Raw genomic sequence first — 72,089 nt, forward strand, 5'->3', positions numbered from 1 at the left:
TTTTAGTTTGCTTGTCCTCAACAATATATAATATGAATATCTGTTTGCTATTTCTTATGCTTGCACATAACACATGAAATTCTCAGCTATTAAGATTTCTTTCGTATACAACAACTTGATACTCGTGTGCTAGGTATTGTTCAAAATTTTGAGGTCTTCAAGACTACTCACGGTTTGTGCACTAGCGTGAATTCCTAATCTCATGCATAATTTTACTGCTTTCCTTAATATCTGTTCTGGATTTTTCAACTCACACACTTGTCGATGATTTTGGTCAGACTTTGCGATTCCTAAAATAAAGATCCTTCTCCATAGGAATAAGTTTGTCTTCTAAAAATTCATCCAACGATACGTATTTCTCTATGATTCGATTTCGTCCCTTCCCTTTTGGAGAACACTATGCACCTTAAACGTAACATCACCTCCGATTTGGAACTCCTCGTTACTATTGAGGGTGTTTTCTACTATAAAGAAAAGGAATTTCTGCGTCATGTTTCACCCTTCGTGGTGCCAAACCTCTTTTCTATTTTGCATCGGTATTGTGTCGTCTCTACCTACCACATCAAACTTGTTTTGTATTTCCCGCCGGCATTGTGTGATGTCCATGTACATTGTCATCAAACTTGTTTTTTAATTATCTGGCGGCATTCTATTATGTGTCCCTACCGCAACCCCAATCGTTTGTATTCTCCGTCACATTGTCTCATGTCCATCCACCGCGGCACCAAACTTGTTTTTATTACCTGTCGTATTCTGTGATGTTTACCTACCGAAACCCCAATCTTCTCTTGTATTCTCCGCCGACATTGTGTCATGTCCACCCACTGCTGCACCAAACTTGTTTTTTATTAACCTGCCGGCATTCTGTGATGTCTACCTAGCGTGGCATCAGTCATTTTTGTATTTGTCTTCATGTTTTAACACGTACCTCTAAGGTTCTGGACCGACAACGCCAACATTCACTCCCACCCAACCGGTTTCCAAAAAGCCCGCGAAAAGCTCAGTTAGTCTGTTGAGTTCGACAGCGAACCACGCTCTGTATAAGTACTGTAAGGACGAGTCTTCGCCCTTACTGTATATAATTTCATATTAAATAAATATTGAGTTACAATTATGCAGTCTAGATGTTTAAAAAGGTAAGTCGGGCCAGACACATTCTATACTATAATTAATAATTATATTCATATTTATATGTGTGTGTTGATAAGATAAAATATTTTAAATCTTATTGTTGTAATTGTGTATATGCTTGGTTGTATATTCTTCTTGTTTTTCTAATTGCTTAACGTTATACGTTCAAGTTTTTATATATCTTTTCTAGTATGTGATGGAAAATTCCAGAGGGTAAGAAAGGTTACAAAAACTTTTCGAACGATTTTTTGCGGATTCTTTTTCGAGAAAATAAGAAACAGCATAAAAAAGATATATGGTTATTCAAGTATATATAAGCGAAGGGGACATTGCATTGTGCGGGGTTTGGGAAGGAATCTTGGCTGTTAAAAGCCTCCCGTCGTTGGTCTAGACATTGTCTCGCCTGAATTTTTTTAAACTTTCCTATCTGTTAGGGATCGGTTTGAGTACTAACCGAATGACGGAGAATTAAGTTCTCTGATGCCTGAATGATGGCTGTAGAATTTTCATATATTTTTTTTAAACAATTAGGCTTTCTTGAGGGACTAACCTAAATGGTGGTTAGAGCAAGGAAGAAATTCCTTGGGTCTGAGTGATGTCCATAGTTATTATGGAAATTTAGTTCCAGATAGAAATAAGCTTGAATGATAGCTTATCGGGATGAATGGTTCCCGTAATCTTCTAGCTAGAAGAAAGTAGGACATTGAAATTTTAAAAAAGGGAAAAACCCTCTGAGACCAACTTCATTAAGGTACTACTTTATATTTTTTGGTTAGGCCAGAGAAACCTAAGTGATGATTTTTCTTTGGAATGAATATCGGTCTTTATACTGAGTGATGTTCTTTCACATTTCTGGTAATTCTTAACTTTTTTGGGGGGGACGGAAGGTTGGAGTCAGGCCTTACTGATAGACTTAGGATAGGACTGAGCTCTGAAGAAATGACTGACCAGTGAAGTCTGATTAGAGACTAAAAGGTTGTTGTTGTGCTTGCGCGTCAAACTCAAGGGACAGGGCTCCAAAGTTTAAGAGCAATGAAGATGATTTTCTTTCGCTATTTGGAGAATTCATTTTTATTCTGATTTAATTCCTAAATAAAGATTTTTAATTACCCTGACACTAGTTTTATTCAGAGGTATTCACCTGATTGGGTTGAATTTACTAATTATTATTTATGTTAGTGTTCCTAATTGTTAATATCTCCTAGAGGAGCCTGAAGAGACGTAATAAGAGACCAGCGATACATGTTAAAATTTAGAAGGTGGAAAGTAACACTACATAAATTTGGGGTCTCGTGGCGTGATTTTTAAATAGTAGACGCAAGTGTAAAGGGTGTGGGGGGAGGAAAAATGAAAGGAAGCTCCACCTACACACAAGCCGTCAGAAGAACTAAAGTGGGGGATTTAGCTCGTAATACAGGTACTCGGTTCGGACGGCTGTCTTTTGAAGTAAAAGATCATTGGGGGATATTAAGATTAATTCACGAAGAATTTCTATGAAAAGAAGAGAGACAGAGTTTGGGATAGGATTATCAGTTAGGAAAGGTGTACCTTCATTGTGACGTCCGGGCGTGTGTTGGTTCCTCCTGGTCTCCTGATGTCCTGGACTACTGGCAAGATACTGCGGGCATCTTCCAGTTCGTAGAAGGAGTCCTAAGCAACTCCAATCGCAGCTCCAAAACTAACTCCAACTCCGAATCGTTACTCCCGGCTCCAAAACTGAACCGATACTCCTCAAGACGGAAGTAACTGGGGATATTTAAGGAGAGCCCTCAGGCTCGGCAAATATTCTCGATGACATCAAAAGCGAGACCCAGACGTCATAGGAGGTGGTTTTAGGTGTTGGGAAGAGTCAGGAAGGTCTCTCTCGTAACTTTATTACAAGATAGAGAAAACAATTACAATAAACACATAATATCCATAAAATGCTGATGCAGCAAAACATCAATCAGTTGGCCGCTGACAGTTCTGAGCGCAAGTTCTTTACACACATGTTTCTTGTTAGAAATTATGCTCGTAGACTAATAGGTCTCTGTCCTTCTTAGAAATACACTAAAACTCCACTAAACACAAATAAAATTGACAGAAACATGTTGCCAACACCATTGTCCGCATAAATCAATGAAACATTAATAACAGTCTTTGTGAACCCATGCATGAACACACTGATTCCTTTACACTCCCCCGTCTGGAACTGAAGATATATATATATTTGGTCTAGGAATTAATTCGTGCGGTTGGTACGCACACATTGAAGCTGTAGTACAAACACAAAATACATGAATACCTTAAGAAAAATATTGTCCATCGCTAGCCACCACTTTCGCCCATCTGTCAGGCAATGTACGGATTCCGTGGCGAAAGAAGTCCTCATCCTTGGAAGCGATCCAGTCAGAGACCCATGTTTCGATATCTTCTGAAGAAGTAAACCGCTGTCCAATCAAATCGTTGTTCATGCAATCGAATAAGTAGTAGTCCGAAGGAGCAACGTCTGGTGAATACGGCGGGTGGGGTAAAACTTCCCATCCGACATTTTCTAAATAGGTTTTGACCGGTTTTGCGACATGTGGGCGAGCGTTATCATGTTGAACAATAAGTTTATCATGTCTGTTCTCCCATTCTGGTCGTGTTCTGGCCAGAGCTTGCTTCAAACGCATTAATTGTCGTCGATAACGTTCTCCATTCATAGTTTCACCCGGTTGCAGCAGCTCATAGTACACCACACCTTTCATATCCCACCATATGCACAGCATAACCTTTGCACAGTGAATATCTCGTTTTGGTTGTGATGGACCTGGTTCACCTGGTTTCACCCAGGCCTTTTTTCGTTTAGGGTTCTCGTAATGGATCCACTTCTCATCACCCGTAATAATTCGATGCAGAAACCCCTTTCTGCTCTGTCGTTAAAGCAGCAATTCGCAAATGGTTTTTCGTTTTTCAACGTCTCTGTCTTTCAATTCATGTGGAACCCAATGTGACATCTTTTGAATCATTCCCATGGCTTTCAAGCGTTTGGAGACTGTTGTTTGATCAACGCCTAATGCTGCTGCAAGTTGTTCCTGCGTTTGACACGAATCCTGCTCGAGCAATGCTGTCAATTCTTCGTCTTGAAATTTTTTTGGCTGTCCAGCTCGCTCTTGGTCTGCCAAGCCGAAATCACCACTTCTAAACCGTGCAAACCACTTCTGACACGTTCGCTCAGCTAGAGCATGGTCACCATACACTTCCACCAAAATACGATGACTTTCAGTCGCACTTTTCTGCATGTTAAAGTAATGCAGCAGGACACCCCGCAAAAACACTTTATCAGGCACAAATTGCGCCATGTTCACTTAACTACAAACTGGTGTTGTTGACGCTTTAATCCACTGCCCTATACTACGAACGATACGCGATGACAGGGGTTTGCAACACATGTGTGGATACACGGAACTGTGGGACGCTCCGTTCGTTGCGCCATCTCTTGTCCACCCGCACGAATTAATTCCTATACCAAATATAAAAAAACAAGTTTATTTTATATCATCGTTCATTAAATATTATGCACCACTAAATTGATAACCATGTGTATATAACTTATCACCGAAGAAAACACAAAAATAAAATGAAAACGACACAGAAAACAAAAAAATGTTAATAATTCAATATTTCAGATTAGAAGTTACAGTCTTCTTCATATTACTGTACTTTTCTTTCTTTGTCTTTTGCGTAAAAAAATGAAAAACAGAAACACACATATTCATATATATGTGTATTTGTAAACACAATAAACGTTCACTCGACGTATAGAAAAGCGTTCGTTGAAGCACATGTTCATGTAAACACAGAAGCACCTGGAATTGTTTATAACCACGTAAGACCTTTAGAAAAATTTGCTGATTCGGTTGCCCTTGAAATATATCGGTCAGTAGTACTTTAACGAGTTTCTAGAATGCAAGTGGCATTGCAGGCCGAGGTTGAGAAACTTCCACTAGGACGGCGCTGTAGTCTGAACAATTGCCATCATCATCCGGCAAGATGAGAAAAGCAGTAGTGCGACCAAAAAAGGATTATTTATTTCATGGAGGCAGCGATGATGGACGAAGGTGGCAGCAAGCGGGCGTAAAGAGGACAATAAAGGTATAAAAAAAATTAGGGTGGGCATGAAGTGTTAAATTGTAGCTTAAAAGTAGTATATGTCAGGCACGAAGATCAGTCTCTGATGAATAGTTCAATATGGCGTCGGGGGACGCTATCCTCGTAACGGTATATCCGAAGCTTCTATCAATACAAAAAAAAAAAACAACGCTGCATGTTGGTGGAAAAGTAAAACAGTGATCTACAATCAATCCATAGGTACTCGATGTAGCATTCCTGGAGGGGGGTTGCCTCTTGAAGGTCTACAATGAATGGTAACCTCTTCTTCATTCACTGGTTAATGAAGGCATGGGAGGGAGAAAGAAACAGGTTTTAGATATAAAATTAAAATAGGGAAAAATAGACTGGGAAGAACTGAAACTGAGTAGAATGAGAATGTGGGAGGAAAAGCAAGAAAAGGGTTTCAGAAATGTAGTTGCGGTAAGAAATAAAAAAGAAATAAAGTAGGTGGAACATAAGTGAAAGGCTAATCTTAGTACGGTAGAAAAACAAAAAGTAAACGTATGGGGGAAGGGAAGTAGAGGGAGAACAAGACAAAACAAAAACAAAAATTAAGAATTAATATGACTTGTAGTTGGTGCCCAACGACCAAATAATACCAAACAATACAAAATCAACAGAAGGCAATCTTTGGAGGAAGGGAGGGTGGATGGGGGTGGTGCCAGAATAATCATAAGGCTGAAACTATTTCCTGTTTCAGCTTATCTTCTAATAAAACAGGAACGGGGCCAGGTTATGCCGCCTAGCACTCGGATAAAAGAACTATTATGATTATTCCAGTAACACGGGGGTCGGGGGCACAAAAAGAGGAACCGAAGAAAGAAAAATTAATGTAATAAACCAATTATATGTTTGAAATGTACGTACGCTAAGTTTCATTATTGAGGGGGTAGGTACACTCAAAATCAAAACAATTGTGATCCCAGTAGAAGTTTACTTACATTGATCAAACGTATCCATTCTATCTCCAATACTTGGTAGGCAACTAGCGGCAAAACTACAAATAAGTGAGGTAATTACGTAAGAAATGAGTTTTTGTAGAATCTCGTGTGTCATTGATCACAGGGCGAGATTCCGAAACAGATGTCAATGTAGATAAGGGTACACATTGCTTATCACTAGCATTACGACGGAATCGGGCATTAGAATGCCGCTTGTATAATTTATAAAGTAGAAGAATTCCAATAGATAATAGAGATATCTCGAGCACGTGGACAACAACCAAGGTGGTGTCACGAAGTGAGGTTTCTTCCGCTCTCAATGTTAAAAAACAGGAGCAAAAAGCCAGAAGTATCTAAAAAAAACAGATGTCTAAATAAGCATGAAAAGTGATAATATTTTCTATCGCTTAATGGCTAAATCCAGTATCTCCTAAATCTTCAGCGCTAAATCAAAGGCAAAAATCCTAGGGTGAAACATGCATCTTTCAGGACTGCTACTATCCCAAAAATAGCTGGGCAAATCGTGCTCAATTCAAATAAGGTATCGTAAAAAGGTATTGCGACACTTCAACACAAAGGAAAATTACTCAACAAAACTCAAATATTTCTCTTGTCCGAAAAAATGAACATATCACGGAAAATAAACTTCGCAAACTCCCTTCTTCCTTTTTGTGTTGAAAAAAAAGGCAATAACTTGAATCATTTAACACAAGGTGGAATTTGACTTCAGACACCAAAGACAGATAAGCTAAAACGTCAATAGCCTGACAAATTAATCTGTCTCAACACAAACAACACTGTATGGTCCTGTAAAACTAAAAACAAAAATCATCCCGGGAACACTATGATAAAACAGGAACCAAACAACAGACGCAAATTCCGATTCAAACAACTATGAGTCATAGATCCAAACACACACAGACACAAAATAAGGCGTATAACGATTCTGCTTATACATAAAAAAAGAGAAAAAAACTTAAGATTCTTTGGGTTCTACAGAACGGACTTGACGTCTCAAATTACATATCAAGAAACACTGAATGAACCTTGCCAAACTCAAAATTACGACTAATATTGGGATCACAATAAAATAAGTAGCATGTAAATTATTAAATCGCTTAACAACAAACTCAGTATGGTTAATTTTCAACTTTGTAATTCCATATCTAACTCAGTAAGAGTTTTGATAGACGCAGAAAAATTTAGATGAGGGAGAAAAAAAAATTAAATCAATGTTCATATATTCATGTTCCATATTTATCGTTTTCCGAGTGTGTAAAACCATATCTTGAATAAGCACTGTTTCAAAACTGCCATATACTATAAATTGAATCAGGTTAATTCCATATTTAATAGGGGTAGTATGTAAAATATTATGGGAAGTTCTACAAGTTATGTGACCTGGTACTAACGAAGAAAAAAGTAAGCCTGCTGGCGTATATAAATGAAAAAATTTTGCATCAGAAGGAACGATTTCTATGTTGCAAAAGGTTAAATTCTGATTAAAATATATGTCCGTAAGACATTTTGATCGATTATTGGTATTTAAACCTGAGGTTTCGCAAAAGTATAGAAATTTCTTCCAAACACACTGTTGATTGTCAATTTCTACAAAATGATTATCTGATAAGTAGGTCTCTTTAGGCAAAGGAATACCTGACAATCTTGTTTGTCATCAAAATACCTAGGTTGTGAATCATAAAACGCTAGGAAATTTTGTCAGGAGTGACTACAGGTGTCTTTAACATTAGATCAATGTTCCATGAGTCAAAATTGAAGTTTGTAAGAAAAACTGAAGATACCGTATAAAATAGATCAATATCGTGCAGGAAAAGAGTATCCTTTAGAACAGCATGGCTCTTAACTAGAGAAAGTATCTGAACAGAATTTAGAATGCGATAGGTTAGTTGATTTTGTAGAATATCAGTTAGCATCTCAGCAACCTTACATCGGGATTCATAATAATTTTGCATAATCCACAATCGTCTTTCATGTGTAATCACATCACAAAAAAGGTTTGAAGTCTCGTTTTGAATTTGGAGTACGGCGTGCTTAACAGCCAAAACCACGCCACGTACTATTTTCACTTCATGATTAAATGCTTTCTTAATGTTCTGAAGTTCGGATTTCAAATACTCATCGTGGTCTTGTAAAATACTAAGAGATTGCTTTATTCATTGAGTCTCAACAAAATTGCAGGAAGAATGTCCAAAAGAGCATATTTCTAAGAGCCATGAAATTATGGAACGAGTAGGACGGTGTTGATGCATACAATGTAAAGAATTATTCGAATAATGAAATGCACATGGTATAACAGCCTGTAACTTAGCATAAAAATCTCGTTCCATGGTAACTACATCGTTAAAAGGATTTACTTTATTCCGACATGAGGAAATGTTTAAATTTGAGAGATGAAGGTCCAAATGTATGCATAAAGTGGTATAGACAGTGTCCGTTGTATGCACAGCATATCCTGTATGTGAAATGGCGATTCCTAATTTTTCCAAAGTAGCTTGCTTGCGGTGGTCTATATCCCATTCAGAAGAAATACAGATAACTTGCAGAGGAAAGAAAACTAATACCCAATACATCTGAAATGAGAGAAAAACTCATTTCAGAACCACTGTATTGAATAGATTATACCTGTTATTATTATTGTTAGCCAATTATCAATCTTTACTGTAAGTCTAAATTTCTCTATTTCCAGGTACGTCATTTCAAATTATTGTCAGTGAATAAATAACAAAAGACAAGGGAGAAAAAAGTCAATTCTAGCGGGATTTCTTCGATTGCACGAATGGTGGTGGTAACTTGCGTATTGTTTTTGTCTTTGCTTCTGACACGTACAGCAGGACGACTATACATAGTCCGTCCATAACATACATGTACTAATCTAGATTATAGTTCCCTGGCAGGCCAGTAACAGACTAATCCAATATAATTAAAATATGTGTTCTCTTTCAGGTCTATTTTGGAAAATATACATGCATCAATCGCTCGTAAATCCGTTGATTTTCTTTGTCAAATTGATAGATTACAACCATGTCCACCAAATCCAAATTCTCTTCCAAAAACTTCCGTATGCAATCCAAAGCAATACGGCATGCTTCTTTCTTGGGAAAAAAGAAAATCCCAGTCGCAATGTTTGGAAAGGCTATGGATCTAAAACCACTTTTCACCGCGAGACTTAAGGCTTTTTCATAGCAGGCTTGTAGTTTCCTTGGGTTCTTATCTGGTAGAGTGCTAACGTGTATGACGTAGGAGGCAGGGAGGTTATAAGCATCGGTGACACAAACACCTCCAACTTTTAGATGACTAATCTTGCAGTCCTGAAGTAAATCTGGTCCAGCAGCTTGGTGGATGGCTCGGTCAACACATCCACGTGGCTCCAATGACGTTTCGTACTGTTTACTATACGGTCTCCGGAGAGCGAAGTAATACTTCCAAAATATAGGGCTATTTTCTTGTTGATCTCGTGGTTGGCTGAAAACTTTGGGCACATCCTATCTTTTAAGGTTGAGGTGGGGGAAGCCATGTCGTACCAAGTCGGTAGGTCCACCATAGAAATATATCCCTGATAAACATACAATCAGGAACATCATCATCTATGTCCAATTTGGTTCTTCAACTAAGAACTGGGCGAAATCACCATTAACAGCTGGTAACTCGGGATCCTTGGCACCTTCACCTAAGACAGTAGGGAAAGAGGCCTCTAGCTTCTGAACATCCTTTTCAGCATCCTTTCCTATTGGCTAATACTTTTTTAAATGGTCAACAGCGAAAGAATCAATCTTAATTTGCCCATGTCCTGTCCGAAACTTTACATAATAACTGTTGTCATGTTTGCTTCCTTGAATTACGCTGGACCAAAGTATTTCCCTGAGAAAGCTTTACAGTTACCTTTCTTAACGGGTGAATCAAAAATCCAAACCAGATCGCCTTTCTTAAAAGTTTGCTGTTTCTTTTTGTTGTACGATTTAGCGGAAATGAACAGTCTCTTATTTATCATGAGCTCTTTCCCGTATATATCTTAAACGCCCTAATCGATCTTGGTTCTCTGAAAATTGACAGTGTGGCCAACATGGCAGAATGTAACAGTTTAGGAGAAAAACCATGGAGGCACTCAAATGGGAAAATCTGCATATCAAATTACATGTGACGTTATAGGAAAAAACAATCTGGGATAGAAGTTCAATCCAATTGGACTGGTTATATTAGTCCAATGCAAGTTTCAGTTGCTGTTCAATATGTTTTATGGCGACTTCCAGCTGGCCTAAAAATAGTGTCCTGCCACATCTGCAAAGTGTAACTGGATATCGAAGATATTACATAGTTCCTTGAAAACTTGACTCGTAAAGGCTGAGCCACGGTCGCATGCCAATTCAGAAAAAAGACCACATTTAAAAATAACTTGTTCGTACAAAAATTGAGACACAGAAAGAGCTTATGTATCGGGCAAAGAAGAAGCTATACAAAATCAAGTTCCCTCGTCAACACAAACAACCAAATAACTGTGTTTCAGGATGTTGTTGCTTGGGTATTTCCTGGAATGAATGAATGAATGAGTGGGGGTTAATGGGGACGTCAGCAACGAGGCTATATGTCCCCGTCACGATGAACAACGTTGCTCAGGACTGCAAGATTAAAAATGAATTACACGTTAAAACGAAGACAGTGCAAAGGAACGAGAGTGCTGCTAAATGAATAATAAATGGAAAAAACCAAAAGTGTAAGATAAAAGAATAAATAAGATAAAAAGATAACAATAACAATATACAAAAATAAACTTAAAACAAGTGACAAAATATAAAAATTTAGCAGCAATAAAACAAGGACAACAGACTAAAAACAGCTCAGAGAACGTGAGCAACGCCAATAAGATGCAGAAACTCAAGTACCCGGCAAACAACAGCACTATCATCCCCCAAAGCACGGGTGAGAACAGAAGGCAGTCCATAACGTTCTCTGAGATCTGAGTATTCAGGACATTCCACAAGAATGTGCTGAATACTCAGGGGAACTATACACTCTTCACAATACGGACGGTTCAACCTCCGTAGCAAGTAACTATGCGTCAGATGAGAGTGTCCGATACGCAAACGCGCCAGGAGCACTTCATCTCGACGACGAGCGGACGAAGACGTACGCCACTCACCTAGGAGTGGTTTGACTGCATGCAATTTATTCACAATGGCCTGGTCCCAATCGGCTTGCCAGTGAGAGCGCATCAAGGTGTGAAAATAGGAACGAAGATCGGAGCAAGGAAGGCTATGCTCCAGGGCAACCCCGGCCAAGGCGGCGTTCTTGGCGGCTGTATCAGCAAGTTCGTTTCCCCGGATGCCGACATGACCCGGCACCCAGCAGACAACGACGACACAACCCTGTTGCTGCAATTGATGGCATCTCAGAAGAATGTCCTGCACGAGAGAGTGCATACTGAAGACATTCTGTATACTCAGAACCACGCTCTGAGAATCGGTACAAACAAGCACACGACGTAATGAAAGCGTGAGAGCATGGTCCAAGGCAAGCTTAAGTGCAGTCAATTCGGCAGTGAACACGGAACACAGGCGATGCAAATTGAATTCTGAGCTGCCCTCGTCGGTGACAAAGGCACAGCCTACAGAATCCCCATCCTTAGAACCATCCGTATAGAACACACTAAAATCGGGGTACTGATCTAACAGTGCGGCAAACTCTTGCTGGTACACCTGGGGACTAGTTTGCTGTTTCGAATGCATAGATAAACGTAAATCATGGCGAGGGAGACGAAGCAGCCATGGGGGAACAGCGCAAAAGTGAACCAATGAAAGAGAGGGCCACACGAAATCGTCGCCAAGGAAACTCTCACACGCACGGATGTACCATGGACGTGTAGAGCGAGGACGTGCAGCATAGCGCTCGTATATCCGACCACCACGGAGACATGGTCTACACGGGTGGTCTGGAATACAACGCACATGCGCAGAATAATTAAGAAGTAGTCTGCTGCGACGATATGATAACGAAGGTTCATTGGCCTCAGCATACAAGCTGGCGACGGGACTAGTTCGGTAGGCGCCAGTAGCAAGACGAATACCCAGGTGATGCACTGTGTCAAGTTGTCGTAACAGAGAAGCACGAGCAGAACCATAGACAATACAGCCATAGTCTAACTTGGACCGAATTAGACTACGGTATAAACGAAGTAGAACAGTACGATCAGCACCCCACGTGCGGTGGGAAAGGACACGAAGGAGATTCAGAGCTCGAAGACAAGAATATTTAAGAGTCCGTACATGTGGTGCCCACGACAAGCGACGGTCAAAGACCAGACCCAAGAAACGGACTGTATCAACGAATGACAAACGGGTGCCATCGAGGTACAAGTCCGGGTCAACAATGCAGGTACGCTGTCGGCAGAAGTGAACACATTGGGATTTCTCAGTAGAAAAGCGAAATCCAGTCTCATTCGACCAGCGAACAAGACGATTGAGAGTCAGTTGAAGCTGTCGAGTAACGCCGCGAAGATGACGGGAGCGACAGAAAATTACAAGGTCGTCAACATAAAGCAAACCAGACACAGGAGCCTGGATCTCCGAAAGAACGCTGTTGACGGCGACAGCAAACAACGTGACACTAAGTACACTGCCTTGTGGAACACCATTTTCTTGTACAAAACGCTCTGAGATATTAGATCCCACACGCACTTTAAAGTGTCGCTCGTGAAGAAAATTCGAGATAAATTGGGCCATATGTCCACGGAGACCCCAGTCATATAATTGTTGGTATTTCCTGGAAAAATCTATATACATTCTATAGAATGGTGGAAGGCTGGGATGGGTCTGTAGATTTCCAAGAGCCTTGCCACTCCTCTTCTTCAGCACTTGACAAACAATACATTCCTTGCACTTCTGATAGACAAATTTCTTCATGTCCAAAAAGTATACAGACTTCAATAGCAAATTATACGTTTTGGAGAATCCAGCGTGGTTTGCTGCGAGTTTTTCAGCATGGCACTTCTCAAAAACTCGGTCTGTCAAGGACAATACCACAGCGACTAAGTGAACTTTCCCAAGAGGCGTGGAGTTTACCATTAGGAACTCTCTCCTATACAAAGTAAAGTGTTACGCTCTTTGTTCGAAAGCAGGATCCTTGTCAGGAGCATCCAAGTAGGCGATGATCTTGCTAAAGTATTGATCTTCTCGTTGAGCTTTACTGAGATCAATAACGTCATTATCTTCAATGAAAAATATCCGGGATCCGCCGCATTTGCGTCCTCATTGGTAATATCACGCTTGTGATTAACAAAACAGCTGAAAGCATCAGCCTCTACATTGCTGGCTGCGGCGACGTGAGATATAGTAAAACGGTAACCTTCGATTTCCGTGAGCCAGCGAGCTAGTTTTCCAGTTAAGTGCTTGGTATTCTTTAAATATGTTATGGCTTTGGAGTCCGTGTGAAGGAAAAAATGTCTTCCCAAAACAAAATAGCGGAAAGAACGCAAGGCGTATAGAAGAGCTAGAAGTTCCAGATGGTAAACAGAAAGATTCTTCTCTGTAGGCCCCACTGCACGGGACGCAAATGCAATAGGCACAAGTACAGATTCGGAATCGTCGGATACGGGTTGTTTTGCGACGGCAGCCAAACCTCGGATCAAAGCATCCGTGTATATGTGCAAATCACGTTCGGGTTTATAAGCCAATAAGGTGGGAGCTTCCAAGATGGTGCTCTTCAGCGCTTCAAAGGAATCCTGTTGGGATTTACCCCCAGGTAAAATCCACATCCTTATTCATCAACTTCTGAAGAGGATCCGCGATAATCGCAAAACCCTTGACATAATGCCGCGAAAAGGACAAACTCCAAGAAAACTCTTCACTTGTTTCTTCGTCCGTTGCCTCTTGTAATCTCTAATTGTGTCCAACATCTTATCGGAAACGGACATCCCAAAACTCCCAAGCTTGTGGCCAAGTACGACCAAAGAGTGGTGAGCGATTTTCGTCTTCTCGGGGGACAACTTTGAACCTCTGGAACGAAGTCGTTCAGACAGTATCTTGCATAAGTCCAGCATTTCAGCCACACTACTGGAAACTACATAAAAGTCGTCCCCATAATACATGATGTTTGATGAAGTAACTCCAGCAAGCGTTAATTTCACCAACCTATTCAACGCTGCGGCACTGGAGGTATGCCCCATCGGTAGGCAGTTGTACACATAGGATCCGAAGCCCGGAATTGAGAATCCTGTGCACTCCCTACTCTTCTTAGTAAACTTAATTTTAAAAAAAAACAGCCTTCATGTCCGAACTCGTGTAAAATAACTTTCACGCCATGCGTCCTAAGATGTCCTCCATCCGTGGCGTCGGATAGTTGCAGGGCATTGACTGGAGGTTTAAAAATCTGAGGTCCGATACGAATCTGAAGTATCCTGAGCGTTCTCTGCCCAAAATAATAGGGTGATTCCATGGGGAAGTCTCTGCCGAAATGACATTCTGACGTAGAAGATCCAACTGTTTTTTGACGACATCTCGAAGGTGGTAAGGTAGAGAATACGGAGCCTTGTTGACGGGAGTCTCATCAGATAGCCTAATTTCATGTCCAAAGTCTCTAGCAACGCCCACGTCTGTGTCCGACCAAGAGAAGACATCCGCGAAGGAGCGGATAAGATCGTAGAATTTTTCCTTGTCCTCCGAAGCTAGGTCTTGATTGACGTCCACTCGGGTGGGATCACACATCTTCTGTGATGCGGCTAACTGCTCTGGTGGTGGGGTGTACTCCTCCGTGGTGTTTGCTTCAACTTCATCTGAATCAACAGGCACCTCCTCAAAGTCCTGCCAGACCAAGAACTGTTCCTATGCGTAACTTCACTGGGGTGGTGGTGGGGTTGGTCACATCAACGACTGATGTCTCACCATTTACCAAAACTCGTGGGATAAAAATTCCCAATAACTCTTCAATTTGCTGAGACGGGGACAACAACAACATTTTCCCGGTAATATCAAGCGAATTCCGAAGGCGGACCAAAGTATGTGACCGCGGTGGCAACACAGTATTTTCAAAAACTCGAAAAACAGGAGTGGAACAGCTAGCAACTTTACTTGTAAGAACTTTGGACAAATGCACCTCTAAATTTCGCCTCGGCAATGAACGAGACAGTAAACGACCAAAATGAGAAAGAGTAAAGGTATTTCTATCATAATCAATTAAGGCTCTATGAGTATTCAAAAAAATCAGCTCCAAACAAGGGACCATAGTCAAAGTGTGAAATAACTCGAAAAACATGAGAAAACGTCTCTCATTAATATCTAACTGGAGAATCGCCAACTCAAAAACCTGTATAAACTTGCCAGTAACACCTCGTAAACGAGTAATAATGCGATATTTCCTAGCACTTTCCGGCACTAAATTGGAACCGATTCAACTGATTTGGCTTCCACTGTCGAGCATAAAATTAGTCTGGACTCCTCCCATAATAACACTAATATGAGGCAACTCGTTCTGGGTGAAACGAGGGACCGTAATTCGGAGAGAACGAGTAGCAATGGTCCTGTTTGCTACCCTAGCAGTTGGTTTAAAGTCGCCCTGCAATATCTAGCGATATGATTAGGGCCTTTGCATCGAAAACAAATAGGTCCCTTTTTTGAGGAGTCGCTATTTTGGGCGACCCTGTATTTGATTGGGACCGGTTAGAATCATTTTGGGGCACATGAAAACTATTGCCACCATTATCATTCGTTTGTTGCCTGTTATTACGTGGAAAATTTCGTCTACCATTATTTCTTCTATTGCGTGATGAGCCATTGCCATTGTTTTTGTTTTTATTGCCATCAAAAAATACAGATACTTGCAACGTTAACTTGGATCATTGTTGAAGTAATTCAAGCAAACGGCCATTGACGTCATTACTCTGCTGCGTTTGCTCTCGTGGCGAGTCAGCAGCTCTGACAGCTGTTTCCTGTCTATATGCTGCGTCAGCAGCTGTTACATAAGGAAGGCTGTCTGCCGGCTTGTTGCTGACCAAGGCAGACTGCAAAAGGACTGAATTCTTTTTAATGAACTGATCCAATTCCTTCCTCTTTGTCAGCAATCGTGCTTTTTCCTCTAATATTAACTCATCGACGAGCGCAGCGAGATTTTCATATTCTTTTTTAATAACAGCACGAAAATACTCAGGTTGAAGACCTTCGATAATGTATTGAATTTGTGCTTTTTCTGAGGCCGTAGGATCTGATCTAAGAATAAGATCCTGTTTTGAGTAAACGTAATCCATCACGCTTTCATCCGTACCTTGCTCTATAGCTCTTATCTGCGCAACAGTAAAGTGAGGAAGCGCATGGTCTTTAAAGGTTTGGAGAATCCGTTCTTTAAACTGGTCATAAGTCCACTGCGCGAATTCGGGTTTTGTCTCAATTGCTGAATGCCAATTTTCAGCACCTCCTTTAAGTAATGATCCTAAAATTAACGTCTTACGGGCTCCTGTCCAGCCGTTGACTTCGGCCACAGTTTCGTATTTTCTCAAAAATTTATCCACATGCTCGCAGAAACGAGCATAAAATGACTCAAGTCTAATACTAGAATTCATATATTGAACGGGACCTTCGCCTCCTGCATTATTCGCTGCAGATGCCATATCTGATACTTTAGGACTTAAAGAAATCGAAGAGGACCCAGAAATCTCGGAGAAGGTATCGGATAAACGCAACTGCCGACGTAAGTTATACAAATATTGACGCGTAACCTTAGCGGACTTTGGGGAAGAACACGCGGCAGGCTCAAAATATACAGTATTGCTATGGTCCAAAATTTCTTCTGTAGGGAAACCTAACTCCTTATGTAAGTAACGCAACATAGACAAAAATCTCTAAGAATTTTGGGCACACAACTACCCATCACATTAATACTATAACTCCAATAATGAACTTTTAAAATAATAAAATAGTAGGTGCTCAGTTCAGTAACCCTGAATGAGGGATGAGTTCAGCAAACAGCAGACCTAGAGTAGAAAAACGAGGTATACAGGGGAAAATTGACAATGGAAATACAGTTGCAAACAACTTGAATATTTCTCGTCTTCAGCAGGGAAGGCGAAAAACGCAAGAAAAACATTTGTAAAGGAATCTTTAGTAAAATACACGGTATTGTTATTGAATGACGTAAGGTACCTAGACATTGGTAGTTTTATTTCTTGCATAAGCCAGGAAATCGCAAAAAAAATGAGTAGAAGCGGGTGGAAAATTAAAAAGGGGATCCATAGAAATTACTTTAGCGTCACGCTCGGCAAGAACGAAGGCTTTATAACAGTTAATGTTAATTTTTGTGGCCATACCGTTCCTCAAACCTTCCACGTGATTTCTGGATTGATTAAATCAATTCTGGTGGGGAGAGATTTTAAGAAAGCCGGAATTTCGATTCATTCAAAATCGGATGGATGGTCTACAGACGATAATGAAACCCTAATCTGTTTATTTGATAGGAGAGAATATATTCATGAGATAATGATAATGAATTATATCTTGTGAATGAGGATGAAACGGATGATATAGATAGCATGATTAGTAAAGTGAAATTAGATCCCCCTCTCATGGATCAGATTATTGAAATAATAAATGAATACAGAGAAGTTTTTTTTTAGAAAAGCCAGGTTTGACTGACGTCACACAGAACACGATAAAATTAAAAGATAAAACCCCATTCGAACTTACTTTTAGGCTAGCACGATTTGAACAATCAGACACTCTTAGGCTGGCCCTAAGACATATAGTGAGGAAATTGAAAGAACACGGGTATCAAATAGTATTCCCATATTCTGAAGATGAGGACTTAATGCAGTTGAGTATAAATAATTTACCTACAAATCCAAAAGAACTGCTCGATCTGGTAGAAATGGCTTATGTCAGAAGGAATATTAACTTGAACCTTAACAGAATTTATATACACTTTTTAGACAATACGGTCGTATGGTTTACAGTCACAAAAGCGACTGGTTTAATGCGTGGGTCAAAACCTGTCATATATAAATGGATAACCCAATAGGTAATAAGTTAAATATTTTAGAAATTAATACCATGCGATCCAAAGTTGTCATAGATGAGATCATCCAACTGAGTCAATCCTGGAAGGTCGACATACTGTGCAACCAAGAGTCATACATCAACGAGACTATGTCAAACACTTTCTCAAATCGAATTATATAAGTTTTTAGTAATAAAAACAACGCTTTAGCTTCTACATGTTTTTAAATAATGAAGTACAAGTGTTAAAAATAGCACATTTTGGCAATATTTGCACGAACTGTCTGCAAATTAGGTACGGACATTTAGATTTTATCCTCATTAACGTTTATTTTCAATATTTCCTCCCAGATAATAGGTTCCTAGAGGAAATGGCGATTATTTACAATACATATCCAAATAAAAAGATTCTTATCTGCGCTGATGCAAATACCAAGTTTCCCTCGTGGCACTCAGGTGTTCTGGATGATAGAGGCGGGTTGTTAGAAAACTTAATTGAGGAATTAAATCTTCATGTTATAAATTAAGTAGATATTCCCCCCACATATCGTAACAGAAAAGAACATGAGTGAAACATAGATGTAACGTTAGTAACTCACAATTTCGCAAATGCGGTTTCTGATTGGCGCGTGATTGAAAACGAATTATCTAGTGACCACTAGATTACACGCTTTACAGCAAGCCAGTTATCAAACACGGTACATACACTCAAAGGTAATAAGCTACACTATAATGTTTAAAAAATCTCGTGGGAAAGATTTAATAATATAATTAAACTACCTAACATCGACTGTAAAAACGAAGAATAATTAAAAACGCTAGTCACCAAAGTTGAGGAATCAATAACAGAAGCTATCAGAAAACTTAACAATAGGAAAAGTTTAAAAAGCAAGAAAACATATCAATATTATGGAATAATGAATTGCAAATGTTAAAAAGGCGTACCAGGGCAAAAATCGACAATACCAGAGAACACAAGACCCCCTTCTAAGATCAACCAGGCTTCAGGAATATCTGAGCCTCCAAGCTGAATACAAAGAGAAGCTTCAAGATAGGAAAAAGAAGGCATGGAGTGATTTTGTTAAAGATAAGCTCAGTATAGGCCCTGGGGATTGCCATATAAGATCAAAATGGATAAAGTCAAGCCATCATTAATGCTTACAACTATGCAAAAGCAGAATGGTGAATACACGAAGAATATTGAAGAAACTGTAGATTTTATTAATTCCAACCTGCTTCCCGACGACAATCCCAACAAAGCAAGGAAACAAAGAGTTATGACGGAAATACGAAGATTATAACCATCATAACGAAGTTTCCTGCAAAGAGATACTGACTACAAATGAGGAAGTCGAGACAATCTTAAGAAACATTAAAATAATAAAGCTCCAGGATCGGACGGATTAAAAGGGGAAATTTTCAAAAACAACAGCCAATTCTGGACACCCTATTTAACAAAATTATTCAATAAATGTATGGAAATAGGGACATTCAAAGATAGATGGAAATTGGCAAATTTAGTCATTCTCCAAAAGAATAACTTAGGTATCTTAAATACGCCAAAATCATATCGCCCAATTTGCCTATTAAATGTTTTGGGCAAACTCTTTGAAAAAATAATAGCTAATAGAATAAATGTTAACCGACGGAACCTGGACAACTGTACGTTACAATACGGATTTAGAAAAAACAAACGGACGACAGAAGCAATCAGTTCACTATTAAGTCATATTGAAACGCTCAATGATATTAGGGGAAAATATACAGTAATAATATTCGGAGATATATCTGGAGCCTTCGACAACCTATGGTGGCCGAAAATGTGCTCAGAACTAGTTAATAGAGGCATATTAAAATAATTAAGAACTACTGTTCAAATAGCAATGTCAGATATGATGGTAATACTTTTACATTAAACAAGGTAATAACTAAAGGATGCCCACAAGGTTCAGTTTTGGGACCACTTTTGTGGGACACTATACTACACCCCGGTTTAGAACAATTGAACACTCAGGAAGAAATCTCCGGTGTTGTGGCTTATGCAGATGACTTAGCCTTAATCATAAATGCCAACACAAGATCGAAATTAGAGGAAAAAGCTAATGTCGCGATGCAAACACTCCAAACATGGCGAAATCAGCCAAACTGGGGCTATCGACAAACAAAACCAAATATATCCTGGCAAAGGGCAAGGTGGAAAGAAACCCAATTATACAGATAAACGGTAATGAAATTGGTAGGGAAGAAGTTTTTAAATACTTAGGAGTCTGGCTGGACGAAAATTTTAACTTTGACTATCACCTTACTAAGCGAAAAGAAAAAATAGGAATTGCGAATAAGATATTCTTGGTCATGACAAAATACTATATGCTACCTCCTAAGCATTGGCATACATATTACAAAGTAATCCTCCAGTCAATAGTTTCTTATGGCTCCAGTGCTTGGGGTCATAGAATACACGAGAATGTTACGATAAGAAGGAAAATTGATAGTGCCCAAAGATCTATTTTAATTAGCATGTCCGGTGCAATGGCCACAACATCGGTAGAAGCCCTGCAAGTATTATTAGGCATAGAACCACTTCAGCTAACACTGTCATCTGAATTTGATTGTAGTCCACGAAGCCAAAGTTCATCTTCAACCAGTACACAAACAAGCACTGCGAGTGAATGCCGACCAGTTGCTGAATCTCAAGATGAAAATACACCAGAAGACATCAAAGAAATTAAAAGGCAGCTAATCGCTATTCGCAGTCATTGACAAATGCTACAACCTTCTGTTAATGCAAGAAAGAAAAGTACAAGGAAAATGCCTTCCAGCTACTTTCCCTGACTTGCCTCTCCATACTTTAAAGAGTTGAAGGAACTAGATCAGCTTATTCAGGAGGAATCAGCACACAATGACTTGGTGAGTAATTAGCCATGTACGTCATTGATAATTTATAAGAAACCACCTTAATTACCTTTTAAGGATATTGAGCACGCAATATAAGAACTTTTCGTAAAGAAAAAGAAAAAGATCCCAATTCGGTCTTCACTTATTTGCAAGAAATGTTTCAGCCAGTGGTTCTCAAACTTGTTGTTACCGCAACCCATATTAAATATTAAAATGTATTCTGTGACCCACCTACTTTTATTGAAATACACATTGTCGTTCTACGTAATTGTGGTTTATTTCAAACCAATTATATTCTGTAATTCATATTTCTAGTTTGTTTTTCTCATAGAAAGGTAAAACAGAGGTAATACGCAGTGCTATACTCTGCGAGAAATTTTGACTTATCCATTCCCTTTCCTCCTAACCCTGCATCTCTAATGACTACAACAGGGCAAGGCTCTGAGTAACCACTTACTCTTCACCTAATTAACAAACGCTTCCAATTTTCATTTTCTGAATACTTGCTTTACAATATATGTTTCTGCATCAAAAGAAAATTTTCATAATTAAAAGGAGAAGCTACCCACGAAAAAAACGGCCCGCGACCCATCAATGGGTCGTAACCCACACTTTGAGAAACACTGGTTTGAGGTAATTAGGGAAAAGCAAAAAAATCACAAATGTGAATGCTTGCCTCCCTGCGAAAAATAGACACTATTTCTTTGCTTGAAAATGGCCGTGATCGTCGATAGTTCTTTTTAAGTCAGATTTCATTTCATTTTTTTCTTTTGAAAGGGAGACTCCACTACTTCTTAATTTTTCTTCATTCTTCATCAAATTGTTTTGTCCATGTAGTATACAATTCTTATTCTCCATTTTTAGATGTTTTCTCTTTTCTTTCTGTTTTATCTATTAAGAACTTTTCCTTTTAGTTTAAAAAGGATCAATGGGTATAAAAATAAATGTCATTTACTAAGTTTATACCATTGAAAAAGCATGTATTTCTCTTGGAAATTTACATTCATTCTGAATGTCAGTAACCTGCTTTTTATTTATTTTGAATACACTACGTGTCGTAATCACTTTCTTGCTAACGTGATGATTTCTCTCTCAGAAGACTAACCTAAGTTCAATTTCAGATGTTAATATGTTGAATAAAATCCACCTAAAAATACACTAAATATGCATGCAATAACATAAAACACTGGAAATACAATGAGAGCACATTATTTAACAACTTCTATGGCGTTCCCGTGTATTTCACCTTTTATTTCTACAACGTAGCCATTGTGAAGATTTTAATTGTGTTTTATGTTGTTCCATGATTTTTTTTGTTATGTGAATTTTCAGCAGGATATGAAGAGTTGAAATTGAATTTTTTGTTCCGAGAGAGAAAGCAGCACGTGAACAAGGAAGCGAGGTACTTTCGAAACGTAGTGGACTGAAAAGAAATAGAAAGCATTTCAGCAACTCTCGCAATGCCATGTCTCATATGCTTCAACCTTTTTCAGATGCCGTAAGGTCATCTCTACCAAACCAGCTTGTAACTCAAAGTGAGGTTCATGAGATTGTGAAGAAATGGTTGAAGGGGTTGGCGGTCAAATTGGGACCACGAGATGGAAAGCGTAGGGAAGGTGAGTTCTCCTTGTATGCTTAAATGTCATGAATTTATCCGATTTAATCACAGTAAAAATGTTAACATTTTGGGGGTGGAGTAGAAGGGGTTATAAGAGTGTATTTTGTCTGCGGTCCTCAAAGTCAGCGCCAGGACCCTCCCCTCAATTACTTAAGGGAAATATCACCGACTTTTAGAAAGTACTACAAAGCAGAAAATAACTTTTCACAAAAAATCTTAACCGATTTCAAAAAGCAGAAAATAACTTTTTAACAAAAAAACAGACTTCAAAAAGCACTAAAAGCCAGCAAATAATTACAAACAGCACTAAGAAGCAGAAAATAATAACAAAAAGTATTAAAAAGCAGGAAATAATATTAGTATTACCTATAACAAAGTTTGAAGTCTGTTCATAACCAAAAAAGATTCAAAATATTATGATTTAAACTATAATTTTATATAAAAATTAATTTGTTTGGCTTCGCGCAGACATCAATTTTTTATAGGTAATAATATTATTACCTAGTTTTAGTGCTTTTTGTTATTATTTTCTGCTTCTTAGTGCGTTTTGAAGTCGGTTAGAGTTTTTTTAAGCTACTATAAGGTGCTGATATATTTAGTATTTTGATTTTTAAGCACATGCACAAGTAGCTATGACTAAGGATTTTAACCGTAAACTAATTTGATTTTTGAACAATCAGATTTTTAAATGTTTTGTTATTTTTTTGCATTCTTTAAGAATAATCAGATCTAACTTTGTTAAATAATTAGGTGATTTGAGAAAGTAAAATGTACTCTATGAAATGTTCTCAGCACAGGAAAATATTTATTATTGTAGGTGAGAATTTATTTGGTAAACATGATTTTCATGAAAATAGTTTTAACAGTTTATAAATTGCATAACCCTTTTTTACACTACCACAAACAAAATTTCAACTTATTTTAAAGGCTTTGAGTCACCATTTTCCCAACACGCGCCTATATGTGAGTAACTCACTTTTAGGCAAGTGTTGTGAAAAAAGTTATACCTGGTACAAAGCCTGTAAAATGCGTTAAAATGTTGCTTTGCGGCAGTGTTAGAAAAGACATTTCACGTAATGAGAGCAGTGAACTTTCTTATTTTGTAATTTGTAATTCTTTCCTGCACCTATCTTAGAATGAGTCAAGTGCGTACTAGCCTCGAAGCATTGAAAGGTTAACTGTATCACATTCACTAATTATTGTCATTTTACGCCAGCTATGAATGGCAAAATGTTGTTCAATTTTCATAACGTAAATCCAAAATGTAAATCAAATGCAACATTCTACATTTGTAAGCTTAAAAGTTAGAGAGCACCTCTAACTAACTGTAGAGTGTAAATGTTTTTATATACAGCGTGTATCAAAAAGAATCATCCGGATTTAAACAATAATATATATTCTGTCTTTTCAGAGATGTGAGTGAACAACATACTGTTGGAAAGAGAAACATCTCTAGTGTACATGGTTTCCGCTAGGTAGCAGCAGTATGCTTGAGTGAACGCCCACTACGGTTCTGGTTAAAATGGCATCTAGACAACAGAGAGGGTTTTGTGTACTACGTTTTGCAGAGTGCCAGTCAGTGATAACTGTTCAGCGTGACTTTCGTACTAAGTATGGTGTGGATCCTTCTAATGCACAGAGCATTAGACCATGGTATGAACCATTCCGAACAACAGAATCTTTGTGTAAGGGAAAATCACCGGGACATCCTCGAGTGTCCGACACAGACGTGGAGCGCGTCCGTCAATGTTTTACAAGCAGTCCGCATAAATCCGTTCGTCGTCCAGGTCGACAGCTCAACATGCCCTCGATGTCCGTCTGGCGTGTGTTGCGTCGTCATTTACACATGAAACCATACAGAATTCAGCTACTGCAAGCTCTTTGTGAAGGTGACAAAGAACGATGTATGGAGCATTATAATTTCATTCTTGGCAAGATTGCAGAGGACAACAGTTTTGTTCAACGCTTAGTGTTTAGTGACGAGGCAACATGCCATTTGAATGAAAATGTGAACCGCCATAATGTGCGAATATGGGGAACGGAACACCCACATGAAGTTGTACAACATGAGAGGGACTCGCCAAAATTTAATGTGTTTTGTGCAGTTTCCCGAACAAAAAAAAAGGTGTACGGTCCATTTTTCTTTGCCGAGAACACTGTGACGTGGATAACCTACCTTGATATACTTGAGTACTATCTTTTCTCACAGTTGGAGACTGATTCGAATGATTTCATCTACCAACAGGATGAGGCACCGCCACATTGGCATGGGAAAGTGCGGGGATTATTAAATCGAACGATTCTACAACAATGGATAGGTCGCACTGGACCAAATGATGCAGCGTTACATTACTGGCCCCCAAGGTCACCTGACCTTACTGTATGTGATTATTTCTTGTGAGGGTTTATAAAAGACTCCGTTTATGTGCCTCCGTTACCAAGCACATTGAATGAACTGCGACATCGCATAACGGCAGCTGTGGAAGCTGTAACTTAAGACATGCTAGCTGCAGTTAGGGACGAATTTCAATACCGCATGGACATATGCCGTCCATCTCACGGGGGGCACATTGAACACCTATGAACAGGTGCAATAAAAACTTTTTGAGTTTCACTATTATGCAAAACAAAAACTATTTGTATATGTTTATTAGTTTCAGTAATACAGACTTGCCAAAGTGGATGAATCTTTTTGATACACCCTGTGTGTATATTCATCACCTTTTACTCTTGTTGCTACGGAGTTGTTTTCCCATAAATAGTTAAGGACATAGGCCTTCTCTTTTTATTTTACAGCAAGATAGAAATCCTCAAAGCAGTCCAAGGGAAACGGTTCCCAAGAAAATGAAGGTCACATTTTTTTCTGTACGTTGGAAAATGCAGGAGGAGGAGAAAACGAAACGAAGAAGATGTGCCATTCCCAGAATATGTTGTAACAAAATCCAAGTAAATTTCCTTCTTATTTTTCACAAATGGGCAAGAAATCTGAAGTCAAGCAAATCATTTTCTGTTTATTTTCTTACCCAAGGAAGTGAATCAGTGAGTAGGTGGGATTAATGGGGACGTCAGCAACAAGGCTATATGTCCTCGTCACGATGAACAACGTTGCTCAGGACTGCAAAGATTAAAAGAAGAACATACTAAAACGAATATAGTTCAAATGAACGAAAGTGCTGATAAATGAAAAGAAACGAAATAAAATCACAAGTGGAAGATAAAAGAATAAATAGCGTAAAATGCGTATATAACAGTAACAATATACAGAAAGAACATAAAATATAAGAGAAAATATAAAAATTTAGCAGCGATAAAAAAATCACGACAGACTAAAACAGCTCAGATAACGTGAGCAACCCCAATATCACATACGAACTGAAGTACCCGGCTAACTACATCACGATCACCGCCCCCCCCAAAGCACGGGTAAGTAGACAAGGCAGTCCGTAATGTTCTCTGAGATCCGAGGATTCAAGACATTCAACAAGAAGGGAGACTATACACTACTCACAATACTGACGGTCTAATCCACGCAACAAATAACCATGCGTCAGATGACAGTGTCCGATACGTAGATGCGCCAGGAGCACTTCATCTGGACGACGAGAACAAGAAGATGTATGCCGATCTCATAGAAGCGGATTAATTGCGTGTAATTTATTTTCTAGTGCCTGGTCCCAATCCGCTTGCTATTGAGAGCGCATCACGGTATAGAAATAGTTCTGAAGATCAGAGCAAGAAAGGCTATGCTCCAGTGCAACCCCGACCAAATCGGCGTTCTTGGCAGCTGTCAGCACGTTCATTTCCCGGATGCCGACATGACCCGCCACCAAGCAGACAACGACGACATAACCCTGTGGGTGCAATTGATGGTATCTCACAAGAATAACAAGAATATGCTGCAAACTAGTAGCCAGCTTCAAATGTACAAATAAATCATGACGAGGGAGACAAAGCAGCCAAGGGGGAACAGCACAAAAGTGAACCAACGAAAGAGGGGGGAACACGAAATCGTCAGCGAGGAAACTCTTATACGCCCCGATGCCATGGACGTGTCGACCGAGGAAGTGCAGCATAGCGCTCGTAAATCCTACCACCACGGAGACATGGTCTGCAAGGGTGGTCAGAAATATAGCGCACATGTGCGGTCTCCTGCGACGATACGCTAAGGAAGGTTCATTAGCTTCAACACAGAGGCTGGCAACGGGACAAGCACGGTAAGCGCCAGTAGCAATCCGAATACCCAGGTGATACACTGTATCAAGTTTTCGCAACAGAGACTCACGACCAGATGCATAGGCAATACAGCCATAGTCTAACCTGGACCGAATTACACTACAGTACAAACGAAGCAGAACAGTACGATCAGCACCCCATGTGCGGTGGGAAACGACACGAAGGAGATTAAGAACTCGAAGATAAGAGTACTTAAGATTGCGAATATGTGGTGCCCACGACAAGCGACGGTCAAAGATCAAATCAAAGAAACGGACAGTATCAACGAAGAACAAACGGGTGCCATGAAGATACAAGTCCTGGTCAACAATGCAAGTACGCTACCGGCAGAAGTGAATTCATTGGGATTTCCCGGTGGAAAAGCGAAATCCAGTCTCATTCGACCAGCGAACAAGACGATAGAGAGTAAGTTGAAGCTGTCGAGTAATGCCCTGAAGGTGGCGGGAGCGACAAAAAATGACAAGATCGTCAACATAAAGCAAACCAGACACAGGAGCCTGTATCTTCGAAACAACACTGTTGACGGCGACAGCAAACAACGTGACACTAAGGACTCTACATTCTGGAACACCAGTTTCTTGAACAAAGCGCTCTGAGAGACTAGATCCTAAACGTAGTCTAAAATGTCGCTCGTGAAGAAGATTCGTAATAAATTGTGCAACATGCCCACGAAGACTCCAGTCAGATAATTGTTGTAAGATACCGAAACGCCATGTGTTCCCATACGCCTTCTCTAATTCAAAAAATATAGCTACAAGATGTTCTCTGTTTAAAGAAGCGTCTTGAATTTGACCCTCAAAATAAGCGAGATTGTCAGTAGTGGATCGGAAACTACGAAATCGACTTCGAAACGTGTTCAAAAATGAATAAGATTCCAAATATCAGACCAGGTGCTTCTTAGCCATGCGTTCAAACAACTCGTAAGAGCAATATGTCTGTAGCTCGTGGGGCTAGTTGCGACTTTCCCTGGCTTTAAAATAAGAAGAACCAGAGCCTCACGCGAAGCAGGGGGAAAACCTTTTCTACCCACAAATGTGATTATACAGTTGCAATAAAGCAAGCTGGGTATGGCGGGAGAGGTTGCGCAACATTTCGTAGGATAGGCTATCAAAGCCTGGAGCAGTATTAGACGACTCAGCAAGAGCAGAATCGAACTTAATAGGGCTGAAAGGAACATTATAGTTCCCAGTGTTGGCGCTGCGGAAGTTTAACGTGTTCCGCTCTTACCGGGCCTTAACACTTTCAATCCGATTGTAGTTCCAGAATGGCATGCTGTAAACTTACGTTAAATCCGAGCGTCGTTCGGGAACAACACGGCCATTTAAAATTTAAAATACCAAATAAAAAATTAATTATGTACGCTGTTTCATTAGCGAAAGTAATTCTGGGTGTTTTGTTAATAATCTACTGGCAACCCTAGTCTAAGAATGCCTTTTATTCATCGTAGGGATAGAAATAAAGCATTTGTTATTACTATCGCACAATCGCTCCACACGCAAGCGCTGTGTATTGCTCAAGCAGCGAGGCGGTGAGGCAACGGATGTTGTTTATCGCAGGTTTGTAGCTTGAGCTTCTTAGAGTTCAAGGTCTATTGCCAAGCAGAATTTACGATGAATTTGTGTTGTCGTAGTCACATTTCCTAACATAACCGGGTCTGAGTTTGTGCCTTATAAACGCCTGTTCTTTCTTATCGTAGAAATGGATCTTCCATCCACAAGTACTGGCATAAGGGGGAGCGGTGAATGTGTGCGACAGGAAAGGCTGAGGAAAGAAGAAATTGCAGAATTGTATGATTCTGATTCTGATGCATACGACACAGATAATGATAGTTGGGGGAGGGGATATCTCACACTTTGAATTCCAGCTCCAGTGAGGATAGTGAGGATGAGAGGTGCGGGTGTGATGCAAACCGACCGAGACAGCAGCAGCGTGTTTCAAGGGTTGTTAGTGGTGAATGGAGTGATGCAATCCTGCATAAACAGAAACCAGTTTCTTGCGGAAGACCTGGTGTAAAGGAAAATATTATTTCGGCGGAGAGTTCACCTTTTGAATTTTTTCAATTTTTTTTAGTGACGACATATTTTCCTTCATAGCAGATGAGACAAACAGATATGCACAACAGCAAATTACCAAAAAAAAAAAAACAGAGGATCCCTTGAAGCCAAAGTCAATATTTGCAAAATGGAAACCAGTTACCTTAAAGGAAATAGATATTTTTTGCAATGAACATTCATATGTCTTATACGGAAGCCAGCCTTGAGAGACTACTGGAATACAGAACCCATTTTACACAGTGCGTATCAAACAGCAATTGGCATATCAAGGAACCGATATTTTGAAATTTTGGCTATGTTGCATGTAAACGATGATGAAACGCAAGTAGGTAAGGATCAACCAAATTATGACCCCCTTCGTAAAATCCGACCATTACTGAAACATATTAGCGAAAAATGTCGGGATGTGTATACGCCAGAGCAAACTTTGACAATAGATGAGGCAATATGTGGGTTTAGGGGCCGTGTTTCTTCAGGGTTTATATGAAAGGGAAACTTCACAAATACAGCATCAAAATATTTGAACTGTGTGAGGCGAGAAGTGGGTGTGTTTGCAATCTGGAGGTGTATTCTGGGGCACAGGCTGGAGATGCGCAAGGTAATTCTGCATTGAGGGTGGTTGACAGACTTTGCGTGAATGTAAAAAATCTGCGGTACATATTACATATGGACAGGTGCTTTAGCAGTCCAACACTCTTTGATCATTTGTGGGCTTGTAATACCATGGTAGTGGGTACTGTGATGCCCAATATAAAAGAAATGCCGCGTGCACCATTTGCCAAAAAACTGAAGAATGTAGAAACAATTGTAATGCAGCGGGATCATCTTCTTGCTATAAAGTGGTGAGATGTACGGGATGTTTATATCATTAGTACTGCTCATAACCATCAGATGATACAGCAGCCCACCACAAGAGGACAGCATCAAAAGGTAAAGCCATGTGCTGAAGTTGATTACAACATTTACAAAATAGGTGTTAATACGTCAGATCAAATGCTGTCGTATTACTCCTTTGAAAGGAAATCTGAAAATGCTGGGAAAAAATACTCTTTCCCGCCAGAGGGCGCCAGAAAACACTCACACCTTTTACAAATCAAGACCTACTTTCTTCTCTTGTAGTAACTAAGATGACAACGTTAACAACTCAGCAACCAGTACCGTTAGAGCGGCTTCCTTTTACTACCCTGCTATATGACTCTACTTAAACGTATGGAAACAAGACTTCACCATTGTATTTCTCGTAAAATTCTAACTCAATTCGATATATTTACGTCCTATTTTAACAAGTCTAGCGAAATAAAGATGTCCGACTTCAAGATGGCAACCATGATAAGCCTACAATCAAATAGATGTCTGCTTCCTCCCAGTGTCGGTTAATGTGTTTGTTTTCCAACTTTAAACACATTGTTATGGCTTATTCTGATCAATTTGGTTTTTGGCCACTGCGGCCGTCTTTTTAAATTAAGGTGCAATAGATTTCGTCCTTCATTTCTTGCTTTTTCACTAATCTTACAAACTAACAAAAATAATCGAAATAGAGCGCTAATCTAACCTATTTGCAAGACAATATTGAAGTGCGCCCGTCGCGTCGACAGTTTGCTTTACATAATAAAAGGGGGTGTAACTCGTGTGCGTTTTCGTTCTGTGGCCACAGTTGATTCGGATTTACGATTATTATATCATTGTAATATAACTGAGGTAAGTTTTAGTAGTCAATATGTAAACAAGGAGCCCCAGTATTCTCAATCTAAACCGTGCATTGCATATATTGTAATTCGTGTTTTTATAATTATATTTTGTTTTTCATTTCTGAAGAGTTCAGTTAAGAATTTTAATTGTATTTATATTCCGGCCGTCAAACCCCTGATTTTGAGCGTACCGTGCACTCACGTCCGCATAAAATATTTTCGTTTTCATGATCTTTTAACCCTACCAAGTAATATTAGGAAGAGTGTCGCCCTGACACCCTTGGGCAATTTGTATAAAACACGTTAATATGAAATGGCTGCCGCCATTAACGGAATTTCTAGTTTCATTAATCTCTCTCCAAGATCTTGTTCTATCATAGAAATACAGGTGTCTACACCTATATTTTAATGGTCAAAGAATACTTTGAGCAGTTTACCATTGTTGTTGAGTCCATATTTAATAATTGAAAATTTATGTATATACAGAAAATTCAAAGAGAAATTATATTAACATAGGAAATACAGTATGCGTTGGACGAGAAGACATTAATTTGCCAGTAAGAAAAAAAGTATTTCTATAGACAATCATTTTAGGGCACGCCCTTATCTAGATGTAGAGACTTTGATTTCCAATTTATAAAACGGATAGTAACTGAGCACGATACCCTAAAATTTGCTAGATTTAATACATAATTGTGCCGCCAGCAAGGACAAGATTCTCTAACAGCCACAAGGGCCATATACACCACCTTAATAGACATGGATCCTGCAGACCTCGACACCATGTTCACAGCAATGGTTGAGGACATACGACTTACCAATATGTGCGGACAAAATGTGACAGTATATTCACAAACGACCAGCAACTGTACAAGTTTGCTGTGCACATCAGCTGGTTTTACCCCAAACGGTTTTCAACTTTCATTCCAAAACTTGGGGGAATGCACAGACAAATGATCTTTATTGGTTGCGTTGGATGTCTGATATGAAATGGTCTAGAAGATATTTTGAAATCAGCATTTGGAAGTGTTCCAAAAACGCTATCTTGTAATATGTTTCCATAGAATTTCAGAGCTCTTCAATTGGTTGTTGAAGTTTAGAGACCTATTTTTCTTGCGGTAAATTCAAAGGAAGAGCTTATATTAAAAAAAAAAAACATCAAGCAGCTCTACATCCAAACTATGGTGTGGACAATTTAGTAAAGTCTGTTTTTTTTTTTTTTATGATGGTGTTTGTGAGAGCTGAACGTGAAAGTGAATGGCCACTACACATGTGGGCAGTAAAGCAAATGCTGCCGTATTTCTTTTCTGCTGGTCATCACAATTGTACAGGGTACGGTTTGTATTATTTGTAGTCAATGCAAAAATATCATGATGATGTACTAAAGAAATTCATGGAAGGGGAGCACGTCATGCACCACAAGGAAGGGCTGTGGAACGGCATTTGGTCTGACATGTATATCGAAACGACATTTACGAGATGCGGTAAAGGATCCCGTGGAATCATCGGACTGACAATGAAACCAGAAAGTATGAAGACGTGGGCATACAGCATGCCCATTTTTATCCGTATTTTCCAAGATCTATCCGACTTGACCAACGACAGTCAGAGGGATGAAGTCACTGCTCACAAAGAAGAGAAACCAGCGAGGATTCGAGCAGATATAATTGACAGAGAGAAACTCAGGAGTACGCTAGAAACGTGTATTGATCCGTTTGACACGAAGGACCATTCCCAATCTCTTACCAACGTAGTCACTGGCAGAATCGCGTCAGAAAAAATGAATATTCATAATGCGTTGAATATTGGAATGGATCAAATGGTTTAATATTCAGTTTCTTGGCAGGCAGGTTTCTCCATACCAAAGAAATTTATAACGATGACTATTAACACGAAGTCCATATGCGTTGGAATTACAGATGTATGTGATGCCACGTTGATCTGCTCTCGTGTTCCTGGATTACAAGGGCCAAGAGACAACAATTTTCAACCTGTCCTCAAACATGAACTTGCCCCGGTACCAATTGCCATGTTTGATAACTACCGGGAGATGAGAATAACAAAGGCGAAATCACTCATGATGAATCAGCTAAAAGTTGATGCATCTGCAAGAGTAATCTTCAGACCAGAAGATACAGTGATTGATGGAAGTGCTATACTGTGGGTAGTAGACTGTCCGAACAATGGAACTGGTCATGGCTATTCCAGTAAGGTATGTGAATACGTGTTTCAGAAGACAAGGTTCTCTAATGTGTATTTGGTATTCGACAGATACAGCAAATACAGCATTAAGAGTGGCACACGATTGGCCCGAGCTGGCCAGTTTGGTAGCAGGAGGCAAAAATCGAGTGTGAAAACATCACTTTCATCCCGGAAAATGTACTTACTGTCACTGAAAACAAGATACAACTGACAGAGTTAATTATCCAGCAACTTCTAACTGATGTTCATATCAGAAATTTGGACTATAAATTGGTCATAACTGGAAAGGACCCCACTCCAAAGAGATAGCACACAGAACTGATTTGCGGACAACATACGACGAAGCAGGTGTGATCATAGTGAAGCAAGTAGTAAGGATTGCCCAAAAGGGAGTGAAGAGTATCAAAGTTACGTGCGACAATACCGATGTTTTTATACTTCTCATGTACTTCCTTCTCACGCTTAAACTGTCGCGAGTGTTAACTATAGAAACAGTGGGACTATCAGGACCCTTATCGACGTTGGTGCAAGCGTAGAAAAAGATAACGCATTTCTTCCAGATCTTCCAGATGCACATGCTCTCTCAGGGTAGGACACGGTTGCCCAGTGTTTTGGCATCGAAAAGGAAGTGCACTGCGGCAACAAACTCAAGCTACTTGCAAAATTTCATGCAAATATCGGCGATGTTGTAAAAGAAACTTAGTATTTCATGTTCGTTTCTACGAAAACAAAAGAAGAGAAAATATATCTGATGTACTAGTCGATGCGTGGATGGCAAAGATACCAAGGCGAAAGGCTACGTCATCTCCCGATTTGAAAAGTCGTCTTCAGCGGGAGTGTTCGAGTTAAATGTGCGTAGAGCACACATTCAAACTGTCATATGGATGTCAAGGTGCGAATTTTAGCCTCAGAAGTTTGATCTCCTTTGTGTGGTTGGAAACGTGAAGATGCGTCGAAATCTCTTGTTCTTGTACTACTGCTATCAAATACTGCATTGGCATCTCCAGAAGTGTTTGATATGATTCATTGTCGTTGTTCATCTGATAAACCATTCTTAACAGCTTATTATCGTTGCAATGCAGCTAAACTGTCATGTACTGTGTTTTATCTCCGTCATGACAAAGCACGGTGTAATAACGAAAAAATAAATAAAACAATCGCCGCTGCAAATACAGACGTAAACGAAGAGAATACCGAATATTTTATTCATGACTTGTAGACTCTTTTTGCTCGCAGCGACTGTGAAAATGAAAGTGTTGTTTAGTTTCATACACGAGTGTTCAGGTCAGTGCTAAAGACCACATAATTCGTTCAATGCTTTCAGGAAGCCAAGGATACTTTTTTTTACAGAAACTATATTTTATATAATATACTTTTAAGATGTTTAAAGCAACTTGTAATCGATAAAAAAAAACCTTGAGTGTTACACAACGCCAAGTTTCCGGTAGGTTAATAACTTTGAGGTGTATGCACTAGATTTGATTTATCAGTAATAGCAGCACTTAGTTTCTATAGTAACCCTTTCGAACCCAATGACGACAAGACAACGTCCCGAAGTACTACAGACTATATCCAGGCTATTGAAGTACTACAGACAATTAGTATCAAACATTATCTGCTTACTTGTACCAAAGCCTGTAGGTTGCATCAAAACCTAACCTATGCACCGGTGAAACCTGTTTTTTTATACTTGCACAGATAATCGATAAACATTTTATAACGACGTCATTATATAAGATATCAAAATAATAATAGGCATGAACATTACCAATATTTCAATGTATATTGGGGTACTGTGTTTTCACCTAGTGCCCCAACGTCGAAAAAGGGAATTTTTCAGAGTAATTTTCCGATTTTTTTCTAAATTTCCCTTTTCTCGTACGTTGTAAGAGTATGATCTCTATAGCATTTGAAAGACTGCATTATTTTAAAGAGAATGATATATGAACCATAAAATTCTGATGAATTGTGTTAAAGCAGTAGATACTTGAAAAAAAAACTCCTAAAAATTGCTTAACGTCATTGGATTCGAAGGGGTTAATGGGTATTATGCAAAATGACCAAGGGCATAAGAGCGACACCCTTCATAATATTTTTTAGGAGGATGTAAAGGACATGAAAATGCAAAAATATTTTATGCGGACGCACATGCACGGTATCATGGGCTGACTGCCGGACTATTAGTGTTATATATGTAGAAGATACGGCCGATGAGTTTTGTGGCCTGTAGCACCGGAGATTAAAACAGAAATTAATAGAAGAAAAATGTATTATAAATCATTGATTATCTGTCTTTTAAAAAACTGAAGAAATAGCTGAACGCGAAAAGAAAATTGATACGCAAGTTAAGGTAGTTTTGAAGAATTTTATTTACTTCCTTATAGATTTGTAAAAATCATAAGCCATATTAATTTCTGCAAGGAAAAAGTGCAAAAGGTAACATTACAACTACTGTAAAATTAATTTATTGTTTGTTATAAAGCGGAAAACATAATGAGCATGGCTTCGAGCTAAAAGATATCTGCTCGGGAAGCTAATCTTCCCGAAAGTTCATGTTCCACCTAACAAAATGCCTTCTTCATAAAAATGAAATGAAATTTTGAGTTTTACGTCCCACGGTTATGCCGGTTAGGCTAAAGGAGACGGTGATAATGAGTAATGAATGGAATGGTGGAATGAAGAAAGTGGGAGGAAACGGGAGAACCCCGAGAAAACCCACGCACACGGTCTTTGTCCAGCACAAAGTTCACTTGGCGGGAGCAGGGTTTGAACCCGAGACCCCTAGCACCAGAGGTGAACGCTCTACCAGAGAGCCACCGCGGCCCCATCCTTCTTCATAAAAATTTAAGTAAGTAACGATTATGGAAACAATTCAAAATTGCTGGTTTTATTGAATAAACATTTAAACTGATTTTACATAAGCTACTCTGATAACTCATTATAATAATATTACATTCATATAATGAAGTTGATTTGTTTATAAAAGCATTAATTGTTTGGCTATATATGTTCTCATCGGTTCTAACACTTCAAAGATTACTATATTTATCTGGTATGTTATTTATGTAGAGCTATGCAGCAACATCTTCAGTCACATATAAACGATTGGCAGATATTAATTTGGGCAGATAATTAATGGTACGTAATTTACGATTTCGAATACCTATAAAGAGAATAATGTGTGAGTAATAAAATGAAAATAAAATGAAATAAAATATAATGAAAATAAGATATAAAAATAGTACAATAATGAGGAGAATAGATAAAATATAGATAATAGTATACGGCAGTCCTCGTCAGTTACCGAGGAGACACGAAGAGCAGGGATTATTCATTGACGATCTAGGAACTTAAAAATGGGGTAACAAAGCGAGTGTCATTCACTTTCCTAGTAATACAAATATAAAAAAGAACATACGTGTATTCACCTTTGTGATCGTACTCCTTGTTTGTTTTTTTTCACGGCGAACGCTCTTCAACTGTTTGAGAGTTGTATGCAGTAGTAGCAGGTCTAGCGTGATTGTTTACCGTAAAAGACTGCTCTTCGTGCCTCCTCGGTAACTGACGAGGACTGCCGCATACTATGTTATTTAAACTATTTTGTAATTCACATAAACTGCAACCACCACAAGCTGGCATGCGCATAACTATTGCACCAGCCATTTTTGTGTTATCTCGTTCTTCCTGATAGTACTGCAGCGTGCTGCCACCTACCTGGAAAACACAAAGAACAAGCTACGTCAATGTAACCAGAACCATTAGTAGGAATGACTACTGCACGTATGTGGAACCTCTGGATAGAACTGCAGGACCTAATAGTGCCCGCAAGGAAATTTCCACAATTTATACGTACTGCATTTTGGAGGAGCAACCTGAACTACAGGGACCGAATGGTACTCGCAATCTTCGGGTACGTAAACGGAGGTAACCCTGATTTTCTCATTGATGTACTGCGGGAATTAGGCCCACTTAGAAGGAACCCTGGTACTGAAATGAAAATACGTGCACTGTACCAATACTGGGACGACGAAAACGAAGGCAAAACAAGGAGAAGTAAATACTTTTCCTTTGATCTAACAATAAGTTGTGTCACCGATCTCAATGGCATACCGAAGAGACGACCAGAGTTCTCTTTAATTTCAGAAGTAAAAAAATATTCTTTCTCTTCTTCCTATATTCTTACCTAATGTTAAGCATTACAATTCGCATGCAAATTACCAGTAAGTGAAAGTAAACAAGAAAAAAACGGATATGGGGAAGGGGAATTAACATAATACTTACCGCGACTGTTCTATCCATGTTGATGTTTTCCGCATCTTCTGATCCATAAGACTAATAAATAAAAGGCTAGCTTTACAACGTACCTGATAAAAGAAAAACAAGAATACCTACAGCGAATACTCAAACAATTAAATACACAAACGTTTTCCAAGATATCTATATCTACTTATCTGGATCCATACCAAATATTTAGGGAAATTATGCCTATAATGACATACTCGGATAAAACGACATAGCATTGTTTCTTGCCGAGCTGTAGATCTGGCAACGTTGAGAACATTTGTGGTGGAAGCCAGTAAGGCGCCAGTGAAACAGCGTGAATGGTGGCGCGAACGGAGTCCTCATTGAAGAGAGAAAAATTATTTTCAGAAAGGTAGGTAGTTACAACTTTTTTTTTTATTGTTGATAAAGTATCTTGTTTATTGAAGAGCTCGTGTTTTAGGAACATGTCAATATTTTTTACGTATAAAGATACATATACAGAAACGATTGGTGAAGGTCGAACTTCCAAAGGATTTTTTGATAGCTATTGTCAATCAATTGAAAGCAAATATGGTGTCAAGGGTAAATCGGCATATCTCTGCCCCGGGCAAAATGGCATACTATGCCGTTTTGCCCTAATACTTGCAAAATTATTAAAATTAGCTTCGAATTTAATATACGAGCCTATAATATTTGTAGGTCAAATTAAACAATGTGATTGCTAAATATATGTTTATTGTTGAGATAACTTTGATATTATGAGTATTTTGTAGTGCATTTTGATTAAATCGTGGTATCTTGCTACTTGCGAAGCAGGCCCTGGCCCTTTCGGGCTGTTGCACAAGAAGGCTTTTTTTTATATCTAATTATGCAATACCTGGACCTAAGTTTTAAAGGTAGCCCACATGAAATGCCCTACTGTATCTAATTTTGTAATTGAATCTTAAGTTTGCATTTTCTAATCAATATTTATTGTTTTGTATCTTTTCAGATGGTCGGAAAATACGTAAGGTCAACTGATAGACAGAAGTGAGATCCTACAAACATGTCAGAAGCAATTAAAGCTATCACATCAGGATCAATGGGTTGCTTGAAAGCATCCCAGACTTTTAATGTACCTGCTACAACTTTAAGACGGAGAGCTCAAGGTAAGAACAAGAATATTACAGGTATTATGAAAGGACTAGGACATTATCAGACAACTTTCAGTCGGGTAATGGAGCGTGAATTAGTCGCTCATTTGAAGCTCCTTGAGTCAAGGTTATTTGGCATGACAACTACAGAGGTAAGAAAGCTTGCCTTTCAACTAGCTGAAAGGAATGGTATAAGTCATCGATTCAACAGGGAGGACAGAATTGCTGGATGGGATTGGTTCAAAGGTTTTAGGAAGCGAAACCCTGATAAAGCGTTGAGGTGTCCAGAACCGACTTCCATCGCACGAGCTGAAGGTTTTAACAAAGAGGCTGTTAAATCATTTTTTGATGTGTACCTGAAAATTGTTGAGGACAATAACATAACTCCAGCGAGATTATGGAACATTGATGAATCTGGTCTGTCTACAGTACAGAAACCGCCGAAAGTTTTAACCACCAAGGGAAAAAAGCAAGTGGTATCTATAACAAGTGCAGAGCGTGGAAAAAATGTCACTGTGGTAGCCATCATGAGTCCACATGGTTTTGTTCCTCCGGTCACTATTTTCCCACGAAAGAACTGGAAGAATGAATTGATTGATGGTGCTCCTCCGGGGACTTTAGGACTCGCAGAAGAAAGCGGGTGGATGACAAGTGAGGGATTTCTCAAAGTCCTAAAACATGTTGCTTCGTTCGTGAAACCTAGCGTTGATGAAAAGGTGCTTCTAGTTGTTGACGGACATCCTAGTCATAAATCACTGGACGTTCTTACTTTCGCAAAAGAAAATGGAATTATAATGGTGTGTCTACCCCCTCATTGTACCCATCGTATGCAGCCGCTTGATGTGTGTTTCTTCGGTCCCTTGAAAACTTTCTACCATCAAGAAATCAACTACTGGCTTAAGTCTCATCCTGGAAGGTTTCTAACACACTATCAGTTGGCATCAATATTTTGTTCGGCATATGGAAAATCAGCTACTGCACAAAATGCTCAAAATGGTTTCCGCGACACTGGTTTGTGGCCTATTAATCCTGGAGTACTTCAAGGACATCTATTTATCCCTTCTGAAACTATGGAATCTGGTCCCGCTTCAAATGGAGAAGCTGAAATCGCTGTAGAATCTACGTCCAGGAACCACGAGGGAACCTCTTCTCAAGGATTACCTAATGCAGTTCAAGGAAGTGCAGGAAAAACCAACTTTGCTACCTCCTAAGTGCGTCGGTGTAGAACAAATCTCACCACTTCCAGTCGTTTCTCATGACACAACCAAAAGGAAGAGAAGAGGACAGACAAGTGCTCAGTTCTTACCGCAAGCCCATATGTAAATGAAAAAAAGAAGAAAGCCGACCAAAGGAAGTTAAATCTCCGGAAAACGTCTGCCAAGAAAGTGAAAAAGAATATAAATTTTGATACGGTAAATGAATCTGAAGTAATTATACCTAGTGATGATGATGATGATAATGATGATGACGATGACTATCCCTGCCTCTATTGTAATGAACTTTATTCATTGTCTCGTTCAGGAGAACAGTGGTTGCAGAACAGTGGTGTCGGAGATGGGCTCACGCAGAATGTGCAAGAATATCAAAAAAGACAAAGATTTATGTTTGTGAACTCTGTATGTAATTAGGTTTAGTCCAATGTGTAATTTTTATGTGTCCAATATGTAAAACTCCATTCAAGCAGTTTATTTAATTAGTCAAGGTTCATTGTTATTATGTTTATGATCATAAAATCTTTATCTACGTTAAATACAACATTGTACTTCTTAATATATAACATTTACAGCTTATATTGCTCAGGAGTGATGTTCAGTAGAGTATCGTATGTTGCATATATTGTTCACTAAGTTTTGTATTTCACATTAAAGAACATTTTATATCTGTAACCGTAACAATTATTAGTATGCCATTTTACCCAAGTGCATGCCTAAAATGGCACACTGCGTACAAAATCAGTTATTTGTCCACATCTTTATTTATGTTTACTTTTATGTCTTCAAACATGGCCTGTAAAAAGTTCAAAGACCAACACATAATTTTGTTTTAAATTCGGGCTCCATTGAATAACGGACTCTCAGAAATATCAATAAAAAAAAAGTGGTATGCCATTTTAGGCACAATTCCCCTACCTTTTAGGAAATGAACCGTCTGGAATCCGTCTGGAACTACGTTTACCTTCTGTTTATACCTAACGTTATAAACTGTAACGTAACCTAACAAAACAATACTACTACTATTAGGAAGTATTAGTACTCACCTGAAACTTCAAATATAAATTTTGTCAGCATAAGCATAATTAAATGTGGCAAAATTCAATTATTGAGATATAAAATATGCAAATTTGAAAGTTTTATTTGCAATATTGAAGTATTAATGTGCAAAGTTTTGTAAAATGATTCTTCAGCTGTATGTTTGTAATAGAATGAATAATATATTGTCTTGGTAAAAACACTGTTTGTATCTAGTTCTGTTGCTTTTATTATTACCGACTTTGTTAAGTCATGTCTTTTTCAGCATTTTACATGGCATTGCAAATACTTCGTTTCTTGTGATCTTACATGTTTTGTCACGAACCGACCTAACCTAAATTTCTCGATTTCGCAAGTCGAGATGGCGACGTTTGACTAGGCCATAGGTTCAGTTCTTCGTGTATTTCAGGAGAGCTGCACCAAAGAATTTCGACATCGTTGTACGACGTTGGCATAATAAAATCTGGATTTATTTCTTATGTTATTACATTAAAAGAATTGGAAGAAAAGTAAATTTTCCAGTATATATATTTAAGTATATATGAATAAGGAATTATTGTTGCAATATGGAGCATTACAAATGTCTCTCCAATATGAAGCCACTGATTTTTGAAAGAATAGCATAAAGAGCAGTAGGAAATGTCAATAAAAATCAGGTAAAAATTATCGTATATCATTGAGTGCGACTGAAACAATGAAGATGAATTCATTTTATCATTCATTTATTCATCTTCAAGTATGCCTTTAGTAACAGGCGACTTTTCATAATAAATTGTACGTAGGTGTTACGTTTTATTTAGTAATATTGACACACAGTGCAAGTAGGGCCTATTATTTTAACCTTAAATTGCAAAATAACTTTCAAAAGGAAATTCGTGACAGGAAATTGACAAAAAAAAACTATGGTATTTATAGCTAGTTATTATGACGCATTTAAGACTTCATTCTCTTATACTTTCCACAATATAAGGATTGTTGGTTCCTTTTGCTAAAACACGTCTTGAAGTACAAATTGTGTATGCATGTAGCCCGCAGGTTGGGGCAAGGGGGTTAGTTATATCACCACACTATATTTACGTAAAGTGTTCGTCTTCGAAATACATGTCAAAACTTGTTAGATTGACTTCCTGATACACTGTTGTATTTAATAGACTGAAATTCTATAGCACTATAGATATTTACTATATTTAAAATATGCATAGTAGCGTAGACTGATTTGTTTAGGGTTTCTTTTAAACATTTTAAAATTTTCGGCAGGTTCGGGGGTACTTAGTGTTTAAACGTAATTTTAGGTTTTATTTTAACAACGTTTCAAAATTTCGGGAGTCATTAAAACATGTATTATGACTGTCCTTTTCAGATATACTAATGTTGCTAGTTGTATATATATATATATATATATATATATATATATATATATATATATATATATATATATATATATATATATAATTTTATATTGAAATGCACCCTATATATGTTTAGTCTATTAAGTTTCACGCACTACTTAAGCGCACATTTTGATTGTCACTCATTCTGACTGCAAAATATCTATTAAACTTTGTTCTCAGAAGATGGATGATTAATGAAAGGGAGTGATTATGAAATTAACTTTTGTATTCTCTCCCACCGACTATGTATACCACGGGCGAACGCGCTTACCACTAGACTAGCAGGAAAAACTATATATATCAGTAGCGTCTCCTGAAGTGGATGTTAGGGCTTTGGCAAGAAAGGAAAAATATATTAACTCCTACAAACATAGGCGATACTAGAGGGGAAACCCCCTCTCCCCAGGAGCAAAGATGGGCCCACGCACATTTTTTTACTGATCGAAAATATTGTGATAAATTTACCTCAATTTACGCATAACTATTTTAGTGACATTCGTATTTAGCATACGAGTATTTAATAGTGACTATACTTTGCCCACCCATCGATTTCCTGAATATTGTCTGTACCGAAAGTAAGGAACCATAATATCCTAGTTACACCAACCTATAAATAGCAATTCACTTCTAACAATTTAGTCTGGAAATTATGAAGAAGAATCAAGGAAGATGTTATTACGTAAGGAATACATTTAATTATAATAATTATAGTATAAATAAGTATACCCTCAAAATATGAAACTGAAAATCAAAAACAAGCAATTATTTACATACAATTACATGAATTTCAGCTCAAGTCATCTTTCTTTGTGTAGAAACGTAAGGATTACTGCTTTGGAAACAGTAATAGAGGCCCGAAATTGTAAGTCTTGAGAATAACCCACTAACGACAAAGTAAATGAAAATTCGGGGAATAAAAAGGCAGAATGGAAAACCGTTCTGTAGCTTAGTCCAGGCTTTTTCTTTTTTTCTTTTTTTTTATCAACTGACACTTGGAACAACTTGGATCGAGAAAAAAATGATGTTTCTTTTCACCGTACTCCTTACATGTATTTTAGGAAGAAGTCGATTGCACCATTAAGTTTTGAATTGAATGATATGTTTAGCAACAAAAAAAGTGCGTAGATCATGCCCCCTTTCCCCCAAAAAATGTTTTCCGTGTTGCTATATAATATCTGTACATCCACAAATAAATCTACAGACTTGGCAACGCTTGAGAGAAGCAGAAAACTCAAGACGTTGATTTCTTAAACAACGCCTTGGATCACAGAAGCACAAGATGAGAAATACGAAGCGCTTGCGCAATAGGAGTCTTCTAAAACAATGAAAATTCAGCCAAAGCGTTGCCAATGACTTACTCGCAGAGTTGCCTCCTCAAAACATGACAGAGACCGCACAGCACTTCAACAGTTGATTCTGTCTCGTTGAAAATAAAAAATCCCAAGTTCTGCCTATCCGTTCAATTAAACTAAAATACTCTTTTCTTCATTCTTCGTTGGGCGTTAACACACGACTTGCATCAGAGGAGACGCTACTGATATATATATAATATTGGTTCTACAGTCCTTGGTGTTAGTTGTAAACCTGGGGGCCTCGCATCACCTAAGGCCGGCCCTGCCAAAGGCATCCAATATTATTGTCAAGGTAATTCTATAAATAAGCCCATTTTCAGATTTAAGAAAATAATACAGACAAAAATAATAAAAAAACTAAAATTGAGTCATAACATTTGCGAATGGTTTGTAACCACGTAGGCACAAATTAAGATTTGTAATCCAGGGTTAAAAAAGGGACTTTTAAACGTACGTCGTTACCAATGAGGGTAGATGATTTTGTGAAAGAACACGTCAGATCACTTAATGGCATAATGAAAATTACAGCAGAACGCATGTTTCTTGACTCATCACAGTAGAGAACAATTTAAAATCCCAGAAGCGGAATTCACATGAGAAAATGAGGATCCAGTCAAACGAGACTCATTTCGAAAGAAGATTCGTTTCCAGTAACAATTGTTCAGCTTGTGAAAATGATAAGCCATCAGGGGCCCATAAATGCATGTATTGCAAAAGGTATGTACATATAATTGGAAACTGCTCATACACAATTCCAGAATGTGACGGAGAGGATACGGTGAAGAACGAATGTTTTTTCTTCACAGTGCATCCAAAGAAACAATATAAGAAAGCACTCGTTAGTGCTTTAGATGGACAAACTACAGACAGTACGAAAAGTATGGGATTGATATTGGAGAAAAGCACCTAACTGAAACCACAAAGGGTAGTTCGAAATTTTGCATAAATTGTGGTACTAAAAACAAAAAGAAACGTGGATTGTGCTTAAACTGTACCGAATATCATTCAGTTGAGAAATGAGATAGATCAGGTTACAGCCGCAGTACAAAACGAAGGTTTTCTTTTCTGTACCTAAATAGTGATTGCAAGACTATAGATCTAACAACAAAAAGTCGAAAGTACGAGATGTTGTACATTCTTATTTAGGGTAATTTAGAAGGTCTTAGAAAAATTGGAAAATTTAAATTGTTTTCAGAATACGTGCGCATTTCACGCTATTGTCACATGTTTATCTCCCTGTTATTGTGACGAAACATGTATCGTTCATTTCTGAGTGACAGCGAGAAACAACACTAAAGTCTTTCCAACTGTAGAAAAAATAGATGTAAACAAACCCAATTGACTACCAGTGGGTCGATGACCAGTAATTTGTTATTGATTTCACTGCACTAGTATCCTACCGAAATATATCTACTAAAATAATAATTTCATATACCGATATCTGAATTTATCCTGCATTTTGTAATAATAAATACAATATACATATGTTATACTTAACAACAGACGCAGCTTTATTTCAACCTCACTCGTACTTGGATATATAATATTTACTGCGCATGCGTATGCGTTCGCGCACCGATTCCGCTCATTAGAAATTGCAGAGTCTCATGACGACGATGAGTGACAATAATCCATCTTCGTCTAGTGTTATACAATACGAACGAGGACATCCGCTTAATAGTGCCGCGAAAATCGCCATGTGAAAAATATAAAACTATAGGAATTGACGATATTCTCATATTCACAACTGAGCTTACAGGTGTTTCTGCCTCAACTGTTTACAATGCGTGGAAAGAATATTTCTAAACCGGAAGTGTGTCAACGACTGGGTAAAAAAAGAAAAAATGTGTGTGAAGTGTGTTGGCGAAATAAATGATAATTTCGTAAGGTCCGCAATTCCTCGTAAACTACACCAATTCTTTTTCGATAATGAGACTCCTACTTTTAGAAAGGTGTTACTTGCCATCAATAACGACCTTGGTCTATCAAATATGATAAAAAAATCTTCATAGCACAATCTCTTACACGAAATCGATTTCGAATTTTTATCTTGGAAACGTTGTTGTGTATTATATCTTTTTGTGGCGTCGAGAGTATTTACGCAAGACAGTCCAGAGACAGGGATTGACAATTTATTTTCTTAACGAGACGTTTGTTGCGAGGGGCATGTTATATCCAAGTGTGGATCGATTCCACTGTCAAATTTAAAAGGCAGGCCTTCATGTCAGGATTGAACACAGGACTTGAAAATCCAACGAGAGAAAGGAAACGTTTAATTATTTTACACTTTGGAAGTGATAGTGGTTTTCTTGAGGGCAGAGATCTCGTTTTTGAGTCAAAAAGTCTGGAGACTATCACAAAGAAATGACAATTTATCGTGTTTGTTTCGCGACAGGTTTAAAACATTCTTCCACAATTACAATCGAATAGTTTTATAGTAATGAACAACAACCTATACCATAGTATTAAAGTAGAATGCCTTCCAAATAAGTCCTGGCGAAGAGACGATATTATAATTTGGCTTCGAAGTAAAAACATTATTTTTGATGACGTACTCATAAAGGTAGAGTTATTTTGGCTGGTTAAGTCTTGTAAAGATAGATTTGACAAATATGTGATTCATAAGTTAGCTAAACAAGCGGGTAATATGGTACTAAGGCCACCCCTTTATCAGTTTTTCCTCAACTTCGAGTTCATATGGAGTTAAGTGAAAGGTTCTGTAGCAAGTAGCAACAGCCCAGAAAGTACAAACAGCCTGACGTGCAAAGGCTTGTTTACGCTGCGTTCAAGAAGTGACAGCTGAAAAGTGGCGGGAATGTGTGCGTCACGTCGAACGCAAGGAACTGAAATTGTGGGAATTGGAAGGTATAATGGACATTACAGTGGACAGAGTAATAATCAACCCATATGATGACACACATTTATAGTGAAGAATCCTCAAATTAATATTTGCAAAACGTGGAACCACTAGCTGACTAATGTAAGTAGTCTCAAATTATTTTTCATATTTCGATTCATGAGATGGAAGCGTTTTCCTAGTTTTTCAATTTTAAATATTTTTTTACGGGGTTCATTGCATAAAGACAGATAGATAGAATAGGGGGGATAATGGGGACGTCAGCAACGAGGCTATATGTCCCCGTCACGATAAACAGGGTTGCTCAAAATTGTAAAAAAAGAACAGGTTAAAAATAAAAGTGTTCAAGGAACCAAAGCGCTGCTAAATAAGAAAACGAAAAGCAAAACAAAAAACGAGAATAAAAGAATAAATAAGATAAAATAGATAACAATAACAATATATAGAAAACAATAAAACGTGACAGAAATATAAAAATTTAGCAGCAATAAAATAGTAGCAACACACTAAAAGATCTCAGAGAACGTGAGCAACCCCACAAGCTTTAACAAAATCAAGTACCCGGCTAACCATATCATTGTCATCCCCCAAGGCACGGGTAAGAATACAAGGTAGTCGATAACGTTCTCTGAGATCTGAGTATTCAGGACATTCAACGAGAATATGCTGAATACTCAGGGGGACAATACACTCTTCACAGTACGGACGGTCCATACCACGCAGAAGATAACCATGCGTTAGATGAGAGTGTCCGATACGCAAGCGCGCCAGGAGCACTTCATCTCTGCGATTCAAGCGTGAAGACGTTCGCCAATTACCTAGAAGGGGCTTAACGGCGTGAAGTTTATTTTCATTTGCCTGGTCCCAAACTACTTGCCAGTGAGTGCGCATCAAGCTGGAAAAATGACACCAAAGATCAGAGCACGGTAGGCTATGCTCCAAAGCAACCCCAGCTAAGGCGGCGTGCTTGGCAGCTGTGTCAGCATGTTCGTTTCCCCGAATGCCGACATGACCCGGCACCCAGCAGACAACGACGACACAACCCTGTAGCTGTAATTGATGGCACCTCACGAGAATGTCCTGAACGAGAGAGTGCGTAGTAAAAACATTCTGTAAGCTCAGAACGACGGACTGTGCAGATAAGCACACGACGTAATGAAAGCGTTAAGGCATGGTCCAAGGCAAGTTGAATTGCAGTCAATTCAGCAGTGAACACGGAACACAGGCGATGCAAATGGAATTCTGAGCTGCCCTCGTCCGTGACAAAGGCACAGCCTACAGAATCCCCATCCTTAGAACCGTCCGTAAAGAACACATTAAAATCGGGGTACTGATCTAACAGTGCGGCAAACTCCTGCTGATACACCTGGGAACTAGTCTGCTGTTTGGAATGGAGAGATAAACGTAAATCATAGCGAGGTAGACGAAGAACCCACGGTGGAATAGCACAAAAGTGAACCAATGAAAGAGAGGGCCACACAAAATCGTCGCCAAGGAAACTCTCACACGCACGGATGTACCAGGGACGTGTAGTGCGTGGACGTGCAGCATAACGCACATGTGCAGAATAATGAAGAAGTAGTCTGTTGCGACGATGCGCTAACGAAGGTTCATTGGCTTCAACATACAGACTGGCAACGGGACTAGTTCGATAGGCGCCAGTAGCAAGACGAATACCCAGGTGATGCACTGTGTCAAGTTGGCGTAACAGAGAATCACGAGCAGAACCATAGACAGTACAACCATAGTCTAACTTGGACCGGATTAGACTACGGTACAAACGAAGCAGAACAGTACGATCAGCACCCCACGTGCGGTGGGAAAGGACACGAAGGAGATTCAGAGCTCGAAGACAAGAATATTTAAGATTCCGTACATGTGGTGCCCACGACAAGCGACGGTCAAACACCAGACCCAAGAAACGGACTGTATCAACGAATGACAAACGGGTGCCATCGAGGTACAAGTCCGGGTCAACAACGCACGTACGCTGCCGGCAGAAGTGAACACATTGGGATTTCTCGGTGGAAAAGCGAAATCCAGTCTCATTCGACCAGCGAACGAGACGATTGAGAGTCAGTTGAAGCTGTCGAGTAATGCCGCGAAGGTGGCGGGAGCGACAGAAAATGACAAGATCGTCAACATAAAGCAGACCAGACACAGGAGCCTGAATCTGCGAAAGAACGCTGTTGACTGCGACAGCAAACAACGTGACACTAAGAACACTGCCTTGTGGAACACCATTTTCTTGTACAAAGCGCTCTGAAAGAGTAGAGCCCACACGCACTCTAAAGTGTCGCTCGTGAAGAAAATTCGAAATAAAGTGGGCCATATGCCCACGAAGACCCCAGTCATATAATTGTTTTAAGATACCGTAACGCCAGGTGGTGTCATACGCCTTCTCTAAATCAAAAAATATAGCCACAAGATGTTCTCTGTTTAGGAAGGCGTCTTGAATTTGACCCTCAAGGTAGGCAAGGTTGTCAATAGTTGAACGAAAGCGACGAAAGCCACTTTGAAATTTGCTCAAAAGGGAATGCGATTCCAAATACCACACCAGGCGCTTATTGACCATTCGCTCCAAAAGCTTACAGACACAGCTCGTGAGAGCAATGGGTCTGTAGCTCGTGGGGCTAGTTGCGGCTTTCCCTGGCTTTAAGATAGGAAGAACCAGGGCCTCACACCAAGCAGGTGGAAAAAACTCCTCAACCCAGAGGCGATTATACAGTTGCAATAATGCAAGCTGAGTATCGTGGGAGAGGTTGCGCAACATATCATACGAAATACGGTCAAGCCCGGGAGCGGTGTTGGACGATTCGCGGAGAGCAGATTCGAACTCAACGGGCGTAAAAGGAGCGTTATAATCCTCACTGTTGGCGGTACGGAAATTTAACGGGGTTCGCTCTAGCTGAGGACGTGAACGAGCAAAGGCTGGTGGGTAGTGATCCGACTCAGAGATACTGGCAAAGTGGTCTCCCAATATATTAGCGATCTCTGAGGAATTGGTCTCGAGAACACCATGCACGTTTAAAGCTTGTACATTAAGTGAAGGAGAAGAGCCGGTTAAGGAGCGAACCCGGTGCCACACAGTAGACATAGGCGTGCGACAACTGAATGACGAAACGTAATTCGTCCAGCTTTGGCGCTTTGAGATCTTTACCAGACGTCGAGCACGAGCACGCAGAATGCGGAACTGCTGAAGATTTTCGTCCGTTGGATGACGATTAAAAGTGGCAAGAGCAAGCCGACGAGCCTGGATAGCCTCACGGAGTTCCGCAGACCATCAAGGAACACGCCGGCGAGAAACGTTGTCACCGCATTCTGGAATGGAACCATGAGCAGCATCAAGAACAGTCTGCCCAAAAGCCTCTGCCACAACAGCGACAGGGAGATCATCACGACAATGAAACTCACTGAGCTCACGGAACTTACGCCAGTCAGCACGCTTCAGATTGAAGCGGCGGAGAGAAAAAGGAGGTGTAACAGGGAGACCGTCAACAAATAACGGGAAGTGGTCACTGCCACAAAGATCGGGATGCACTCTCCATGTCAATGAAGTGAAGAGACCAGCACTGCACATGGAGAGGTCGATACAAGAATATGTGCCATGGGCAGTGGAAAAATGAGTAGGACTGCCATCATTAAGGATAAGCAAGCCACTCTCCTCAAGAAATTCAGTGACCTCGCGGCCACGACCGTCAGTACAGACAGAACCCCACAGACGGTGATAGGCATTAAGGTCTCCTACAAGCAAGACTGGCGGCTCAAGTTGGGGGAAGAGCTGAAGCAGATCGGCAGTGGTAAAGGCTTCTGAGTGAGGAACGTACAAGGAACAAACTGTAAGCGGGCGGGAAAAGTATACTCGCACCGCAACGGCTTGCAGTCGGGATACAATGTGAATTAGCTGAGAATGAACAGAATCGGAGGCACAGACTGCCACGCCGCCAGCAGCGTGGTCAGCGTCTTGCTTATCACATCTGTACATAGTGTATCCAGAAAGAAGGAAGGACTGGGTAGGCTTAAAATGGGTTTCTTGCAAGCAGACAACAACTGGCGAGTGGTCGGAGACCAGTTGTAGCAATTCCTCACGGTGACTACTAAAGCCATTCAGGTTCCACTGAAGAAGCGCCATACTGAAATAAATCAACGTTTAAGGCGAACTTTCCCACGCGGTCCAATCACAGCCCACTCAGTATCCATGAGTTCGTCCTCCACCATGTCAGACTTCAGAGAAGCTGCAGGTGGCTTACGAACTGGAGTAGATTTTGGTCTCTTCGGAGAGAGAACCGTGTCGTTCAACCTGCGGATATGCTGGCTAAGTTTCAGGCCAGCCATGTAAGGTGATCGGCGATGGGCTGGAGTGCGCCGAAGACCACCACTAACAGTAACACGAGGAGTGTTCGGACGTTCGCGAGGCGTTACAGCTGGAGACTTGGGATGTTCGCTCGTTGTTGCAACGGGAGACTTAAGAAGTTCGCTCATCTTTGTGACTGGGATCTTCGAGTCAGAACTGTGCTTTGGGGCCAAGTCCGTTTGGGTGGAAACGTCAACGGTTTGTGTAGCTACCGATTTCCGAGAACTAGCAGCGACAGTAGCGAAGGGAACAGAAAGCGAGGAAGGAAGGCTTTCTTTCAATCGACGCTTCGCATCTGTAGCAGAAATCTTCTCTACAACCATGAGTTCCCGGATACGCTTCTCACGTTGAAAGGCTGGACAATCCCGAGACCAAGCAGAATGCTCTCCCTTACAGTTGACACAGAAGGGCTTGGTCGATGTACAAGGATCCGCACCATGACTAGCCTGGCCACAGTTGGCACAAAGAGCAGCACTCGCATTGCACGACGTGCTGGTGTGCCCAAAATGTTGACATTTATAGCACCGCAAGGGACTAGGTATATAAGGCCGAACTTTGAGACGATAGAAACCAGCCTTGACATACTCAGGAAGCGTGGGTAAACTGAAAGTAAGAATCAGTGACTGAGTAGCAACAAGGTCACCTGTCTTCTTACTTTTGATGCGAGCTACATCTACAACGTGTTGGTCCGCCAACTCAGATTTAATTTCCTCCTCGGTGGCATTGAGGGGATCCCAACACGATATCACCCCTTTAGAAACGTTCAGTACACGATGCGGTTCTACGGACACGTGCACTGGGCCGATAGTTGTTAACTTCATGAGCTTCGCTGTTTGCCGCTCGTCGATTGTTTCCACCAGTAAGGTGCCATTCCTCAGTTTCTTAATATCCTTAACCTGTCCGGCGTTGTATGTTATAACTTTATTAATAACGAAAGGGGACAACCCCTTTAGAGCACTTGGACGGTTAGCTGTAGCATCGGCACCATCATTTTCTTTATCTTTAATTACAAGATATCGGACCACAGGTGTCGCGATACTTGTCTTTTCCGCATTCTCTACAACAGAACGGTCAATCTCGTTCTCAGTAAGTTTGGGCTTTTTACTAGAGGGCGAGCCCGGGCCCGTTTTTAATGTTTTTGTACCCATAAAATAGTGATTTATATGAACATTTAGAAAAGGAAACGGGTGTGAGGTCACACCGGGGCGTTAATAGGGGAACTAACGCTACCCCCTGGCAATCCCTTCAGCACGCCCAACACCTTAGGATCAGCGTGGGGCCAACGCGGTCAAGGGGAATGGAAGTGCGTGAAAACCATTCCCGTCGACAAAAACGCGTGGCCCCGGAAAGGAAGAGGTCAAACAAAAGAAAAGAAACCTGGCCAACCAAAAGATAGACCCCCACCAGCCCAGTAAGAAACAAAAAACAAAACGGTGCGGATTTTTTTTTGGATTTTTTATGTTTAAAGTTTTTTGGGTATTTTCATATTTTGCATTTTTTTTGGTATTTTTTTTATATTCAAGGACTCAACACTCCGGACAACACAAACACTGGACGCACACAGCATGAGGCCGGGTGGGTGCACGTCCTCCCCAAGTGGAGGAAGACGTCCACTAGACCTTCCTCTTCCCGACTCCCACCAACCACCCGCGAGTCCGGTAGCGGTATTCGCGGCTGAGAGGGCATGCAATGATATGAAGATGAGGGGTGATAAATGAATGAGGTATGAAGCCGCCCTCTCAGCTCCACCCCCTCCCCGACGATGACGGTCCGCTACATGGAGGGGGTGCATAAAGACAATCACGTTTATACAAAGATTAAAAAAAAAACATATTTCCAATATAACAGTAGTCAGTGTGATCATTATTTACCAACCAACTGTAGCCTTACACATTGGAAATTAAGGAACGACAGTAAGCTGACAGACGATCTTGCAGTTCACGTCTCTCGCTGCTGAAGCATGTGTGAGCCACGGAGTAATATATTTCGCTTTTTTTATGTCTGCTTTGTTCTGAGGCTGGAAATAGTTCATAATGACCCGACTTGCACAGATGCCAAGTTAGTTGTTTTCGAACTAAATCTGGTTCTTTTAGAAGGCAGTTTAGTTGTAAAAATACTTGTAAAGTTGCTAATTGAAAATCTAGTTTTTTAAAAAAATCCTATCTAGTTGAATTCCAGTTTTCTTTAAGAAATTGTGTAATCATTTCTCTTTGTATTTCTTTTGAGACAGAGAGATAGGAGGGAGGGAGAGAGAATTATTTTTTATTAGTAACAGAAATGTTAGCGAATTAAAATTCTCATCTACCTGTTTTTTTCTCTTTTGGAGTTCGCGTAGATCTTATGACTGAAAGATGATGGTTAAGGGGCAGAGAACACAGAGGCGACTGAATCTCCAATTTTAGTCATCGTCAGCGTTGCTAGATCTACAGTTACTCGCAGAAAATCTACAATTTGTTTTTCCAATCTACCTCTCTACTGTAAGTAAACGAAAGATGAACCTCCTGCTTTTCTTATGTCGAGTAATTTAGACTAAAATATTTGTTGATTGAGAATGAATTACCATGTTTACCTTGATTTTTCTTTCTGTATGGATAAACCTATAAAAATCGGGGTTTTTCCTTTTGCATGACTGAGTAAGTGCGAAGGAATCTGCCTCCGCCCGTTTGGGTAGAGTGGAAGACTAAATTACTGTGTAAGAGTGTTGCAGTATATGCTAACAGTTAGTGCGTGTTAGTGTAGTAGTGATAAACTGTCAGTTTCTATATTTTATTTGGTTTATCTGCAATGGGTAGAGTAAAGCTACAATATATGTAAAAGTTTCGGGAAGTATGGTTGAAAATCCAAAATACACGTACTGCTTAACAAAACCTGTGGGTGATGATACAAAAGCGTTCTGCAAAGCACGTCATTGCAAGATTGCTCGTGTAGTAAATTTAGAAAGTCATGCAGAAAAAGGAACATAAATCTGCAGCTTCCTGCATTTTCCTCAGAAAGACAGATTCGTATTGACTTCAAATCAGTGGTGGATTCCTTAGAAGTATGCCGAAGGATCTTTAGTCACTTTTGTGTCCGCGCATAGTACTATAATGTCATGCGACCATTTAGGCGAGTCGTGTAAAAACAGATTTAAAGATAGAGTTGCAGCAAATCAGATAGAGATGCATTGTACACACTGTAGCTATCTTATTAAGAATGTACTTGACCCTTATTTTATTGACGTACGAATTGATATAGGTGATAGGGTGTATAGTATTTTAGTTGGTGAGTCAATTTATGTCAGTGCTAGTAAACTTTTAGCAATGGCCATTTCATATCACAGTAAAACGTCTAACAATTGTTTCAACATTTCTCACACTTGATCAACTTGATAAATGAGAAGCTGAATCTATCGTGACAGCTCCCCCTCCATGTAGCGGACTGTCATCGTCTTGGAAGATGTGTAGCTGACAGGCCGACTTCATTCATTTATCACCCCTCATTTGTACACTATTGTATACCCTTTCACCAGCGAAAACCGATCTCAAACTCGCGGGTGACTGGTGGGAATCGGGAAGAGGAAGGTCTGTGAACGTCTTCCTCCATTTGGGAAAGACGTGCACGCACCCGACCTGCTGTTGTGAGCGTCCAGTGTTTGTGTTTTCCTATGTCCAGTCTCTGAAAATTATAAAAAATGTGAAAAAATCACAAAATTTAACACTTATAAAAAGAAAATCCGAAAAAATGTAACTTTTTGTTTTGTTTTCTTCTGGGCCGGTGAGGTTCTGCCTTTTGGTTGGCCAGGTTCCTTTTTCGTTTCTCTACTTCCTTTTCACGAGCCCGGCGTTGGACCCATGCTAATCCTATGGTGCGGACTTCCCCAGAAGATTGCCAGAGGGTAGCGTAAATTCTTCTCGTTACCACTCGGGTGTGATGTTGCTGCGTTCCCTCGAGGTGTGATATCACATTGGGACCTCCTCAATTCCACCGAGGACGAGACTAAATCTAAGCCGACGAATATGTCATGGACGTAGCTCGCATTAAAAGTAGGAGGTCAGATGAACTCCTTGCCACCCAGTCATTGATTCTTACTTTTAATTTGTCCACGCGTCCAGAATATGTGAAAGCTGGTTATTGCCGTTTAAAAGTACGCCCATATATTCCTGGTCCACTTCGTTGTTTGAAATGTCAACATTTCCGGCACATTAGCACGTCGCGTAATGTGAGTGTTGTTCTTTGTGCTACTTGTGGTCTTACTTTGTGCTAAAGTAAAAATCAAAACGATAATACAAAGATTTAAAAGAACTTACAAACTTTGCAAAAAAAAAGAAGAAGAAGAAGAACTTGACACTATAGCCCAATCGTTTAAGGCTATAGTGTGTTTCTCGGCCTTTGGCCCCCGCTCTGCAATCTGAACTGTGCTCGCTTGTCGAGTGTGTGGCTATTCTCTATCCTAGATTGCAGAGGCTCGACCTCCGCACAGTGGTCCGAATAGCGAAAAAGGTGGACAAAAGTCATTTTATAAAGTTGAAGTTACAGACACAAAAGAGGTGTAACAGTCATCATCGAGAGTCAGTTCATGAGAATAACATGATATTGACTGAATTATCTCTTAGTACCGGTAATTATAGACGTCCCAAAATGGCAGAAGCTTCGTTGCAGGAAATTAGCAAATTTGTGACTTGAGTTTGGGAAATTGTTTTCCGAGCAGCCATGAGAATGAGGGGGCATATTATAATTATTATGCACTTGGTATAGTATTATGTACGTGACACAGTTAGAATGAGCAATGTGTATTGCATCGTAGTAGTTATAATAAATACATATATTAGTACTCGTATGTATTGGAGTACTACAGACTTCTCGTAGAGTTTTAAAAAAATGGATACACATGTATACCACGAAATTTAAACATGGATAACAGTCGATAGTTGTCAATAAGCTGTATAAGTTTCATTGTCTACTTCCGTCTACTGCAGGAAATATGACATTGGAATTATGATATTGAAGGTGTCCGCTTGAGGTGGCGAAACGAACAGAAGATAAGCACGTAAGTTATAACGTTTGTTTGACAGTGAAAGCACGCGGAGTTAGTTGAAAACGACAGAGCCGCGTGTACGGTAGTTATCACAAAGCTATTGAGTGTTTGCAATGTGTGTTTCAGCATTGTGTAGTGTGGGGAAGTAAACAATGGATATACATATATCGCGTCTGGAGTTGCATGATAAAATACAAGAAAACAGAAGGAAGACCCGTGTGCAGCAAGAAAGTGTTGTGAAATATGTGAAAAACAAGTGTGGATTAGATATAGATAGCGAAGCCACAAAATCGCTGTATCATGTAATGAGGTTGCATTTCTTTATTCCATATTATTGGCGCTGGAATAAGTGTCGGAGTAACGTAAGTTATTTTGTATGTAAATATTCGGGCTGGTTGAAGCAAGAAGTACATCTTACAATCACAGATGTTCCTTCCACTCCGTCATCGGCAACAACTGGACGTCCTTCCAAAGAATTTCACGAAGTGTGTGACAGAACTAAAAGACGAAGAACGCAATCGTTAAGAAGTAATACAAGTACGCCTGAACTTGCATATGCTACGGTGATGAAGTTGCGATCTGACGGGGATGAACAAGCCGCAAAATTGTTGCAAGAAGTAACCACAACAACACCGACCAGGAGCAAAAGAATTCGTGACACTTGGATAAAGGAACGACAAGAAGCAACGAAGCTATCAGACGAGGAAGCGTTATCAATGATTGTCTCTACGAACTTAAGTAAACACCAATATCAGGCAATTAGAACCACGGCAATTAAACATGGTCATACGCTATACCCGAGCTACTACGCTATTTTGCAAGCAAAAGAAGCAACATATCCGAAAAATATAAGTGTAAGTGAAAGTGAATGTGAGGTGAAAGTTCAAGAGTTACTAGACCATACTGCAAACCGAATTTTGAAACTTTTGTCGGACAATGGGCCATCATTAAGAGACAAAGCGTATATATTGCATTGCAAGTGGGGTTTTGACAGAGTTCTGGTCACTCACAATATAAACAGACATGGACTGAAAGTGGCATGAGTGACGCAAGTTTATTTATGACAGCGATCGTTCCCTTGCGATTGGTTGATAATGAAACAGGAGAGTGCGTGTGGAGAAATGAAAGACCATCATCAAGACGTTTCTGCAGACCTATTCATCTCCGTTGGATTCACAAAACCACTACTGTTGCCCAGGAAGAAAGAGACTATATAAACAAACAGATAGAAAGCTTACAGCCATTAAGAAACAATACCCTGACTGTACACTACTCCCTTATACTATCAATGGTTGATGGCAAAATATGCAATGCCATCACCAACACATCAAGCCTGAAATGTTACATCTGTGGCGCGAAAATTTCACAAATGAATGATCTTAAAAGAATGACAAATGTGCCGCAAGATCTATCCCAATTGGAGTTCGGACTTTCCATCCTCCATGCACATATTAGATTTTTTGAGTGTATCCTTCATATCTCATATAGATTAGATTTTCAAAAGTGGAAAGCGAGTACGAAAGATGGAACTCGTCAAATGTTCGAAAGCAGAAAACAAATTATAAAAGAGAGGTTCAGATGCATACTAGGCCTCAGTGTGGATATTCCCAAACCTGGCTATGGAACTACCAATGACGGTAATACCGCCAGCAGGTTCTTTGCAGCTCCTCAAATAGCTTCGGAGATAACAGGAGTGGATCAGCACTTAATCACGCGTTTTGGAAATATCTTGACAACAATTTCCTGTGGACATGACATAGATGTTGCAAAATTCGACACGTACTGCATCGAAACTGCTCAGTTATTTGTGCGATTATATCCCTGGTACTACATGCCACCCACCGTGCACAAAGTTCTCATTCACGGGTCAGTAATTGTGCAGGCAGCTCTTTTACCGATTGGGGAGCTTTCAGAGGAGGCCCTTGAATCTAGACACAAGGATGTGCGGAAATACAGAGAACACAACACTCGAAAAACATCAAGAGTAGCCAGTAATATGGATCTCTTTCAAAGGCTGTTGTTGAGTTCGGATCCAGTAATTTCCACTTTGGTAGGACTCCCAAAGAAGAAAAGCCATAAACTGCCTCAGGATGTGATTGCGCTACTGAAAATAACCACACAAGATGAAGAGTCTGCAAATACTTCATCTGAAGACGAGTTAGGCTTGTAACCAGGTGAGTGTTCATTAGCATAATCAACTACTTCTCCTTTTGCTCCGCTATATTAGATACTCTATATTTAATTTTACTCCTAATATGAGATTCGTACTTGCCTCATACCAATTTCAGCTCCGTAACATGCATTTTCTTACATTTTCCGCCATATTGGATTCGCCATTTTAAAGTTTACAATTTTCTTATCAAACTTCGTAATCTGTGAGTGTAAAACCCTCTGTGCCCAATTTGAGATCCATACTATGAATCTGTCACCTTTTGGTCCGCCATATTGGATCCGCCATTTTGAATTTTTCATTTTTGATATCAAATTACTAATCGTCAACCTTACAAACCATTATATGAACAATTTCAAAACATTTTAAGAACTCCTTCCATTTTTGTCCATGTTTTTCGCTATTCGGACCACTGTGCTCCGCGAGGTGGGGGCTGGTAACGAAGTCCCGGGCTGATTGTTATTGGCGTTATTCCATCTTAGTCAGTGGTAAGCCCGGGACACGGTTAACGGGGCTCAGTTGGACGTAGTTCCAGTTCGCTAGTTCCTCCTTCGGGGAGGGAGAGTGTGTGGTCACAGAGATTGACTTAGCAGGTACGAGAAGCGATATTGGAGTGTGGTGATCCAGGCCAAGGTTACCTCACCCAGCCTCAACTCTCGTCTTTAGGGGGAGAAGGGTTTCACTGGGTGGGGGGACTGATTTTAACTGTTCGTCGATGTCTTCGTTGTGGGAGTCTTGGAACATCGTGGGATTGTATTTGTGTTCGTCGGCCTGTGATTTGTGATGGTTTTTAATGTCTTCGTGATAACAAAAATCTCCATCGAGATGGACACGGAGAGCGAATCGGAAGAAGATGAGGTGTTCATCGACTCGGGTAGTTCAGATTTGGACTCACCAACAAGAAGACCTACGACGAGAGGAGTGGCGACCAACAGTAGTGCCACTACTTCTCTCCCGAGGTACACCGAATTGGAGGAAGAGACACCTGTGGAAGTGAGGGTGTCAAAAGATGCAGCTCAGAAGAGGATAGAAAGAAGAGGACATAACTCCCAACGAACGGATGTGGCTGATGGGAGCGGAGCCAGTGCGTCCGGAGTTGGAGAAGAGGATGCGGAATTCCAGCTTGGTTTCCCCTTCGAAGAATGGAAATGACCTGTACACCAAGGACTAGCTTTCTCCAATGAGGCTGATGTCAGAAGACATCTTCGCGACCATCGAGTCGAATACAGATGCACCAAATGCGAGAAAGTCTTCAATAAATTTAACGCTGTAACCTGCCATGTGCCGAAATGTCCGGGAAATGTGGACCAGAAGCTACAGCATGGATGTTCACTATGCGACAGGGCATTTGCAACGAAATCTCGATTGGGACAGCACTATAGGAGTAAGCATCCACGAGAATGGGACTTCAAACGGGCAGGTGAAGAAGACTTTGCTCACTTCTGGAGTAGTCAAGAGGTCTCAACGTTGATAACTATCTGTAAAAGACACGCACGAGACCCAAATATTAACTTCCTGGCTGCCGAGGCACTGGAGGGAAGGACAGTGGACTAGATCAGTCTAAAGGAGACAAAGCTGATACAGCAAGGGGTCATCCCGGAGGAGGCCAACGTCCATAACCTGAAAGGAAGGAGCCAGAGATTAATTTCTCAGGCCGGATTTTCCCAGTTGGTCGGGGAGCTGCGTGGGGGTAGGAGCCGACTGGTAGACGAGATCCTAGGCCTGGACCCTGAGGATGACAAGATGGAGCTTGAAAAAGCCACCTTTGGGGCGCAGCTTGATGAGTTTATCGCTCTTCGGAATGAAAAATTCCAAGAGTAGACTTCATCACGGGAGGAAACAAAGATTGTACCACGAGGTGAGGCTGTTGAGAAATGATTCTCAAGCGAAAGAGGATCTGCTAGACAGGACAAGGAAATCCAGAGACACATCAAGAGATGTGAACTCTTGGAGGAACAAATAAAACAGCTAAAAGTAGAGAAAGAGTCTCCAAAAACACGTAGAGCAGCTGGCTGGCCAGCAAGCTAGAGAGCAGGAAGAGGAGGGGAAGGAGAGGTATGGAGGCTTCATACAAGAAGCTGCTGAGTCTGCTGGAAGAGCTCGAACGTGGAAAAGAAGCTCTCGAGACTGAACTCGCACTCGAAACGATGAAGATTCAGAGACTCAATGATCAACTCAATAGTTCGAACCTCGAGGCCCAAGAATTAAGAGACACATTGGCTATCTTGGCAGGTTCCCTTTTGACAGGAACCGATCAGGCAATCCAGTGAGATCTTATTCCTCCAGTCGTAAACGGTACCAGCTGCCTGAATGATATTGAAACAGATGATGAAGCAGAGACTTCTCTTAAACGCCCGTACATCGAAACTGTTGAGTAGCCCAATTCACTCGAGGCCATTAGGATGCAGGCTCGGGATCTCCTCTTAGAAATCTCGAACAATGCTGAGGGAGGTGATCGGGCCCTCGGAGGGGAACAGTTGGATCGGTGGAATGATAGAGTTGTCCACTTATATCGTGAGTGGACAACCTTGTCGGAAGTCGACAAAGGCAATAAGCTCAAGCGTGATACGGTTAAACGAGCCAATAATTGGAGGAATAATTGAGGGACGAGTCTGGCCACATGGAGGAAACGCCGGCATCCCGAGGGGTGCAAGAGCTGTACCACCAATTGTAGTCTGTAATAGGTAAGTGTGAGTGTGTCTGAGGGAACGAATCGGGTGTGCGCAACTATCTCCTCGAGGGAGTTGCAGACCCGTGTGGCCGTAATTAGGGCGGACACAGCCCCTGGGCCAGACGGCCTACGCAAATGCGACCTTTTGGGAGAGATTCGGCGTGATCTGGTCCGAGGACTGTTTAACGCCATCTTGAAATCTGGCATGATTCCGGGGAGATGGATACAGCACAGGACGGTTCTTATCCCAAAAACGGAAACGGAGTTTTCAAGGCCAGAGAATTGGAGACCCATTACTATAGGGTCTCTCATGAAGCGAACATTCACCGGGGTGCTGGCGGATTGCCTCCAGGAAGTGGTGCACTTTCCAGGTCCCAGAAAGGATTCTTAAAAGGCGAAAACACCGCATCCAACTGTTTCCTTCTAGGGGAACTAATTAGAAGGGAAAAACGGGAAGGTGGTGCGTTCGCGGTCCTTGACATACGGAAGGCGTTCGATACGGTGCCCCAAGAGGCTATCCTCCTGGCCCTTGAGTGCAGAGGTTTACCTGATGAGTTTAAAGATCTAGTGAGCTCTTTGTATAGCCAGAACGTTACAACAATCGAAAATCATAAGGCAATTCTTGAAATTAAAAGAGGCGTAAAGCAGGGAGACCCTCTTAGCCCACTTTTGTTTAATCTTGAACTCGATGAGCTCTTAAGGCGCCTGGAGGATGCCACGGGTGGACTCCAGGTTGGTAATCGTAGGATTAATTGTCTAGCGTATGCGAACGACCTGCTCTTGGCATACGATTCAGGTTCACCTTCAGGGTGCGTTATCGGTGGTAGAGAACTTCTTGTAGTCGCTCGACATGACACTGTCCGTTGCCAAATGCAGGTCTATCGAATTGGTGGGGACGAATAGAATTTGGTACACGAGGGACCCAAAGGTAGGTATTGGGACTCAAACGGTACCGAAGGTAGCAGTAAATGAGGCGTTTAAATATCTCGGTTGCTTGTTTATTATCAATAGTGGTCGCTTTTCCTCGTATGACGTTGGATACCTCTCTCTCCTGCTGAGACTGAGTAGAGTCCGGTTGAAACCCAGACAGAAGCTTATTCTGCTTAGGCAGTATCTTCTCCCTCGTCTATAATACCAATGGACGGTGGCAGAGGTAGGCGTTACCGCCCTACGGTCATTTGACCAAGAGATAAGAAACTTTGTGAAGCAGACTCTCCACTTACCTGCCTCCACAACTGAGTGTCTGTCGTACGCTAGAAAGAAAGACGGGGTCTAGCGATGCCTCGAGTAGAGCGTATTGTAACCTACGGAGCAGTCAGAAATTGGATAAAGTTTTCGGGATGGTAAAGATGAAGTGGTGGGCCATATGGCCCTTGTTGCAGGACTGCCTGCTAAGTTCCAAGAGTTTGCTAAAAAGAAAAGATCTTTGGACTACTGTCTATTGAAAAGTTGGAAAAGTCTGCGCAGAGGGAGAGAGTCGGAAAGCGAACGTTGGGCCGGCCTGGAGTCACAAGGTAAAGGTGCACATCTTCATTGGTCAGCTATCTCCAAATCCTTTTTTTTTTTTTTTTTTTTTTTGATGACTCCCTCCTTACCAACAGACGGTTCATAGACGGTCTCCAGCTGCGTTCTAACACCGTAGGGGTTCGGGCTGTCCTGGCTCGAGCAACGAAGGATATTGACGTCCAGTGCAGGGGTTATCATGGAAGGGTTGAGACGACTGGCCATGTTATAGGGGAGTGTTTTATACATAAACCTCGGCGGGTGCACCGTCATAACGAGATCGTAGAGTTTACCCAGGCTTTTTGCCTGAAGAAAGGCTTCAGGATATATAGAGAGAACGCCTTTCGGGTACATGGTGAGTGGCTCAAGCCTGACCTTGTCATCGAGACCGAGCAGAGTCGGTTCGTTCTCGATGTTACGGTCAGGTTTGAGGACGGACATAGCCTTGAGCTCGCGGCAAGAGAAAAGATAGATAAGTATAGTCGTATGAAAGGAATTTTTAGATATAATAAGGGTTTTAGAGTATTGCCGGTGATTTTAGGATCGCGGGGGCGGTTCCAGGTTTTACAATGAAATCGTTGGTGCAAATAAGACTTGTAGAAAGCGGCGAGCTTAAGACTAGGTCCCTTATATGTCTTAGATCTAGTATAGAAATCGTAAATGCCCACCTAGATTACCGTTCACATCTCGTTAGTCCATTCGACCTCCCTGCCTCCTCGTGGCGCGCGTTGGGAAAGGCGTAGCCGGCCAAATGGGATTTATTTAGATTTCGTGTTGGTGTAGTTCTTGTTATGTAGATTTTAAGGGATGGCCAGTTGTTGGATTAGGGGGTTTAGACGAAATAAAGGTTTGTTGTTGATAGGATGCCAGGGGGTTATCTCAGTAAATTAAATTTGGGGCTTTTATGTGTATTGTTGGTTAGTTTTGGCCTGCTGTTTTTTATATCATTTCCTTGATTTTTGCATTTCGCTTCGATTTTAATGTGTTTCTAGGTCTTTTATTATAGATTGCTATATTTAATTTTAATGTGTTCTTTGCATTTTATTGGTGCTATTGATGATTATATACCTCATGCTCCCTTGCTAGTAATTTTGCTTTAATTTATGTAATTGTATTATTCCATTCTCTTCATGAACGTTGTTTAATAATAAAGTTAGGTGTAGTTAGGGGATGACGAGGCATTTGGGGGGTATTTTAGTGGGGAATTAGTTCGGGTCTTTTATGTTTGATATTTAGTTTATTTTAGAAATTTTATCACCTAACAAGGAGAAGGCAGACTTTGCTAAGCGAACTTCGGAGCCATTTTTCGGGGGGTGGTAGTGCACATATAAAGAATTAATAGCATAAACTGAGAGAGTGCAATGGCCAAAAGTAACGGAGAAAAATGGTTTTAAAGTTTTCTACTCGCCGCATATATCATACGACGTATCTCAAATTTTTTCATGTGACGGTGTGGCAGAGTGAGGAAAATCTGCGACTCCTGTGCAAAGGGTTTCAGGTTCGATTCCCGTTCGAGTCGAACTTTTTTTTGCTTCAACCAATAAAGTAGCCATTTGTAACTATAAGTAAAATATTAATTCACCATATGTTTATAATGAACAAGACAATATAAATCTTCAAATCACCTTTAACATCTTTCAATGTTTCATGTTAACTAGCAAACAAAATGTAATATATTCTGTAAATATACTGATATCACGAGTTATAATTTGGTCACGACAGTCGTTGTGTATTATATGTTCTTGATGTTTCGTGCCTACATCTATTGACAGTGTACGAATTACAAAGAAATTATGGGGCAAATCACCTTTGTTAATACTGTATGTTGCTATAACCAAAGATTTCCCCCTCATTCCCTTTGTAATTCGCACACTGTCAACAGATGTAGACACGAAGTGTGAATAACATTTTTTTTTACACAACGACTATGGTAACAATAATACTTACGGAATAGATTAAATTTTGTTCCTAGTTAACATCGATCATTGAAAGATTTTACAAGTGATTTGGAAATGTTTATTGTTTTATTTATTATAAACATATGGTGAATTAATATTTCACTTATAGTTACAAATGGTTAATGTATTGGTTGAAGCAAAAGACAAAAAAAAAGTTTGATTCGAACGGGAATCTAACCCGTGACCCTTTGCACATGAGTCGCATGTTCTCCTTACTCTGCCAAGCCTTCACTTGCTAAATTTGCGCGTCGTATGATATATGCGTCGAGTACAAAACTTTAAGACGGTTTTTCTCCGTTGTTTTTGGTCATTGCGCTCTCCCAGTTTGTAATATTAATTCTTTAAATGTGCACTACCACCTTGCAAAAAAGTGACCCCGAAGTTCACTTACAAAAGTCTGCCTTCTGCTTGTAAGTTAGGGAATTTTAAGAAACCGAATAGGAACCTCATTTTAGAGAGAACAGGTAGGACTTTTTAATAGCCCGTTTGTTTGAAATAGTACATTTGCGTTTGTGATGTTTCTATGAATCATAATATCTTCATTTCGAATAAACATTAAAAGGAAGAAGAGGATTAATTACCGAAAAACTACACTCTCATTAAAGATTGAAGATTGGATTTTCTAAGAATCCAGGATTCTGATTAACTCATAAGAAGACAATCGTCGCTGTCGGCCGCCATTTATGAACCTATCCCTTCCCTGTCATTAAATCATTTAAGAAATTCTCATATCAATCTGGAATGAGGCCCTATTTTAGTAGCTTGGAAATTTTGCCCGTCACTGAAGTCATGTTTGGTATTTCTTTGCTACGAACTGCGGTACGCGTGATTTTCCCACGTCGAGTGTCAACAAAAGGAGTACAATGTTGTGCAATATGGGGGAAATAGTTCCAGTTAATCTACTGAAAGATGCCTAAATAGCAGTTATGTTTAGCTTAATTTCATCTATCCCTTTGGTCACTATGGAACCGGAAGATGACTAGATTTTGGGGTTCTTTCTCCACCACCAGCAACTTACGCTGGAATATGAAAGTAAGTTTCATCTGAAAGATAACTCTACAACTAAAGCGTGGGAAATGTAGCTCATTGGTATTTAGAAATCATAACTCGTACACAAATTTGCATTTTTATAAGTGCAGCAGATAAGGAAAGGTAAAATTAGAATATTAATGTTAAGTCTGGCGTAATCACTTGATGTTTCGACGTATTTACTGTACCTTCATCAATGGTTGAAACTCCATTCTCGCCTCTCTCTCTCTCTCTCTAGTTGGTTGCTCTACTCGCAACTCCAAACGAAGTCCCCTGAGAAACACCCACCATCCAGTTTTGTTTCCTAGACTGAGGCCTCAAACCACACCTCCTGATTTCCTCAATACCAAATATGGTCACTCCATAACTCACCTCATCATAACACCGTGTTCGTGACGTCACATAAGTGAAAACGTTTGAGAGTCGAAGACCTTACACGCTGGGGAAATCACCTCCAAATCCTGAGTTGTACTTTCTGAGGAATTCCAAGTGCGAAGCCAAACCTCAGCGAAAAGTTGAATACACAAAATACACACTTAACAATAATCGTCGACGTAGTTACCAGACAATAACTTTTAGTTGAGGCAATCCATTGAGTCAGCTAGAGAAGAGCTAACTGGGTGCTCGAAATATTTACAAATAAGTAGAATGTGAGCAATGTCCTCAAACGCAGACTAGTGACACTGCCAAGAAATGGAAACGTAGCCAGACACAGTAGAAAGTTGATAAATTGCACAAAGGTAGGAAAACAAACAAGGGTATTGACTTTATATGAGGTTAAAGGAATCTGCTATTGCACTTATCTTTAATAAAACACAAAGGTATACAAAAATGCTTCTAGGAAGCTTGAGACAACATAATTGAACTTTCCGAGGAAAGAAAAAAAATAATCCAGAGAAGTAGATGTCGTGAATCCGAAAGTCCGTCAATGGAATCGAACCAGGGACCTCCGACGTATAGTATCGTAACACTACGATCATCGAAAAGTATTTTCGTGTCTTGTGCATTAAAACTTTGTCATGTTCACGAGTGCTAGTCTTAAAAACCAGAGCATAGGTATATTAAATTGTGTCGATTACTTTGTATATATATAACATGAATCGGCATATTTTGGCGCTAACGCAAGGTTACAGATGCTCGCCGAATGACAACCAGGCGCCGCAAGTAACCAAGAGTCGCACTTTTTAACTACCAGCGTTGCCAATTTAGTAGTTTTCCCACCAAATCTGGTTGTTTCGAGCACCTGTTTAGTGGGCAAATTTTCCATCTGGTGGCTAGTGGTAAAACCTAGTGGTTCGTAAAAATTTTGTGATGGTAAATCTAGTTGATTTTCTTTATTTTTGATCCTCATAATGTTGAAAAAAGATTGAAATTTGATTGAAAGTCAGCAAGGGAGGTGAGTTTGATAATATGTCTATACCAAAACAAAACGCGTTCAACAATTTTATAATCGTATACTTGGCTACTCTGGAACGAAGCTGACTATTCCGATAAGAAGGGAGAAAAACACCTCGCAGCCCCTACACGTCTTGCAACTTGCAAGGTCATTGTTGATCTGCACTTCTACCCTTTTCCCCCGTTCCTCTCTACTTGCAACCAGTATAAACGGAGTGGAATTTGACAATATTGCCAACGAATTCACAGCTTTGCAAGAATAAAAAAAGACCCGCAATATTATTTCGCTGTTATGCAAGATAGTATTGCAAAGAGTTCGTAGAGCAGTATTCGTTAATTTTACTTTAGTAATTGCAGAGGGAACAAATATCAAACCTTTCCTTCTCTTTTCTTACTAAAATGAATGAAGTTACTTTTCCGCGCCACTAGTAAAACAAATAACATCTTTTTGAATACTAGACAGATCATCGTTTCGGAAACAACTGGAAACCTTTCCGCCAGGGGTTTTCCTTACCAACATGTGAGTAAACACCCACGTAAGCCCGAGGATGTACTAGCAAATAGCACAAAATCTGGCTTTGTGCTAGTAGGGTTAGATTGAAAGAGGGAGCGCTGCGTATTGTGCGTAGTAGTGCGTACGAGTTGTCATTTGTATACTGTGTTGGTTATCTTTGGAAACTGAGTTGTGTGGTTTTACGCATGTGGAAGTGGAATTTATGTTGTTAGTGTTGATTTTGAATTGTTTTTGTAAATATTAAGTACCGTATTTGCTGGCGTATAAAACGCACTTTTTCCCCCTGGAAATTGTCGGTAAAATTGGGGTGCGTCTTATGCAACTAACGGTAATTCAAAGACATTATATTTCACTGCCTCTGCTTCTCCTTTGTGTTGTTGAAATCAGGGTCCAAGAAAGTGCTGACATAAGGTTGAATATTTCAAAGATACCGATAACATTGTTTTTCCGAAAGGAATATGCCTGCAAAACTTGTCGACATGGTTCTTATAAACCGCTGAATAAAGACCAAACAGTCCGTGTTCTTTCGTAACCGCCAATTGTTGTTTCGCCGCATTGTTTTTGCAAGGATGACCGTGTTCTTTTAGGTAGTACTTGTACCCACAGTTTTTATGTTTTGCATTCTTTATGAATAGATGACTAACAAAGGCTAAGAAAGATTCGCATCGTGTTCTGCTTCAGTTCTGTAATCTTCGTTATCGTGGCAAGTTGTTAAAATGTCGCGGAGGCACAGCTACGGCATGGCTTTTAAGCTGTAGGTTATAGAATATGCAAAAGCTAATGAGAATAGAACCGCAGAACGTAATTTTGGCCCTCCCCCTACAGAAAAGATAATTCGCACCTGGCGAAAACAAGAAAATGAACTTTCAGCAGCAAAGCGATCGAAGCATAGGGGAAAGTCTTCCAGTACCGACCGTCTTACACTACCGACCATCTTACAGTTCTCACTTCCCTTGATAGATGGCAGGGTAGTACAGTGACACGTGGAGAGATTCTGTAGTCATACGTCACATAGTTCGAGCGCAGTTTCTTGTGTTCAGTAATGAGCGAACTGCGAAGCGTTGAGGAAGTTGGACGATATTTTCAGTGAATGAATGAATGAATGATTGGGGGGGATTAATGGGGACGTCAGCACCGAGGCTATATGTCCCCGTCACGACTAACACGGTTGCTCTGGACTAAAAACGTAAACAGAAAAAGGTTAAAATACAAGAGCACAATAAACAAGTGCTGCTAAATAATAAGAGAAAACGAAAAAGAGAAACTAAAAGAATAAATAAGCTAAAACAGATAACAATAACAATATATAGAAAACAATAAAAGCTAACAGAAGTTAAAAATGCAGAAGCAATAAAACAGTGGAAACACACTAAAACAGCTCAGAGAACGTGAGCAACCCCTGAAGCATTAACAAACTCAAGTACCCGGCGAACCATATCACTGGAATCCCCCAAAGCACAGGCAAGAGCAGAAGGCAATCTGAAACGTTCTCTGAGATCTGAGTATTCAGGACATTCCACAAGAATGTGCTGAATACTCAGGGGGACTATACATTCCTCACAATACGGACGGTTCCACCTCCGCAGCAAGTAACTGTGCGTCAGATGAGAGTGCCCGATACGCAAACGCGCCAGGAGCACTTCATCTCGACGACGAGCAGACGAGGACGTACGCCACTCTCCTAGGAGTGGCTTGACTGCGTGCAATTTATTGTCAATGGCCTGGTCCCAATCTCCTTGCCAGTGAAAGCGCATCAAGTTAGAAAAATACGAATGAAGATCGGAGCAGGGTAGGCTATGCTCCAGTGCAACCCCGGCCAAGGCGGCGTTCTTGGCAGCAGTATCAGCAAGTTCGTTTCCCCGGATACCGACATGACCCGGCACCCAGCAGACAACGACGACACTACCCTGTTGCTGCAAGTGATGGCATCTCACAAGAATGTCCTGGACGAGAGAGTTCATACTGAAGACATTCTGTAGACTCAGAACCACACTCTGAGAGTCGGTGCAAACAAGCACACGACGTAACGAAAGCGTGAGAGCGTGGTCTAAGGCAAGCTTAAGAGCAGTCAATTCTGCAGTGAACACGGAACACAGGCGATGCAAATGGAATTCTGAGCTGCCCTCGTCCGTGACAAAGGCACAGCCTACAGAATCCCCATCCTTAGAACCGTCCGTAAAAAACACACTAAAATCGGGATACTGATCTAATAGGGCGGCAAACTCTTGCTGGTACACCTGGGAACTAGTTTGCTGTTTCGAATGCAGAGACAAACGTAAATCATGCCGAGGTAGACGAAGCAGCCATGGTGGAATAGCACAAAAGCGAACCAACGAAAAAGAGGGCCACACGAAATCGTCGGCAAGAAAGCTCTCGCACGCACGGATGTACCATGGACGTGTAGAGCGAGGACGTGCAGCATAGCGCTCGTATATCCGACCAGCACGGAGACATGGTCTACACGGGTGGTCTGGAATACAACGCACATGCGCAGAATAATTAAGAGGGAGCCTCCTGCGACGATACGCTAGGGAAGGTTCATTGGCTTCAACGTACAGGCTTGCAACAGGACTAGTACGGTACGCGCCAGTAGCAATCCGAATACCCAGGTGATGCACTGTATCAAGTTGGCGCAACAAGGAATCACGAGCAGAGCCATAGGCAATACAGCCATAGTCTAACTTGGACCGAATTAGACTACGGTACAAACGAAGTAGAACAGTACGATCAGCACCCCACGTACGGTGGGAAAGGACACGAAGGAGATTCAGAGCTCTAAGACAAGAGTATTTAAGATTCCGTACATGTGGTGCCCACGACAAGCGACGGTCAAAAACCAGACCCAAGAAACGGACTGTATCAACAAATGACAAACGGGTGCCATCGAGGTACAAGTCCGGGACAACAACGCACGTACGCTGCCGGCAGAAGTGAACACATTGGGATTTCTCGGTGGAAAAGCGAAATCCAGTCTCATTCGACCACCGAACGAGACGATTGAGAGTCAGTTGAAGCTGTCGAGTAATGCCGCGAAGGTGGCGGGAGCGACAGAAAATGACAAGATCGTCAACATAAAGCAGACCAGACACCGGAGCCTGAATCTGCGAAAGAACGCTGTTGACTGCGACAGCAAACAACGTGACACTAAGAACACTGCCTTGTGGTACACCATTTTCTTGTACAAAGCGCTCTGAGAGAGTAGAGCCCACACGCACTCTAAAGTGGCGCTCGTGAAGAAAATTCGAAATAAAGTGGGCCAAATGCCCACGAAGACCCCAGTCATATAATTGTTTTAGGATTACGTAACGCCATGTGGTGTCATACGCCTTCTCTAAGTCGAAGAATATAGCTACAAGATGGTCGCCGTGGAGAAAGGCGTCTTGAATTTCACCTTCAAGATAAGCGAGATTGTCGGTAGTTGAGCGGAAACGACGAAATCCACTTTGAAATTTGCTCAAAAGGGAATGCGATTCCAAATACCATACCAGGCGCTTGTTGACCATTCGCTCTAGCAGCTTACAGACACAGCTCGTGAGAGCAATGGGTCTGTAGCTCTTGGGGCTAGTTGCGGCTTTCCCTGGCTTTAAGATGGGAAGAACCAGGGCCTCACACCAAGTAGGTGGAAAAAACTCCTCAACCCAGAGGCGATTATACAGCTGCAATAATGCAAGCTGAGAATCGCGGGAGAGGTTGCGCAACATATCATATGAAACACGGTGAAGCCCGGGATCAGTATTGGACGATTCGCGGAGAGCAGAATCGAACTCAACGAGCGTGACAGGAGCGTTATAGTTCTCACTGTTGGCAGTACGGAAATTTAACAGCTTTCGCTCCAGCTGACGACGGGAACGAGCAAAGGCTGGTGGGTAGTGGTCTGACTCAGAGATAGTGGCAAAATGGTGGCCCAGTATATGACCGATCTCTGAGGGATTGGTCTCTAGAACACCATTCACGTTTAAGGCTGGAACAAGAAGTAAAGAAGCGGATCCGTTTAGGGAGCGAACCCGACGCCACACAGTTGACATAGGTGTGCGACTACTAAGGGACGAAACGTAATTCTTCCAGCTTTGGCGCTTCGAAAGCTTTACCAGACGTCGAGCACGAGCACGTAGAATGCGGAACTGCTGAAGATTTTCTTCTGTAGGATGACGATTAAAAGTGGCAAGAGCGCGCCGACGAGCCTGTAGAGCCTCACGGATTTCCGCAGACCACCAAGGAACACGCCGGCGGCAAACGGCGCCACCGCATTCTGGAATTGAACCATGAGCAGCGTCAAGAACAGTCTGCTCAAAAGCCTCAGCCACAACAGCTACAGGGAGATCATCACGACAAGGAAACTCACTGAGCTCACGGAATAAACGCCAGTCAGCACCCTTCAGATTGAAGCGGCGGAGAGGAAAAGAAGGAGTAACAGGGAGACCTTCAATAAACAGCGGGAAGTGATCACTGCCACAAAGATCAGGATGCACTCTCCATGTCAATAAGGTCAAGAGACCAGCACTGCACATGGAGAGGTCGATGCAAGAATATGTGCCATGGGCAGTGGAGAAATGAGTAGGACTGCCATCATTAAGGATAAGCAAGCCACTCTCCTCAAGAAATTCGGTGACCTCGCGGCCACGACCGTCAGTACGGACAGAACCCCATAGACGGTGATAGGCATTAAGGTCTCCTACAAGCAAGACTGGCGGCTCAAGCTGATGGAAGAGCTGAAGCAGATCGGCGGCTGTAAAGGCTTCAGATTGAGGAACGTACAATGAACAAACTGTAAGCGGGCGAGAAAAGTGTACTCGCACCGCAACGGCTTGCAGTCTGGATACAATGTAAATTTGCTGGGAATGAACAGAATCGGAGGCACAAACTGCCACGCCGCCAGCAGCGTGGGCAGCGTCTGGCTTATCACATCGATACATTGTATACCCAGAAAGAAGAAAAGACTGGGTAGACTTAAAATGGGTTTCCTGCAAGCAGATAAGTACAGGCGTGTGGTCAGTGATCAGTCGGGTTAATTCCTCACGGTGATAACAGAAGCCATTGAGGTTCCATTGAAGAAGCGCCATACTGGAAAAGATTAACGTTTGAGGCGAACTTTCCCACGGGGTCCAATAACAGCCCACTCGGAGTCCATAAGTTCGTCCTCCACCATGTCAAACTTGAGCGAAACGGCAGGAGGCTTACGAACTGGCGTAGATTTTGTTCTCTTGGGAGTGAGAACAGTCTCGTTTAGCCGACGAATATGTTGGCTAAGTTTAAGTCCGGCGATATAAGGTGATCGGCGATGGGCCGGAGTACGCCGAAGAGCACCACTAACAGAAACACGTGGGGTTCTGGGAAGTTCGCTTGTCGTTGC

The 72,089-nt window shown here is 40.6% G+C and overlaps 1 protein-coding gene across 1 annotated transcript; it reads left to right on the plus strand.

The window, feature by feature from the left end:
• Nucleotides 1–38,194: 38,194 nt before the first annotated feature.
• LOC145689536 (uncharacterized) lies at nt 38,195–39,493 on the plus strand. Its single transcript, XM_081763713.1, has one exon. It carries the CDS (start codon nt 38,195–38,197, stop codon nt 39,491–39,493), a length of 1,299 nt encoding a protein of 432 aa, XP_081619839.1.
• Nucleotides 39,494–72,089: the final 32,596 nt, after the last annotated feature.

Source organism: Thermobia domestica, chromosome 7 (assembly GCF_964235325.1).
Source record: "Thermobia domestica chromosome 7, izTheDome1.hap1.1, whole genome shotgun sequence".
Lineage (NCBI taxonomy): Eukaryota > Metazoa > Arthropoda > Insecta > Zygentoma > Lepismatidae > Thermobia > Thermobia domestica.

Coding starts and splice junctions, on each gene's coding strand:
- LOC145689536 (XM_081763713.1), top strand. CDS start 38,195: ATGTCAGAAGCAATTAAAGCTATCACATCAGGATCAATGGGTTGCTTG.